Here is a 72,089-nt window from a genome sequence, read left to right on the forward strand (position 1 = left end):
GCGTCGTCTTGTTGCGCTGATGTGAGTGGGGCGAAGTGATGTCAGCCGAGTTGTGGGAACTGCCGATTGTGGCGACACGCGGTGACACGCGGCGACACGCGGCGACACGGGGTGAAAATTTGGTTGAGTTCGACCGGATGGCGAAGGTCAGATGTTTGTGGTCCGTCTGGATATGGAACTCTCCACCCTCCAAGAAGTGCCTGAAGTGACGTACAGCCATGTACATTGCAAGGAGTTCTCTTCCGAAAGTGCTGTAGCGTGCCTCCGCGGTTGACAACTTGCGGGAAAATAAAGAAAGGGGTTGCCAGGCATTGTCCACAAACAGTTGCAGGACAGCTCCGACTGCTACATCAGATGCGCATATCTGTCAGTGGGCGGAGAAGACCGGCGCAGTTCGGGATTAAACGGCGGTAAAAATTTAGGAGGCCAAGGAACTCGCGGAGTTTGCCTATGGAAGATGGCTGCGGAAAGTCTTCGATGGCCTGTACTTTTGAAGGCAAGGGGCGAATGCCATTCTTGTCTACACGGAGGCCGATGAAGTCCAGCTCGTGAGCACCGAACTCGCACTTGGCTCTATTAAGGATAAGGCCATATTCGTCAAGGCGACTGAAGAGTTGGCGAAGGTGCTGGATGTGTTGTTCTGCATCGCTACTGAACACAAGCAACTCACCGATGTAAGCGAAGCAGAAAGGTAATCCTCCGGTCACGGCGTCAATGAACCATTGGAAAGTTTGTGCAGCTTTGCGAAGGCCGAAAGGTATGCGCACGTACTCCAAAAGTCCCGACGGCATGATGATTGCCGTCTTCGTGATATCTGCCGGATCCACAGGAATCTGATGGTAGGCCTTAACAATGTCGATATTACAGAAAATCGTCGCCCATGCAGTGGTGCTGAGAAGTGTGCAATATGCGGAAGGGGGGAACGATCAGGAACACTGGCGTTGTTGAGCAGCCGTTAGTCTCCGCAGGGACGCCCGCCTCCAGGTGACGGCTTTGGAACCATGTGCAGCGGGGATGCGCAAGGGCTCGACAACGGTAGAACTATTCCGAGCTCAAGCATGTGTTCAAACTCGTCACGTGCGATCTTGTAGCGATTAGGCGGTAAGCGTCGAGCTCGAGCGTGAATGGGTGGGCCCGTAGTGACAATGTGATGAGTTACGTCATGTCGGGCGGGAAGGAGGAAGTTGGCAGGTCGCAGACGAGACGCGAATTCCTCAAGAAGCTTGTCATAGACAGACTTGGACGAGGTGCTTGCGACCGCCAAGAGCGGTTCCTTCGATGCCATACCAAGCACAGAGAGGTGCGTTGTAGCATGAATGAGGCGCTTGCGGTGCATGTCAACTAATAAGTTGTAGTGACGCAAGAAGTCTGCGCCAAGATTGGGGTAGGCCACATCAGCGATAAGAAAAATTGATTGCAATGTTCTCCGGTGGCCAATGTTGAGTGACGATTGTTCTCCGTAGGTTGCAATGGGAGTCTTGTTGGCGGCTTGTAAGCTGCTTGTGGGTTGCCTGCGCTTGCGAAACACGGCTGAGGATGGTATTACGCTGACCTCCGCGCCTGTGTCAACAAGGAAACCCAGTCCGGTGGTTTTGTCCGTCACAAAAAACAAGCGACTTACTTTGCAACCGACACCACTCACCGCCTCTGGTGGTGCGCCGGGGAGTTTCCCTGAAAAGGGGGGGAGGCTGTGCACTTCCGCGCTGCTTGTCCAAAGTTGCGATGATACCGGCATACGCCTTGCTTGAAGGCGACGGCAAACGGCAGCCGGAGAAAGAGCGGCCGCGCGGGAGAGTGTTGGCGCTGGGCTGAGAGAGCGGCGATCTGATCTGATGATACCTTGGTGATCTCCCCACGGAATTCCTCAGGCAGGCTCTGCAGCGCAGGTGAAGACGGCATTGTGGGTGCTACTTGAGTGGGCCCGGAACGTTCCGGGTGTGAGAAGTTGAGCACGAGGCGTTCGACACGAGTGGAAACGTCCATGATGGAGTCGACAAGTTGGGCCAGCTGAAAAATGGTTAAACCTCTCGCGGTGGCCAGCACCATGCGGACGGAATTGGGCAGGCGTTGAAGAAAAAGCTCTCGAAGGAGAGCTTGATCGAACGTGACTTCCTTTTCTCCAAGGAGCTGTTGAATCCGACGCAGTAGCTGTGAGGGTTTTCGAACACCGAGTTCTTCAGATTGTAGAACCTGCAACCGTCGCTGTTCCGACATTGTCGTCCGCTGGATGAGCTCCCTCGTCAGGGTTTCAAACGGGGTGGTCGGCGGCGGTAAAACAATCAGGTTGCGAAGCTTGGTTGCGATCTCAGGAGGCAGCGCAGACACTGGGTGATTGAATTTCTGGCTCTGCGACGTGGTGCGAGCAACGGCGAACCGGCTGTTTACCTGGGCGAGCCAGACCTGTGGGTCCTGAGGCCAGTACTGGGGAAGCTTCAGCGAAAGTGCAGCCACGTCCCCCTGAGCGGCGGAGGATGTTCGATGGCTGTCATCTGCAGCAGTGGCTCCAAGCTGGGCATCCAAAGCAGTTTGATTGTCGGCTGCCATGTCCGATGTCCGTGGTCACCAATTGTGGGAACACGAGGAAATAAAAACGCCGAGCCACAGAACACATATATTAGGAATACGTCAGCAGCTGACGGGCCAGCGGCAGCTATGCCTGGCCGAACGCCCAGCGTTCCCGGGAGCACTGACTGCTCGCGCCACGAGGATCGTGCAGTGAGCCCCAGAGTGGTACTTGGTCGTCTTCGCTGCGTTGATGCTTTTACAACGTCATTCCAACAATCACAAACTGCCTTCAGGAATCCTCCCAATCAGCGATCTCAACGTAAATACCGACCAACACAACCAAATATTACGAGCCTTTCCCGAATTAAAGAATATGGAATGAAAGGCGTGACTCAATAAGAAATCAGACGTGCGATAGGCTCGCAGAACACAGAGGCAGGTGAGGCGCCACTTTGAAAAGTTAAGCAGGAGTGATGGCGGGGCTTCTTCTCAAAATGGACATTTGCAGGACTCTGCCGCCAATTTGACACGTTTTTTTGCGAATGCACAGCAATATTTACCAACTATACTCACTCCGAGTGCTGCGTTTTACAATGTTCGGTCGAAAGAACAGACTCGGAAAGTGCAGGACAAGAGTGACTGAAGATCAGCTTGAGAGTCTTCACCCTGCAGTCCTCCTAAATAGGTTGGTGGTCATACTGACGATGAATATGTCTTCAATTTGTGTCTGCCTAACGCATTTCAAGAAAGAGAAAAAACACTCTCCTAGCACCAATTAAGCGGATTGAAAAACAAAATTTGGAGGATTAATCGTGCCGTCTATCAGCCCCCCCCCCTTCTTTTAAAGAAACTACTTCACGGAAATATACACATGGCACCGATCAAGCGAACCAGCGTAAAAGCTCTCCTCTACAAATAGCAAGGCTCCAACCCTCACATGACGAGGTCATAAGCAGGATAAAGTTGACCCGGGGAAAGTTTAATTATTAGGAGAACACAGTAAACGCCGACTTTAGGATGTAAAAAAGTACAAGGCCCCAGTTGCGGTAGTTAACTACTCTGGCAATCTGTGTGATGCATGGCCCTCCAACATATAATGACAAGCAAGTGGAAGATAGGGTCCTTCTCTGGGAAATCCAAATAGCGGGAGTAGCGAACAGAAGCGTACATAATTACAGACTCTAAAGGGACATTATATTATTTTCGGCAGGAAGAATGCCTAAGCGCTTCGGTAACACATTCCCTCCACAACAAAAAAAAAAGTTAACAACGTCACCCGGACACCCGGACCAAATGATTGGGAAGAGAACGACGAACTATGCAAGAGGCACACGAGCTCGCCCACCATGCTCCTTGCGATAACAACTACCACACTTCCCTCTTCAAAAAACGCTAAGAAGAAATCCTCATGCTATGCCTCGTAACACGATCTTTCCCCTTGCTACAACGAGGTCTTAATAACGAAGAATCGCGAACTCTGTGACCAAAAAACTAATACAAGTATATAAAATCTTTGACCGTTAAGAGGTTCTGTGGGAACATCCCACATTAACTTAGGGCTGCTAAAATAGAGGAAACATGCACCCTCTAGCACGCAACCTAGCCAGTTCCAAGGGTAGGGTTAGGGGAGAACAACTGGGAGGCACAACACGGGAGACAGCTTTGACCAGCTCGCTACCTCAAGATCAGTGCGAGCTAATTGAGAGAGCAAGGAAAGAAGCTGCGGCACGTGGTGCCGTATTCTCAGGTTCAAGAAACGTTTGAGCTCCCTGCCACCCCTTTACGCCATTTACCTACCACAACTGTTTATTCCCCAACAACGATCTTCTCTCTCTCTCTCTCTCTCTCTCTCGTCGAAAAAAAGCGAAATTCTTCAGCCTGGCCTAGATATCTCAAAATAAACATTTTGTTACACTGACACTGGCGCTTCCTCACTAGAGCTTACCAACTCGCATCGACAACCTTTAAAAACCGTTGGTGCTAGTCTTTGTCTTTTCGATGACCTTTTGGGCTGGTGAAGTATAGATCCGAAATACAGCAACTGTGCACGAAAACCCTCCGTGGGAGTAAATGTATCGAAATCACGTCTGACGTCTTAAGATCCAAACGTGAAGCGTTTTTATTTTCCTTTTGTATTGCCAGACAGTTTTAGAGTTATGGGCTTCAAAAATTTCAAAAAGATGATTGTACAGAGACCTGTTTCTGTTAACCTAGTATTTCTGCACATTGAGATTTTCAATGTACAATTCGTTGCTTGCCTGTTTGCTTGATTTCGGTTTTCTTGCTTTTTTTAAGGGTGCTAGGGCATCTGTTTCGCCTGTGTCCAGGGCTGAGGCTGCCCAGCAACGCACAAAAGCCTGTGGGCTTATGCGAGCTGGATATGTTGCTGTATTTGTACCTAGCCAATAAAAATAGTATTATTATAATTTATTTTATTATTATTAATGTATTAATAATATTATTATATATTTGTTTGTGTATATTTTGGCTACCATAGTTTTCCCGAGGTCTACGTAAACCTAGGTAGCTCGTCGGTAAATTAGATACTACCTCTGATTATAAATATTTGTCAAAGAAGTGTGCAAAGTTATTGTTAATTTGGTTATGATGCGACATTGCCAAGAAGAAACTACAAAGTTCAACGCAAGGGTTAAATTTTGAGAATCTGTATAATAGAGCTTTATGATTAAAATATAGGGCATACGAATCGTAGACATTTCTTTTGAAGCTACTGAAGCAGATTGGATTGATATTTATTACCCTATGGCCATACTAAATCGCAGTACACAAGGTACAAATGAATATCATTAAAACACCTTTGTTTCGTTGACCGCATTGGTAAGATCTGTCTCAGTCGGAACATCAAACCTGTCGACCTAGGTATCCTCAAGCACATATGATTGACACGGTCCGACCAGTTGCAGTCATATTTGAAACAAACCTGTAGAAAGAGACAAGTACTTGTGCACATAAGTTGGGAATGGTATATGTGAAGTTTGACACTATGAGTGGTCGGTTTATTCTTGGGAGCGAAAATTCTAAATTTCGTTTTGTTCGCATTGAGCGCAATGTTATCAATATTCAGCCATATATTTATTTCATTGGGCCATGCAATACCTTCCCATTATAGCTGAGCAAGGACTGGTCCTGAGAATAAAAAATTTGTGTCTTTTGCATAAACAACAACATCCAGGGCCATTGGAATATTGACGATATCATTAATGTAGGCGGCGAAGAGCAATGCACCAAGGTACCTTCCCTGGGGAACTTTGTATTATATTTTTCCTGACTCTAACCGACTTTTATGTATCTGTGTAGATTGTTTTCGTGTACTCAGATAAGTTCTTTGAGTTTACCAGACAATCTAAGAATTCCATATATTTCTAGATTGTTTAATTAGGATGCCATATTTGGTAGAGAATACAGCTCTAACCGTATATAGCTCCTGTTGAAAGTATGGCGATTTTTTCATTAATGTCTAGTAGAAATATTTTAGTAGACTTACCCGTTTCACATCTAAGCTGCTTTTACAAATCACGTTTTTCGCATAAAAAAGGTGCATATGTTTTTGTGAGGAATACGCTCAGCAATTTCGGAAAAAATGGTAATAAAGAAATCAGTCTGTTGTTATTGAAGTCACTCTTGTTGCCTTGCCTAAATAAATTGTAACATGACAATAGAGACATTTTGCCCAGAAATATACCAGTAAAGAGCATTCTGTAAGTGTAGCGGTAATGAACCCACCAGCGGCTTTTACCGCCACAGGTCTAATATCGTCGTTCTCTGGGAAACAAGTGTTTCTCAGTGCATTTTTACACTGCGATTTCTTCTGCTGATTGAGGCGTTAAAAATAAGGAATCACAAGGAATCACCACAACTGATGACCTTACTTCGCCTGCTTTTATAATGTAGCCTCTGAAGCGATATAGTGGTCCTACATAAGTTTAAAAATACCGTTATATTTTGGAATATCCAAGACAAGGCTGTCCTTCTGCGAGTAGCCTAAAAGCAGGCTCGCACTTAGGTCGACCGTTTTCGTTTCCGTTCTTAAACTCGCAGATGCGTGTATGACATCTTTGCCTATAAATAAGGGCTTTCGTGGTTTCGTCGTTCAAGTTTCAAGTAAGATAACGGATTTCGTAGTAGCGCGCTCGACTAAGCTGGAACAGCCATCTTAGAATTCCGCGTGGTATCGTAAGCTGCCGCGACGGTCCGCTCAACGGGACCAGTGAGCGAAGCGGGGCCCTGCTCCAGTAGCGCAACTTGCGCCAGAGCCCGCCAAGCGGGCGCGACGGCGCTCTTGCTTGCCATCGGAGCGTGGCGGACTATGAAAAACGGCCAGCTAAAACGTTTCTAGCGTGAGCTACACTAGCCGAGGTTGAGCAGTTTTGCATGCCTCCTGAAGAGCCGCGACGCGGATTCGCGAGGAGGAGTGAGATCACACGGCGCACAGAACGTTGCTCGCTGCCCGGATCCTCTCACACACCCCACGCGCCCAGCGTCTTCGCCAACCTCCGTTCCGCTCGTGGCGGCCCAGTCCACTTGAATATTATGCTAGGGGTGGTTGGGTGTGTTACCGATTCGTTGTATTTTATGTTCTTTTACCCCATTTCGCTTCCTTGAAATCCGTTTCATTATGCGCGTGTTCGGATTGATCTGAGTCGTGATTTTTTTCACCGAGGTGTCCGCTTTGCCTTCTCAAAGAAAATTTGACATCCAGTAAATGCAGCCATACGGCTACAAAGAAAAGCTATAAAGCTTGCTCTATAACTTCGCAGTTGAAGAAAACTTCGGGTCAGGATGAATTTTTCTTCAACTGCGAACTTTCCGAGAAAGCTGTATAGCTTTCTTTTGTAGCCGTATAGCTGCATTTAGGTGGTTAAAGAAACTTACTCCACCTTGGGGATTTCCTCTAACTAAACCTGGTCGATTAACACCTGTCCTTCACTTCGAGTTGTTGATCAATTCGCTTTCACGCTACTAACGACTAGCGTCCTGGTTATCTCAGTTGGTAGAGCGACTGTTCCGGCTAAGCAGTGGTCACGGGTTGGAATCCTCGACCAGGACGAATTTCTCTTCAACTGCGAAGTTTCCGAGAAAGCTGTATAGCTTTCCTTTGTAGCCGTATGGGTGCATTTAGGTGGATGTCGAGCTTTCCTTTACAGAAACGTACTCCACCTTGGGGATTTCCCCTAAATCTGGTCGATTAACACCCGTCCTTCACTTCGAGTGGTTGATCAATTCGCTTTCGCGCTACTAACGACTAGCCTCCTGGTTAGCTCAGTTGGTAGAGCGACTGCTCCGGTTAAGCAGTGGTCCCGGGTTCGAATCCTGAACCAGGACAAATTTTTGTTCAACTGCGAAGTTTCCGAGAAAGCTGTATAGCTTTCCTTTGTAGCCGTATGGCTGCATTTAAGTGGATGTCAAACTTTCCTTTACAGAAACTTACTCCACCTTCGTGATTTCCCCTAAATCTGGTCGATTAACACCGCTTTGCCTTGTTGGTGAAGCCAAAATCCGAACACTCGAAATTCTTATTTCTTTGCTATGGTGGTGCCGTCTATGTTAATTTGATCAAATTGCGGCTATGGTCAGAGCGGTCAGCTGGAATATCCTCCACGACGATGTATTCTGTCTAGAGGGGGAGCAGCTGAGACCAACGTCTTTCATGTATGTGGTGACGACCTAAAATTCTTCCTGTGTTTGGTGCTCCTGGTGCCCGGGGGATCCCTGACCAAACCACAAAGTCAGATCATCCGCATATATGTTGAAGTGAACGTTGATGATGGGGTCTAGTTTGGCGGGCAGGTCTTTGCGGACTCTGTTAAAAAGAGTTGGGGAAAGAATAGAGCCTTGCGGTACCGCTCTACTTGGTTTGAAAGGGCATAACAAGCGGCCGTCTAGAAGGACTTCTGTGGTTAGGTTGCTTAAAAAGTCCCGTACGTAATTATATTATCGCTCACCGCATTGGATACTTTGGAACCTTTCTAAGATAGCTTTATGGCTTGCATTGTCGAATGCCTTGTAGATATCAAGCCATACAGTTGTCCTTAGTTGTGCGCTGCTGGGGGAGTCGTAAATATCGTGCTTGAGGCGGAGCAGGCAGCCTTGAGTCCACACGTGCCGCCTAAATCCTGTCATGTCTTGGTGCAGCACTGCCTTGATGTTTATCACCCACGTAATGCGCTCTAGAATCATCATCTCCGCGAGTTTGCCTCAGCATGACGTTAGTGATATTGGGCGGAGATGCTAAAGGCGATTGGGTAGTTTCCCTAGTTTTGGTATGAGTGTAATATTGGCTCTTTCCATTTTTGGGGAAGAACGCCGGATATCCACGCGTCGTTTATGCACCAAAGTAGTTCATTTATAGCATTATTTTCTGGGAAATTTGTGATTAGTTTGTATGTGATTTTATCCTTTCCCGGGGCCGTGTTTTCGGAGTATCTTACTTGGGCCGTTGTCCAATTTTTGCCTGGAGAACGGTGCGTTGATACCTTCATCCAATGATTCCCCAGGACCAGAAATGTATTAGCCTAGAGAGTCTGGCTTGTAGCTGCCAGGGTGTATTGTTCGGTGAAACTCCTTTGCGAAGTTTTTGTCTGACAGCCCCATGGCCATATAGATCACCTTGGTTGTCGTTCTGGGGGGTAGGGCCCCACACACCCTCACAACACTGGGGGAGACACAGTTTGTAGCGTAATGCATGATCGCCGTCTTCGAGTCACTAAACACAGTGGTGCATCTTGGATTGGTGATTGCAAGTGCAATGGCCATTTCTTCGGCGTGGTGTGCGCTTCTGGCTTTGATGCTGCTCGCAGTGTATACGTCACCAGAGATGGCGGCTATTACAACTGCGACGTACGCGTTTGGTCGGTCCGGGTATTGGGCTACATCAACGTAGAAAGCGCCCTTATCCGTGGCGTGCGTTGCTGTGAGTGTCTTTGCTCTTGCGAGTCTCCTTTCCTGGTGGTCTTCTGGGTTCATGTGCCGGGGAACTGGAGGCACGTGGAGGCTGTGCAGCAGATCTTGTGGGAGCGATGTTATGATCTTGTTGTCCTGCATCTCCTGTCTTTGGAGGCCGAGTCGTCGTAGGATGTAGCATCCCGTTCTTGTTTGTGACAATCTTTCAAGCTGCGCCCCACGTTGGGCCTCAGCTATTTTGTCCAGCGCGTTGTGGACGCCAAGTTCGAAAAGCCTGTCTGTATTGGTGTGCACGTATAGTCCAAGTGCTGCCTTGTATGTCCTGCGGATGATGGCATCAATCTTCTGTCGTTCGGCTGCTTTCCAATTATGGAATGCCGCGACGTAGGCAATGTGGCTTATCGCGAAAGATTGTACAAGTCGGAGGAGGCTCGTCTCTTTCATGCCCGTGTGGCGGTTGGAAACTCTTCGGATGAGTCGGGTAGCTGCAGACACCTTAGAGTCCAGCTTGCTGATGGTGAGACCATTTTGCCTGAGCGCGCCTAGGTGGAGGCCAAGGACACGCAGAGTTTTGACGTGCGGGATTGTAGTTCCGTCCTTCGTCCGAAGTGTGATGCTTGGGGTGGTAGAAGTACTTGTGCGTCTTCCACGAGGTGGTAGGATGAGCAGCTCCGAATTTGTAGGAGAGCAGATTAGTCCTGTTCCCTGTAGTTGGTCCTCTATTAACTCGATCGCTTGCTCTAACGTGGTCTCAATGTCGCCGTCGCTGCCTCCAGTTGCTTTAAGATGGTTTCCGGCACACGTGGGTCCACTGGACTCACGCGATGGACACGGCCACCGCAGTGAGGAGGCGGACCGGGCAGCGCACGCGCTCACCAGCCGCGGCGCTCCTGAGAGTCCAAGCCCCCGATTTGCGACGCAAGTGCCCGAAGAAACGGAGCCACTCACTGCATATAGAGACATTCTCGAGTGGTACCGCATCAATCGCCGAACTTTCCCACCACCACACCCTAACCTAACAAGACAAGAAGCAGTGATTTATAGACAATTACAGACTTGTTCATTAATGACTCGAGTGGTAGCCAAACACATCTGCCCAGAGGTGTATGTTAGTGATATGTGTACACTATGCAACAGAGAGAGAGCCACCATGGCCCATATTCTATGGGATTGTGAAAATCACCCGCAAGAAGCCAGAAACACTACAATTACGCCAAGATTTATGGACGCCATGAAGAATGGAAACTACGAAGACCAAGTCCATGCTGTCCAGCTGGCAATGGCTGGCCTCGAACGCCAACGGCCTGCAAGCGCCGCCTCCACGGGTTGTGGGAGCAAGCCTGGCAGGGGCTCAGCTATTGTGACGTACTAGCCGCGTCTTCTGAGCAGGCTCTAATAAAGGTTGTTTCTCTCTCTCTCACCTTGGTTGTGTGCATAGGACTGGCCTGTCGCAGCAAACTACGCAGGATTGGCCACGCTTGCTTCGTGTCCAGTGATCTGTTGATTTTATTGTGGCAGAAATCCATCGACTGTTTCGAGGCCACTTCATTTCCGTAGCAAACAATATTGTCACGAAGGCAAGGACGATGCAGTTGTCTTGAATGAGAAACACGTTTATTGGAGCGAACTTGTGCTCCCCTAACAACTCAAAAGAATACAGAGGCGGCAGAGCAGCGATCAACAAAGTGACGTGCGTCGGCGAACGTCGCAGAATCGAATGGCCCGGCGTCTGCTCTGCAGGCTTTTAATCTTTCGGAGCGCGTGGTTCTCGAACCGTCGATTCGCATCGAGAACATTGTAGATCCAGGAAGATTATTCCGGGCTGTTCACGTTAAATCGGAATGCTCTCCTTATCAGAACAGATAACACATGCGGCACGGAAAGAAAGAATGGAACACGCGCTTCCCTTGGCACAGAGAAAACACAGACCGGCGCAGCCGGGTGGTAAAAGCTAAACACAAATAAACACACCCAATGCGTGGTTTGCGGCATTACCCCCCTCAAAGAGTGCATCGACCCGATGCTAACATAAGCGACAGTCCAAACAAATAATAATAAAAGTTCGTCATCGTCCGCAGAAAGGTTTTAAGCGAACCACGTGGACGACTTTGGACCGCGTGTGTCGTCGTGATGTGCCGGAGTCATCATCGGGGATCACTTCGTAGCTAATTTGGCCAACACGTCGTAGAATCTTTTAGGGTCCGAAATACCGTCGCAGAAGTTTCTCACTCAGTCCGCGTCGTCGGATGGGAGTCCAAACCCACACACGATCCCCTGGGTGGTACTCGGCGGCTCGGCGTCGGAGGTAGTAGCGGCCGGCATCCACCAGTTGCTGGTCCGTTATAAGAACTCGAGCGAGCTGGCGGGCCTCCTCCGCACGCTGAAGGCATCCATGGACGTCGGCGTTCAGGTCGTCGTCTTCTACGTGCGGCAGCATGGCGTCAAGCATTGTAGTCGACCGTCTTCCGTAGACGAGCTCGAACGGTGTCATCTGCGTGGTTTCTTGGATAGCCGTGTTGTACGCAAACGTCACATACGGGAGCACTTCGTCCCAAGTCTTATGTTCAATGTCAACTTACATGAACAGCATATCTGCAATCGTCTTGTTCAAACGTTCCGTCATTCCGTTCGTTTGCGGGTGGTACGCCGTCGTTCTTCGGTGATCCGTGTTGCTGTAGCGTAAGATTCCTTGCATGAGCTCCGCAGTAAAGGCCGTTCCACGGTCCGTGATGAGGACTTCAGGGGCTCCATGTCGCAGCACAACTTGTCTTATGAAAAACTTGGGGACTTCTTGTGCAGTCCCCCTCGGAAGAGCGGCAGTCTCCGCGTAGCGCGTCATGAAGTCTGTTGCTACGACAATCCACTTGTTCTCGGATCGTGACGTAGGGAACGGGCCCAGAAAGTCCATTCCAATCTGTTGGAAGGGCCTTGATGGGACGGCGATCGGCTGTAGAAGTCCGGCAGGTCTCGTCGGTGGCGGTTTTCGTCGCTGACAGTCACTGCAGCTCCGGACGTAGTGGCTGACGTCGGACGTAAGGCGGGGCCAGTAGTACTTCGCCTTGATTTTTCCAACTGTACGGGCTGTGCCGAGGTGTCCGGAAGACGGGTTATCGTGGCACGCTTAAAATATTTCGTCACGAAGATCTGCCGGGATCACAAGAAGGTAATTCGTTCTTGTTCCGGGGCTGAAATTCTTTACGAGGACGGAGTTTCTCAGGCTGAATGCTGGTAAGCTGCGTTTGAAGGTCCTAGGTACGGCGACGTTGCATCCCTCGAGGTAGTCGATTATGACGCGTAAGTCAGGGTCGGCACGCTGCTGGGCGTCTAGGTCGCTCGATTCCGGAAAACGCGCTGTCTTCATCGGAGTCTTGTGCTGGTGGATCGACGGGGGCACGAGACAGGCAGTCGGCGTCGGAGTGCTTCCTGCCGGATTTATAAACGACTGTAACGTCGAACTCCTGCAGACGCAAGCTCCACCGCTCAAGACGGCCAGAGGGGTCCTTCAAATCGGCGTGCCAACACAGCGCGTGGTGGTCTGTCACAACCTTGAATGGTCTTCCATACACATATGGGCGAAATTTTGAAATCGCCCATATAATTGCCAGGCACTCTTTCTCAGAGGCAGAGTAGTTTTTCTCCTGCTTCGACAGACCACGGCTGGCATAGGCGATTAACTTTTCGCACCCGCTCGGTTTTGGGACGAGGACGGCCCCCAACCCTATATCACTGGCGTCCGTGTGTATTTCCGTTTCGGCGTTTTCGTCGAAATAAGCGAGCACAGGCGGGCTTTGCAGGCGTTTTAGCGGCTCGCAGAATGCTTTTTCTTGGTCGTTGGCCTAGCTGAAAGGGGTGCTATCTTTCATCAAGCGCGTGAGCGGCTCTGCAATGCGTGCGAAGTTTTCGACGAAGCGCCGGTAGTATGCGCACAGTCCGAGAAATCTTCGCACGCCCTTCTTGTCTTTCGGCCTTGGGAAGTTCGCAACGGCTGAAGTTTTTGCTGGGTCAGGTAGGACTTCCGCGGCGTTGACGACGTGGCCCAAGAACATGGGTTCCTCGTACGCGAAACGGAACTTTTCAGGCTTCAGCGTTAACCCCGACATACGAATGGCCTCGAGTACAGACTCCAACCTTGCGAGGTGTTCGTCGAAAGTCCGGGCGAATACGACAACGTCGTCGAGGTATACGAGGTAGGTGTGCACTTCAGGCCAGCTAGCACCGTGTCCATGACTCGTTGAAACGTTGATGGCGCCGTGCACAGCACGAAAGGCATCACCTTGAACTCATTTAGTGCATCCGGGGTTATAAATGCAGTCTTCTCTCGGTCTCTCTCGTCCACTTCAATTTGCCAGTAGCCGGTCTTCAGATCCATCGATGAGAAGTACTTCGCATGGCAGAGGTGGTCGAGGGCGTCGTCGATTCGTGGCAAGGGGTACACGTCCTTTTTGGTAATTTTGTTCAGTCGCCGGTAGTCAACGCAGAACCTTAATGTGCCGTCTTTTTTCTTCACGAGTACGACCGGCGCAGCCCACGGACTTTTCGATGGCTCTATTACATCGTCGCTGAGCATGTCGTCGATTTGAGTCCGGATGGCTTCCCGCTCGTGTGAAGAGACGCGGTGCGGTGACTGTCGGGTAGCTCGGGCTCCATCTTCGGTTATAATTAGTGCTTCGCTAGGGGTGTCTGACGTAAGTTTGAGTTTGCCAAAAAACACTCGCTGTAGCGACGGAGCAAATCCAGTAATCTGTCGCGATTTTCTTGCGGCAGCGCCGGGTTCACGTCGAAATGTTGTTGCGGCTTGGAAGCATCTGCGCGTGCGCATTCAAAGTTAGCGAGCGCGATCAATTGACTTGCTTCTTGCGTTTCTTCGGGGAACGCAATTGCAGCACCGTTGTTTAGATGCTGGTACTCCTCGGTGAAATTGGTGACCAAAACATGGGATTTGCATTGCTTAAAGCGTGCAATGCCTCTGGCGACGGAGACACCACGGTTGAGAAGAAACCTTGGGTCACCCTCTACGATAGCGTCGATGTCAGGAGCAGCATCCTCACAGTAGACGGCGATCATGAAGCTTGCGCGGGGTGGCAGGGTGACGTGATCGTCGGCGATCCTTACAGCAGCACGGTGATCGGGGTTCAGTGGCGGTGTCGTGGAGTGATCAGAGGAAAAAGTTATCGACTTGGTCTGGAGATCAATTATTGCGCCGTTGCCCGTCAAAAAGTTCATTCCGAGTATTACGTCGTGGGAGCAGTTAGGTAAATTTACGAACGCAGCAGGGTACGTGATGCCGTCTATGGTGACGCGGGATGTGCACGTTCCACTTGGCGTTACGAGATGGCCTCCTGCTGTGCGTATATGCGGACCGTTCCATCTTGTCGTAACTTTCTTCAGCTTAGACGCGAATCACCCGCTCATCACCGAGTAGTCGGCTCCCGTGTCGATGAGGGCGACTACGTCAAAGCCGTCGATGGACAACTGGACGTCGGACGCTGCCTTCCTCGAGTTCCGGGTGCGTCGGCGCGTCGCATCTTGGCTTGTGCGTGTTGACGGTCGGGTACTCTGGGTCGTCGTTGTCGTCGTCTCAGCGGAAGGTTCGGTCATGTCAAGTACGCGTAGCGCCGTGTGGTTGTCGTCGCGTTCAGGAGTCACGTCAGGGTACGGTCGGGTCGTCGGGATGAGGGCATGTCGTAAGTCACAGTCTTCGGCGAATCGTTGCGTCGTTGGAGGGTTTTCGCTTTTCCGCCGTTGTGCAACTTCACCTCCAGAAGTTGCCGCCTTTAGTTCCCCCGCGTGGGCTGGGGGACCTTCTACGTGCGAAGTCAGCACTGCTACGGCGGTCCGGCGACTGGTACGGGTAGGGCGACGGCGAACGGTTGAAACGGGCTGGTCCACGGCTGGTGTTGCACAGGTATTCTTCAATATCAGATGGGCGCTGGCCGGGTTGGGTGCGTGGTGCGTCGACGGAGAATCCACGAAGTCCGAGTCTCTTGTATGGGCAGCGACGGTAGATGTGGTCGGCCTCTCCGCAGTGGTAGCACACAGGACGATTATCCGGTGTTCGGCATACGTCAGTCTGTCTCGGCGTCTGGTTTTGTACTACAGGGGGTCGGGCGGGCGTCAGTGGGCGGTGGTAGGGCGGGGCCTGTTGACGACGTGTTGGAGCAGGGCGGAGTCGACGAACAGCCGCGGAGTAGGTCATAGCCTCTGGCTCGCGGGGTGCTTCGGACGGCATAGAAGTTCCCAAAGCCTGCTGTACTTCTTCCCGGATCACGTCAGTCAGGGAAGCAACTTGAGGGTGTGGCGTTGTCGTCGGGAAAAGTTTCCTTAGTTCCTCCCTCACCACTGCACGGATGGTGTCGCGTAGTGAGTCGGAGTTAATAGCGCCGGCACCAATCGTCTCCGGAACCAGCGCATTGATAGGGTGGTCGTACTGCCTCGTTCGGATTTCGAGCGTCTTCACCAACGCGGCGGCCTCAGACGCGAATTCGGACACGGTCTTGGGGGGGTTGCGAACAAGGCACAAGAAGACCTCTTGCTTCACACCTCGCATCAGAAACCGTAGTTTCTTTTCTTCCGTCATTTCAGGGTCCGCACGGTGAAAAAGTCGCTTCATCTCCTCGACGAAGATCATGACCCCTTCGTTGGGGTGCTGCGTTCGCGTTTCCAGCAAAAGCGCAGCTTGCTCTTTTCTCACAACGGTAGTGAGGGTCTTAAGGAACTCCCTTTTGAATTGAGTCCAGTTGGTCAAAGAACTCTCATGGTTCTCGAACCAAGTTCGAGCAGCATCTTCTCAGTAAAAGAAGACATGCCGGAAAGTTTCTTCGTCGTCCCACCTGTTGAAGATGTGAACGCGCTCCAGCTTCTCCAACCATTCTTCAGGGTCTTCAGCGGGGGCTTCCCGGAACGATGGCGGTTCCCGGGGCTGCTGCAGGACGATTGGCGACGTTGTTTCTTGCACCATGGTGTTGGTTGCAGCATTCCTTCTCTTGGGCCCTTCTGGCATGAGACCGAACTCGGGTAGCAATCCTTGCAGTCGGCGGCTTTCTCTGGTTGGGCTGGCTTGGCGGCTTCCAGATGTCGTAGAGAGCAAAAAGGGTGAGTTCCCAGCACCTCACCAGATGTCACGAAGCCAGGGACGGCACAGTTGTTTTGGAAAAGAAACAAGTTTTTTTGGAGCGAACTAGTGCTCCCCTAACAACTCAAAAGAATACAGAGGCGGCGAAGCAGCGGTCAACAAAGTGACGTGCGTCGGCGAACGTCGCAGAATCGAATGCCCCGGCGTCTACCCTGCAGGCTTTTTATCTTTCGGTGCGCGTGGTTCTCGAACCGTCGATTCGCATCAAGAACATTGTAGATCCAAGAAGATTATTCCGGGCTGTTCACGTTAGATCAGAATGCTCTCCCTATCAGAACAGATAACAGATGCGGCCCAGAAAGAAAGAATGGAACACGCGCTTCCCTTGGCACAGAGATAACACAGACCGGCGCAGCCGGGTGGTAAAAGCAAAACACAAATAAACAAACCCAATGCATGGTTCCCAGGAATATCCTCTGTAATGTTTTGCTGAATCTTTTTGAGTTGTTTGCCTCTTTTATTCCTGCTCCACTTCTCTAGTTTCCTCTGCTTCGCTAGAAGGTTTAACAAGTGCCGGTCTGGAACGGCCTCCTCAAATTCAGCAGGACACGTAGTAGTGTGCTTTTCTTAGCCTTTAGGACCAGTTGGGTCCAGTCGCAAAAGGGAATGTTCACTCTCTGTGGGTTTCCTATAGCGTCTCTGAATTTATCCCAGTCAGTGTCTTCTATGTTGGCCGTATTCCTTTTTGCTGTCGTTCCCAGGCCTAAATTCGCAAGAAGTACGCATTGATTGCTGCCTAAAGTTTCTAAAGTGTTGCTCCATGAGATTTCTATTTGTCCCTTGTGCCAGGTAAGATCGGGATTAGAGTCTCACTGTACACTGTTCCCGTATCTGGTGCGCAGCATTAGGTCATTCGCAAAAGTCATTTGGTGCTGTTCCAGTGCATGTTATAAGAGTCGACAGAATTTTGATGTTGAGGAGTAGCCCCATGCTACGTGCGGGCTGTTAAAATCTCCTGCAATGACTACTATTTTTTTTCTATGCTTGCGTAGAAACCCAGGAAGCTAATTCTTGCGGCTGTGTTGCGATCCTCCTGGGAGCTAATAGGCGTTAACTAGGATTACATGGTGATCTGAAAATCCTGGGTGTATTTCTACGGTGGCACGTTCTTGTCTGTCGTTGTTGCAGTGCGTTGAATCATGCTGAACTGCTGGCAGTGATTTGTGGACCAACGTGACACACATTGAGGGTGCGCTTTTTTCTTCCCGATTTCCTTTCCTCGTCTTCTGTACGATGCTCTTCCGGAAGAAGGTTTCGTAAACTGAAAGTCCGTATTCTTCCCCTGTTTCTTGTAGGAGTGTAATCGGTGGTTTTTTTTAACGTATCCAAACAGTTTGTCAGCAGATTCTTTTTATGCTTGAGGCCGCGGCATTTCCATTACAGTTTGGTCAGGGTTGGTGTAGGGAGGGGCTGTCGTGGTACTACGACATCATTCGGGCGAGAACCTCTGATTATGACCGGACGTGCTGTTGTCGTGGGCGTAGTTCCTTGCGCGTTGCTGTATATTCGTGACACAGTCCTGGTAACTCCACATGGGGTGAGTTACTGGCTTCTGGCGCAGACAATTCAGTGGCTCGTCTTTTATGCATGATACCTATACGGGCCTTAATAACACTTATGCGTCCTTCGAAGCATTCGGAGAGCCTGGCGAACAGTATCTATTACGAGCAGTGCAATGGTATCTTGTGAAGTCTCGATTAGGCGATGATGGGTTGCCTCTATAATTGCCTCAATTGCGCGTAACTGCTCCTGTTTTACAGCGTTCATTTCTGAGCGTAATTCTGGGAGCACGGTGAAAACATCGCTTATGGGGGGCGCGGGCAATCCGCTCGCAGCATCAGTTTTTTTTGTATAGGTGGCGGTACTCATTCGCTGGCTTTTTTACTGGCTCATTCGTCATTATAAGGTGCGAGTTTGTGTCTAGTCCTAATGCTTGCTTGTATATTTTGGTGGCTGTTATTGGGGTGATGTGCGTGTTCCGCTGGTTTTGGTTGTGGCCCTGTGGGAGAGGGGTGTAAGGACGGAGTGGCTCGCTAACCTCGAATCCGGCACCAGACTCTCGCAACCTCTGCGCCGCCGTTATCACAGTGGTGGTCTTGTGGGGGTACCGTATTTTCCTTGAATGCTCCACAAGTGCTCGTCTCTCGGCTTGTTTCAGATGAGACACTTAAGGGGGTTCTCACCGCTTTATCAACCGCAGTTCCTTGGAAGTTGTCGCTGACTGCACCTCCTGTGGCTTCTCCTGTTCGACACGTCGTGGCAAGCAAGGTGCTTGTGCGTCGGAATTTGAATTCCTGCGCGAAAGGCTAGGGCTTCTTTGCCGAGAGTCCGGGGGATGCTTGATCCATTTTTTCAACAATTCATGAGTCCGGAGTTGTTTACCTTCTATTTCGCGGGCATTATTAGGGGGGATAAGGCGCTTTCGACGTGTGTTTCCTAGTGTCCTTGCATTTGAGTCCGAGGCAGTTCTCGCTTTGAAGTCGGGGTCTGTAGCAGGATGTTCACCTTTGCAGTTGTAACAGCCCGTTTCCCAAGAGCGGGCCACCTCCAGCCCCCCGTTGGCTGCAAAGATGCCTCCGCAGTTGGGACAGGTGACAGTAGTGGTTTTGTTGGGGCATACTTCTGGTTTGTGTCCGATAACCATGCAATTCAGGCATAGTGTGCTTTTCGGCGATGAGGATAGCAGCGCATGGCGGTATGGTGAAATAGCACGTAGTTGGGCACCCTGAAGCCTTCAAATGTCACAAGGATGGTGTTGGACGGACCCATGGGACGGGCTAACAGAATGCGGGTTTGTTCTGATTCAAGGTTTTGCCGAAGCTCTTGTTCGGTTGTTTCGGGGCAGATTTTATGTACGACACCCTTGCAAGAGTTCTCAGATGTAGTAGCGTAAACCGAAAACAGATGTGGACCATCCTCTAGAGGCGCTTGCTTGATGGCTAAAATTTTATCTTTGGCGTACTTGGTTAAGTGTTGATCACCGTCAGGTTTTGTCTGGGGCGAGGTTTGAAGTAGGTGTTACGTCGTTTCGCCGAGTTCAGTCGCGCAGTATTCATGACGGTATTGGCCAGAAGTCCACGTGGGACAGATTCTCAAGTCGGTTCCGTCGATAAACTTTGCGATAATTGGAAATCTGGTGGCATCTTTCTCTCGTCTGTAGGAGACTATGACCCAATCGTCGCCCATCTTCGTGAGGAGAGAGCCGGGGCTAGGACAGGTGTTCGAAGAAGGTTGAAGGGCTAGCGCCCTGGCCGCCGTGACATAGGTGCCCCGTGGTCACGTTAGGCTTAGCGCACGTGCATGAGAAAATGGGCCAAAAGGCGTGAAAAGAGACTTGCCGTCGTCGAACGAATTTACGCTGCCCAGGGGTGCAGGAGGATAAAATCGATGTTTGAATCCAACACCTTACGTCAAGGTAAGAAAAAACAAGAAGAACAGGGCCCAGATTTTAAACACGTGCGGTAATGGTTCAAGAATTTTCCGATTCACAGTTAGTGAAAGACACAGTTTCACGGGAAAATTAAAGAGAATGTTCATTTATTACCCATAGTTATAAATACGATAAATAGGATCTCGAAGGCAAATTTTTCTGTAGGCAATCTCGCATTCCTTGCTGACTTTCCTTGGTCTTTCTAAAAATGCCTTTACTCTAAGTTCACAATACTCCCTTTCGAGATCTGCAAAAATAACGTAATACAAAACTATCACAATCAAGATCTATAAAAATGGGCAAGCTTACGCCGTATATACAAGGTAAATATAAGTGGTAGCGAAGCTTCCATTGAAGACCATACGTTGAGAAAATGGCGGCTCTTAAGCTGCTCATGAGGCTTAGCGCCATCTGTGTGAGCAGGGAACACTTCAGGCGGAACAAAAAATAAACAGGATGTGACGCAACATGCGGTCAGAAAGGTACGTCACTTTAGTGGCATTGGCGGGAAAATTTGACATCAAAATAGCCTTAGCAGGCCTCTAATCGCTGAGGGCTCAAGTCATCGCCATCTGACGCAAGGTGGTGAGCCCTTGGCGTGTGTGCTTCCAGTCACTAGTACTAGTGACTGGTAGTACAGACATTTCTAGTACAGACTCGTGACTAGAGAAACGTACTTAAGCATACTGTCGTATGATTCGCCTCGGTGTTTATAAAAACATCTTGTATTTTCTCTGAACCTTTATCCTGTATTCATGCCTTCCACTGCCGTATAAAAGCAATCAGTTGCTTGTTTTGATTGCAGTGAATGGCGAACCAGGAACCGGGCATGTAGCCCTCTCCGCCGCCTTCCCCCCTGACCGGAATTGTTTTCTTCCATGGGATAAAGAGCACAAAATGACACTTAACCAATCTCCCCGGCCCCTCCTTTCATACCAAAAACGTGCCCACTCCTCACCCCGATACAAATTTCTACCAACGACACTGGTGGGTTTAATTGCATCCCACATACGCAGGAGGAGGCTAGAGGCTTCAATTTCGCCAGTGCTTACGATCCGTCAATTGTACTAGACAGCAACGCGATTAGGAAGCGCGAATCGCGCCATGATGTCCCCAACAAGGCCGCTGGAGCTGATCCCTGTAACCTCGGCGTCTTGAATCGACATTGAGCGACCTGAATGAGAACTGCAATATTGAATTCGTAGTGCTAACACGGCTAACCACAAACGAGAGAAGGCTTACGAGGCCTACGAGCATAAAAAACATGACGGAAGAAAACAGAAAACGAAAATGAAACAGCCGGAATCGTAAAAAGCTGATTCTGATGCAAATGGGGTTCAAAAGAAGTTCAATTTCTGGTTCTGATTAAACGGTGAAGTGGGAATTTTAGTTCCGATTACCGAGAGTTTTTTTACGTTATCTGAATGAAATGCCAACCAATTTAAATGCTACAGTTTCGTTTGAGCGGCAAGTGCGTTTAAGGGATATCCGTTTATCGAGATTTTCCTCTATAGCGGAATGTAAAACAAATGTGATATCAAAATATTCCCTATTATATGAAAAAACATTATAACATCACACAAAACCTCACTTTGTATATACCGCCAGACGACATATATATATATATATATATATTTTAATATATATATATATATATATATATATAGTATAAGTAAAGAGTCGGATACACAGCAAGAACAATAACAAACAAGGTTTACTTACGTAGCGGCAACAGGACTTGCCTTCATCAGAGTAAAGTTACATGATTTTGCTGTCGCAAACATTTCGACCACATTTCTTATATAGGTTTGCAGAAAACTGTGAGAAGGAGCGGAAAATGTTTCGGAAATGGAGAGTGTGCATACAGTCGGGCTACGCCTATGTTACAACAACAACAAAAAAAAACAAAAAAAAAGGGGGGGGGGGCGAGAGAGAGAAAAATGGGTCGTGTTAGCAATGCAGCGTTCAAGGTTGCACCATGACGGGTCAACGTATGCCGCGTGGACTGCAAGTTCAGACAATGCGAGACACTGGACAACCGCGGTTTGAAAAGAAAGGGAAGAGTATACAGTAAGGTATTCAGTGGCTGGGGAGACTGGTTGGGGCAGAAGCGAAGATGGGTGTGCCCCCCGCGGATGAAGAGAATAGATATGGGGCACAAAAGATCATTTCACAGAAGCTAGCAACCGAACAGGAAATAGGTAGGGTCACAAAAGTCAGCGTGCAAGTAAGCGGAACGTCAATGGGAACTCGAATCGGACCTAACTACGCTAATATCTTTATGGCTCACCTCGAATCAAACTTTCTTGACACCCAAAATTTAAAGCCATTGTACTATAAAAGGTGTATTGACGACATATTCATGATCTGGCAACACGGTGAGGCGGAGCTCCTCACCTTCATTGAGGCGTTTAACCTAGCCAATCCTAGTATTTCCCTTGCTCATTCCTATTCAGAACACAGTGTAAACTTTCTGGACGTCATCGTTACTACCTTCCAAGGTCGGCTTCAAACTAAACTGTATAGAAATCCGACAGACCCGCGGCAGTATTTGCACTTCCGAAGTAGCCATGTCAGACACTGCAAGACAGCAATACCTTACAGCCAAGCCCACCGATTTAGGAGAATTTCCTCAAAGCAAGCCGACTTTGACTCAAACTGTCGAGAACTCAAGACCGCCCTCCTGAATAAAAAATACCCGGAAAAAGTTATCGACGACGCTATTGTGCGAGCCAACCAATTAGACCGTAACGAAATCTGTAAGAAAAAAGCCCCGAACGGGAACCCGCAAACTAACTTAGTTTTAACCCACTCATCCTCCGCTCCAAGAGTGTCAACCGTGCTAAAAAACATCACAATATCCTAATGCAAAGGGACCGCTTAAAAAGCATATTCCCCGAACCACCACGCGTTGTCTACCGGCGTAATAAGAATTTAGGTGACTTTCTTACTAACTCTCGTATCAACCGACCGGCAACTACTGGCTGCATGCCCTGCAATAAACCCCGATGTAAAGTATGCCCACACATGACCACTACACAGCGCGCCACCAGCACGGCTTCAGACTACTACGTAAATATAAAAGGTAACTTTAACTGTGACTCCGCTAATGTCGTATATCTTCTAGAGTGCACTGTTTGTAGTCAACAATATATCGGCCAAACTGAAACGCCCTTCCGAATACGGTTCAATAATCACCGCTCTCATGCAAAAAGCTGCCCTTATTTGCCCCTGTCAAGACATGTGAACAGTCCCGGGCATGCATTTGAACATCTCAAAGCAACGATTTTAGAATCCGCCTTCAAAACGCACCACGACCGCGAGGTTCGGGAATCTTATCTCATTTATAAGTTTGGGTCAGCCACACTTGGAAATAATGAAAGTTACGGAAAAGTAACGTGCTTATCCCTCGATTAAAACTAGCGGCTTCATAATTTTATAACGATGTTCATTATTCCTACCCTCGAGTTTCCCATCAGAATTCGCAGAAACTCTCCTAATACAGCAGCTTTATTAGCCCAATGCGGCTCAACAATGCCATTTGTCCTGGGGAAGGAGGCCTCGTTCCCACCACCACTTAAGAATGTTTAACTTTTTGTGATCTATTCATGTTTAACCTTTTGTGACCCTACCTATTTCCTGTTCAGTTGCCAGCTTCTGTGAAATGCTCTTTTGTGCCCCCTATCTATTCTCTTCATCCGCGGGGGGCACACCCATCTTCGCTTCTGCCCCAACCAGTCTCCCCAGCCACTGAATACCTTACTGTATACTCTTCCCTTTCTTTTGAAACCACGGTTATCCAGTTTCTCGCATTGTCTGAACTTGCAGCCCGCGCGGCATACGTTGACCCGTCATGGTGCAACCTTGAACGCAGCATTGCTAACACGACCCCTTTTTCTCTGTCTCGCTCCCCCCAACCCCCCCTTTTTTTTTGTTTGTTGTTGTTCTAACATAGGCGTAGCCCGACTGTATGCACACTCTCCATTTCCGAAACATTTTCCGCTCCTTCTCACAGTTTTCGGCAAACCTATATAAGAAATGTGTTCGAAATGTTTGCCACAGCAAAGTCATGTAACTTTACTCTGATGAAGGCAAGTCCCGTTGCCGCTACGTAAGTAAACCTTGTTTGTTATTGTTCTTGCTGTGTATCCGACTCTTTACTTATACTGTTTCTGCGCGCTTTGTGGGTTTATCTTTCTCTACATTTATATATATATTGCTTCCTCCGGGAAGAAGTCGGCGCGCTCTTCGCTCCTACAAATATTGTCGAAGACAGCAAGACATCTCCCTCCAAAGCCGACGACAGCACTTCGCAACTACTGCTAAGCATGCAAGGCAACAAGTGAGTGCGATTTCCCCTTCTGCCATCGCTGCTTGTATTCCTTTTCGCCACTTGTGGAATCGTGCACTGCCGACGGCCGCTGCATCAAAGCCGCCAAGCTGGCGGGTCGAGCCAACTGTGTCGCCTGCTCGCAACGTGTCACAGCCAAGCAGCACTCTTTTCGCTGTGCTTCGTGTGGCAAGTGCGCGCACACAAAGTGCATTGCCTGGCCCGACGAGGATCTCCAACTTCTTCGCGCTGGCGATCTTCCTTTCCATTGCAACGCTTGTCGAAAAGCGGCACCACCCGTCAAGCCCGACGGGAACACCGGACCGGCGGCAGAAAACGTTGCTCTCGACCACAACGCATTCTTTCCCTACCCCGGCGAAGTTACGCCGTGGAACGCATCTCATTTTTAACGGACGAGCTCAGCCAGCTACGGGAGGAGCACGCCCGCCTTCGAAGCGAAACCACGAAGGCATCGGAAATACAGGCGGCCGCAATTGCGTGTCTTCAGAGTGAGGTGCGTGTCTTGCGCGAGGAGCTCCGCCACCGCGGGTCACCGCGAAAGCCCTCCGCAGTGCTTGACGCTCTTGCCACACAAAACCCCCTCAGCAGCTCTGTCCCGGCCTCCTCACCCACCAGCCAGTCGCCCATATCGAGTTGCTTGAACGGCCCCCCTCGCGCGTGGAGCCCTCTTCGCCCCGGCGGCCTCAACAAAAGGCAACCCCGCAACCGCTTCCCAGGGGCTTCCGTTGCGGCAAACGAAAACAGCGACCTTCAGACCATGCCCCTCCAGCCCCTCAAGAAAGCCTTGTTTGTTTCCCGTCTACACCCCGACACCTCAGTTCCAACCGTGCTGAAACTCGTCACGGATGTTTGTAGAGATGGCAGCGTCGTTTGCACGCGTCTAAAAACCAAGCACCCGAGCTACGCCTCCTTTCATGTTGCGGTAAGCGATGCGTGTTTTGATCTTGTGAATACGTCGTCAGTGTGGCCGAGCGGGTGCTTATCCCGACAATTTGACGGCACCCTGAGGGAAGACCGTGCGCTGAAGCCCTCCGAAGTAAACGTCCCATGAGTATTTCTTTTTACTACCAAAACACACGAGGCCTACGGACAAAAGCGCAACAGTTCTTTGATAATGTGGTTCTTTTCGATCATGACGTATACTGCATTACTGAGACGTGGCTCTCAGACCAAATTGCTTCTACAGATTACTTCCCGGACGAGTACGCTGTCTTTCGCCATGACAGAGACTACGAACGCACCGGTAAAATGTACGGTGGAGGAGCTTTAATCGCCCTGCGAAAGTCCATGGTTGCGTTTCGCCGAGCTGATCTCGAATTGGGAAATGAATGCGTTTGGGTCGAAACAAAGACAAACCGCGGAAAAAACCTGCTCATTGGCGTGTATTATATGCATCCAACTCTAGACTTCCTCGCATTCGCGTCCGTTTTTCAGCACCTCTCAGAAAGTATAGACCCTAGAAAGTACAACATTCTTTTATTCGGTGATTTCAACGTGCAGGCCGGTGGTGGAATCCCGGGGAAAATGTTGGCAATTCTACCAAAGCCGCTCACTTGTTTAACTTTTTCTCATTCGCTGGATTGGCATATGCTGCACTTCCTCCTAACCCCGCAGGAAATGTCCTTGACATCGTCTTCTCCAACTTGACCTCCTTAGACCTTAAACACGCCCGAGAAGCCCTTGTTACGGTCGACCCGTGGCATGAACCATTCACTGTAACGGCTTTACTACCGGTTGCCTATGAGCGGCGCATGGAGACCCCATTCTTTGATTTTCCCCGTGGCGATTATAATGCCCTCTACATAACGCTCCAGGAGACGAATTGGGAGCCAGTCTACACATCGCGTAATGCAGACGCAGCGGTGCAGCTGCTCACAAAAATTGTCCAAAAAGCAATGGACGAGCACATACCAAAAAAGTCTAAGCGCCCTCATCAATTCCCTTTCTGGTTCAGCAAAGAACTCCGCAGCGCGCTGCGCAGTAAGCGTCGATTCCACAAACTAAGGAAAGCTAAAAACGACACGTCCGCCGACACTAACTTCAAAGAACAGCGCTCACTTGTGAAAGTGCTGCTCGCTCGCGACAAAAAACATTTTTCGGACTTCACAGAATCTTCGCTTACCCGATCCCCGAGCGACTTCTGGTGGATCTTTAGCACGCGCACAAGAAAGGCCCCTGAGCGGATTACTCTGCAGGATGGCGAAACCATAGTTTCCGACCCAGCCAGTATTGTTGAAATATTCACAAAACACTTCTTGTCCGCGTACTCCTCGTCACGCGACAGCGGCTTCCCGCTTCGGCTCGCGCAGATAGGTGATGTCATACACACGCCCAACATAACCGTTGAGGATGTCACGGCTGCTATCCGCAGCCTACCTTCGAAGAAATCCTCAGGCCACGATAACATCCCGTGCTTCATTGTAAAAGGCTGCTCTGCCATTTTCGCGCCGTTGCTCTGCCACATTTTTTGTCTCTCGCTTGAAGAGCGGCACTTTCCGACAAATTGAAAACCCGGCGTTGTTTTTCCTCTCCATAAGTCCGGAAATGCGTCGGTGCCTGGGAACTATCGACCAATATCTCTCCTTTGTTCTTTCTCAAAAGTTTTCGAAAAAGTAGTACACCGTTATCTCTTGTCCAAAATCCGGCCCCTGATTCATAGTAATCAGCACGGTTTTATACCTGCCCGGTCCGTCGAATCAAACCTTGCCTGCTTTCTGAGTGACGCCAGCAAGTACATACTTTCACGTCAACAAGGATGCCATTTACTTCGACTGCAGCAAGGCTTTCGACCGCGTAAACCATGATTTGCTCCTTCGCAAACTGTCTGCTTATGGCTTGGCTCCTGCTTTCTGCGAGTGGTTTGCAACCTACCTCAAACAGAGAACAAACTTTGTTCAGTACGCTGGTGCTAAGTCTCGCAGCTTCACTGTACCATCCGGGGTTCCCCAGGGCTCTATTCTCGGTCCTTTATTGTTTAACTTATTTGTGAATGATGTGCATTTAATTATAAAGCATTCATCTATATTGCAGTTTGCAGACGACATGAAACTCTATCGCGCAGTGGGATCACAGGCGGACTGCGCCCAGCTTCAACGCGACGTACAAGCAATCTCCCTCTGGTGCAAAACTAACTACTTAGATTTGAATCCATTGAAGACCGTTACAATTACATACACTCGAAAAACCTCTCCTTTAACCTTGCCATACCACCTCGACTCTCTGACGACAAGAAGAGTAAGCGAAACACGTGATTTGGGCGTTCTGATGTATTCGAAACTACGATTCACACCGCATGTTAACTACCTCGCACGCTCATCTCTTGGGACTTTGGGCGCTATCTCTCGTGCAACAAGGGACTTCTCAGGAGGTTCGTGTTTCCTTGCTCTGTACAAAGCCCTTGTACTCCCAAAGCTGGAGTTTGCATCGGCAGTCTGGAACTGCATGAGTGCGTCGTCGTCTTTGCGCTTGGAAATGGTTCAGAAAAGGTTCACACGCATCTTCTCTCGCCGCTACACCCTAAACGAGAAATACTCTTACAAGGATGTCATCAAGCGGCTGAAGCTGGAAGAACTGCAATCTAGACGCACAAACCGCGATTTAGTGTTTTTGTTCAAGTGTATATTTACTCCAGATTCGACAGCCCGAAATTACTGAGCTCTGTTTGGCTAAGGGCACCAATTCGAGCTCACCGCCCCCACCTTTGCTTTGATGTGACCACCTCAGAGATGCTGCCTCCACTGTGCCGTGGGCAACGTGTGTATAATGATGACTTCCTGCATCTTTGGACGTCTTTTCCGGCAATGTTAACTCTTTTAAACGCGCCCTGAAAAATGCATGCATTTGAAGCCGCTGTTGCCCATTCAGTATGGTATAGAAGTTATCTCGTGTTCGTGTTTTCCGTTCCCTTCGCATTTTCTACACTTGCACCGTTTGCCGTACACATACTCCCATGTACCTATGTATGTGTGTCCGCACGTGTGTGTGCATACATGCACGTGCGCATTTGCCTGCACTTGTTCACCTTCACATGCACCCGCGTGGGCATGCGTGTATGTATGTTTTGTTTGCACTCACGAGCGTATGTGCCGTGCATACATAGAAATTTTGCTTTATATGTACTTATTTCCAGTATCCATGTTCCCCAGTAAGTTACGACGGTGGATTGTACTGAACTTGCGTGTATGCCAATGTACCTTGTAGCATACCTTGTCACAAGCCCTGTCTCAGCGCGTGCTATTGTACCTGACTGTAATCTTAATTCCTTAAATGTATAAATTGAGTGTGTTTGTGTGTGTGTGTGCGTGTGTGTGTGTGTGTGGGTGTGTGTGTGTGTGGGCGTGCGCGCATGCGTGCGTGCTTACGTGTGTGTGTGCGTGTGCTGTGCCTGCGAGCACGCGCGTGTGCGGTGGTACTATGTACTTTGTGACCCCTGCACTTCATAACCAGTCTCCATGTTTTACCGTTTGTTTATCTGTGTGTCGCCCAGTCCTTTTTGTGTGCACCACCCAATAAACAATAAACAATAAACAATTTATATATATATATATATATATATATATATATATATATATATATATGTGTGTGTGTGTGTGTGTGTCTGTGTGTGTGTGTGTATCAATATAAATCAGAAATTGGACATGAGGAGCTCGGTGAATTAGGACTGAATAAGGGTTGGTAGTCAAGAAAACCTCGGAAAGCAAAGGGGGCAATGCGGTAGGTTATAGAAACAGATGAATTTTTTGAGTCAGACAGAAAGTGGTGAAAAAATGCCCGCCGGGGGGGCTATTAAACGTACCGTAGTGGAGAGTGTTGTGAAACGCAAGAAACCATGACAACAGTGTAGGGCAGAACTGGTTTCTTGCGGTTCACAACAACTCTGGTGCCGAAATCACCCGTCTTCAACCACCCGGCTTCGTCCGGATGAGCCATCGGGCCTGAAACACGACGATGGACCGTTTGAAGCCCAAGCGAACGGTACGGAGGGCCCTTTTGACGAAACTGGTGAACGAAGCCAAGGCTGCGCTCCAAACTACACCTCCAGAATTGCTGGTCTTGCGTCTGTGCTCCAGCGCTGGACGACTTGCGAGGCGGAACTCCGCGCGATGAATACCTAGGTAGAATGTTTGATACCTGTCGAATTACATGAAGCTGACCTAGAGGCTGTGTACAGTACGAAAATGAGACGCTTAATGCAATATCAAGCCTCAACACAGTCATAGAATCTTTAAAGAGCCCGCCTGCGTCAGCTGCAGCATCTGCGACTTTGTTTTACGGCTCGTCACGGGAAACGCTTCAGTCATTTAGCCGTTCAACAGGACCCAGACTTCCGCAATCGGAAATAACGCCATTGCGCGGAGACATGAGCAAGTGGCTGCCGTTTTAGGACAGTTTCAGGCAACTATTGACAATAACCCGACTTTGAGCGTAACGGAGAAAATTCACTACCTCAGGAATTACCTTTCTCGGAGAGGCTGCATCAGCAATTGCCAATTTAGAGTCTATTGAAGCATGTACTATAAGGATGCCATCGAGATGCTTCGCTCTAGGTTTGGAGATCCGTTCAGAATCGAACAGGAACATCTCCATCGTCTACGATCCCTAACTGCTGTTTGGTCTTCCTCCGACGTGACTGCGTTACGCCGCCTCTACGATACACTCCAGCGCCACGTTCGAGGGTTTGACCGCATTGAAAGTGCCCACTTCATCATACGCCTTCGCTGCTTATGGACATACTGCTTCGGTGCGTTCCTCCCGACATTGTTGTTCAGTACCATCGACGTTGTGCTGACACTTTTACGTTGACGTCTGGGAGCGTGCTCAAACAGCTGATATGAGACTGCAAGATCTCATGGAATTCATTCGTATCGAGCTTGAAAGCCATGAGAAATCACAACCAGTGCTTTACAAAGCGTCAAGAAACTTCGACAAGACGTATGGATGGCGCAACCAGGTAACTCACAAGCCACATCCTCCGACAGTTGCTCTGTTTCACAACGCAGGAAAACCACCACTGAAAGAAAGAAAGTCGTTGCCTTTTCGGCAAGAACAGACAACACGTGACCGAGGAATGTACGGCTAAGCTGACGAGCACTGATAAAAAGGAGCTTCTTCGCATGGACGCCCGCTGTATTCGCTGCACAGCCAAAGGGTACCGCTCAACCGAATGCCGGAGCCATATCTAGTGCTCACACTACAAACGAAGACCCGCAACGTCTCTCTGCATGAAGCAAGATAATAACTCTGGACAGACGAAGACAAACACAAAAAATGCGTATTAAACATCTGCGCAGACAAGCCAAAAAATGCTTTTCAGACCATACGTGTATGGGCTGTTTCCGACCAAAGCAGTCTTTTTGCGTGCTGTCGTTGATGGGGGCAGTCAGAGGAGCTTTCTTCGTGAATATATATCCAAGAAGCTGAAACGTCCGGTTGTCAGTGAGTTAAACTTGGCGAGCAATGCGTTCGGCAACACTCGCAGAACGAAAAGCCGAAAATATTGTATCGTTCGACTCAAGCTACAAAGCCAATTCGACAGCGGTGAATATGTCTTGGACGTCGTAGAAATTCTAGAAATAACCCAAGATATGTACTCCCATGTAGCTGATATCCCATTAGTCAAGAAAGTTGAAAAAAAAAACAGGCAAAAACATTGCGGACAGTGAGAGTGTTGGGTGGAGTGTTGGAGACAACTCTATCAGACTGCTTATTGGCGCTGATCGGATGTGCCTAATAATGACTCTAGAGGCTACCAGAGATGCCAACTCAATCATTGTTGGCATCAACACAAAGTTTAGATGGACATTTCAAGGTCCGAAGCAACACCATCGGCCTTACACGCCCACATGATTGGTTAGCGTTTTCCACAGCTATGCGACAACGGCAGACCGTGAAGTCGCTGAAGAAAAGCTCGGACGTAAGTTCTGGGAACTCGAACCCATGAGAATACTGGGAGACGATCAAGAACGCGACACAAGCACAGTATTCGAGGATTTTCAGCTTACCATTTCCAAAGTCCAAAGGTGATATGAAGTGGCCTTACCCTGGAAGGTTGATCTGAAGGAATCCCTTGAAGACAACCCATCCGAATACCTGCGACGCCTACATTTTCTAGTCAGATGAATCTTGAAGAAAACCGATTTGCTAGTAAGATATGAGAAGGCTATACGGCAGTATCTGGTCGACGGACATGCTGAAGTACTGCCAAAGCGCGAAATGTGTGAAGACAGGCCGCTATACTACATGCCCCATAGGGAGGCTCGCAAAGAAGACCGCGTCCCCACAGAACTTCGAGTGGTCTGTGATGCGTCTTTGTCCCGACCACCGAGACTTTCCCTGAATGACTGCTTGGACAAGGGCGTGAATTTGAATCCAGACATCCAGGAACTTCTACTGTGGTTCAGACGACACATATTCGGACTAAGCGCCGATGTTCAGAAAGCTTTTCTGCAAATCGGAATACAAGAAATGACCGGGACGCTTTTCGGTTCTTTTAGTATTTGAGCGTAGCGACCTGAACTCTTTTAGATCGCCTAGAAGAGTGGCGCATGACCCGTGTTCCGATTGGAGCAACATTGAACCCTTTTATGCTCTCCGCAACGATTCGACACCACCTCAGGCAAGTATGAGAAGACAACAAAGAAACAGCAGAACTCCTAAAATCATCGTTCTATGTTGATGATTTGTTGACCGGAGCCGAAAGTGAAGAGGAGGCTATACGCATCTATAACAGAGTAACGAGATCATGGCAGATGGAGGGATGCTACGTAAGAAGTGGTCAACTAGTTCCAGTCAACTACAAAAATTATTTGACAGCAAAAAAAACAAATTGCGGCACTGAGCAAACAGGAACTAGACCTACCATCGAAAAATCGAAAAGTTTTCGGCATTGCCTGAGATTACGACGATGCACTTCATGTCAATATGAAGTCAACAATACCTTTGTTGAATAAAACACCACTAATAAAGCGCATTCTGCTAGAAACAATCGCAGGAATTTTTGATCCGCTCGGAGTGATATGCCCAATAGTCGTCAATGTTAAAATGCTTTTCAATGACTCTAGACAGAAAAGATCAGTGGCGACTTGCGTCTTCCTCCGCACATGCAGAAAGAATAGTAGAATTGGTCGAACAATGTCTACAAGCCAGAAGACATCACAATTCCTGGCTACCTGTTCTAGGGGCATGACAAACCACCTGAAAACTTGGAGCTACACGTTTTTTCTTAAGCCATCCCTGAAGCATACGGCAGCGTGGCGTACCTTCGTTTTTTGAGCAGCACCAAATTAGCAGAGACTACGTTCTTGCTTTCGAAGTTGAGAGTAGCACCAATCCGAAAGTTGACAATGCCCAAACTCGAATTTAAGGGAACTCTCGTACCCGCAACAATTGATGAATACCTGAACAGGAAGGTATTCTATGGCACCACAACCATTTGGTACTGGGCGGATTCGTCAATCTCGTTGAATGGATAACGGGTAACAAAAAGTTGGAACCATGTGTCGCTAACCGAATTTCCGAAATTCGTCGGACGACTGATCCCCCACAATGGAGACACAGTCTTGTATCAAATAACTCCGCCGATCTAATAACGGGAGGTTGTTCGGCTGAAGAACCACTCGGAAACCAACTGTGGTAGAAAAGACCTTACTGGCTGAGACTGACTCCGAATTCATGGCCTGAAAATATTCTCAGCGTTCACCCCGAATATTATATGCCAAACCCTGGGCACGGCGTACTCAAAGGTTGCACACGAAGCATCGAAGCCGACTTCGTAGACGTTCACAAATTCATCGACTTGCATAAGCTGATCAGAGTAATCGCATCGGTATTACGGTTCTGTTTTAAGAGAGATGAGTGTCCCAAGGGTCCCCTCACTACACGAGAACTCCAGTCAGCGGAGTGGTTTTCGATAAAACGAGAGCAACCGAAACACTACAAGCAAGAACTCGCCAATTTAAAAACATCGAGGATTTGCAAAACTTCGGCTATCATGACGCTTCAACGATTAATTGACAACTACGGCCTGTTCCGCGCGCGAAGCCGCCTTTCTAACTTTCAAGTCACCGAAGAAACTAAAAACCCTGTGATATCACCTACCAAGAGCCATTTTACGGACCTAATAATGAACGCTACTCACCGTAGACTTCTGCACAGCGGGGTCAGAGATCTCCTGGTAGACCTTCGCGAAGTATGTTGGGTGCCAAAGGGCCGTCAGCACATAAAATACGTCATTTATAGATGCCCAACGCGTCAAAAATACAAGGTGAACCCAGGTTGTGCATCTACACCACCGGTTCCAGCTGACAGATTTCGGGAGTCTGTTTGACGTCGTCGGCATTGACTTCGCTCGACCACTGCTGGTTAAAGACGGAGAGAGAAAGATGTATGTCCTTTTGGTAACTTGTGTCCTGACGAGAGCCATGCACTTGGAGTAAGTATCCAGTCTGAACACAGACTCATTCATCTTGGCATTCAAGCTATATATAGCGCGAACAGGAGTGCCGAGTACCATCTATTCCGATAATGGCAATACTTTCAGACGCGCCAACCGAGACCTTCGATCACTCTTCCCAGTTTGCGCTTTGCCTGAAATTTAAGACTTCTGCACTAAACAGGCGATAACTTGTAAGTTCAACGCAGAAGCTGCACCCAGGTGGGGAGGTTGTTGGGAGAGGCTTGTTGAAAGCGTGAAGCGAGCACTGCGAACAGTTCTCGGCAGAGCTTCAGTGAATTCACATTAATTGAACACCATCATGGGCGAACTAGAAGCGGTAGTTAACTCCCGCCCGCTTACTATTGTGAGCAATTCCATCGGTGAGCCTGAAGTTTTGACCCCAGCTCACCTTCTCATCGGTAAACAACACACTGCTATACCCACCGTTTAACTCGACCTCCTGGAGCCATATGCTGCCGACATAACCAAAAAATGGTTTTATGGACCGGCTCTGATAAACGCAAAGTTGGCTGAGATGGGAGGAGTACGTGCTTGAGCTTTCATCATTTCATCATGACCGTAGAAAAAATTCGGCACCTCTCAAGATTGTAGACGATGTCCTTATAGAAGGAAGAGGCCCAAGAGGGTTGTGGAAAACGGGAATCATAGAACCGACATTTCTTGGGCGTGACAACGCAGGTCATGCATGCAAAGTTCGTCTTTCGGTGGGACAGTTCGTGACGCGTCCCGTACAAAAGTTTTATTGCCTGGAAATCGTCAAGAGCCCGGGGGAGGATGTCGTGGAAGTACAGAAGGCAGAAGGGGGCGTGCACACTATCTCAATTAGAAAATAAAAGAGGTGAAGTGCGTTTGCAGTCCTACCCTACCCTGGCATCCTGCTTTCTTGCTGTTCACAACAACCTTGCAGGCTTCAAGTTTGTGTACAAAAAGTTATCAAAACGAAGTGCGCAAATTCCAGATTGATTTCAACTACCTAGCGTACTTTTCGAGAGCTGTATCAACCAACGTTGTAGGCCCCGCTGTCATCAACAAGTAATTATAATCTTGCTACAGGACCAAGTACTGCCGACAAAAGATTCTACACAAAACCCGCCTAAACAAAAAAACAATATTTTTTGGGCATCAAACTGAGAGAATAGAAATGATAAGTCTCATTCCAACAAAAAACGTTATGTTCTGGTGGTATCAGAATTAAATTTTAAATGGTGTATTTTCTATCATTCTCAAAAACCTATTACGAACTGCTCACTAGTAGAAAGTAGTTTTTGCGTTTGGCACGCATGGTTGGAATGCGATACGCAGTTTTTGTACATAGTACTCACAAAAAAAAGTTTGTAACTGCAAATTCTTTCAGAGTAATTAAAAGATTTGACATCAATATGAAGTTTCTAAAGTTTTCAAACTTTACGTGATTACTTGACATATGTTAGGCAACGAATGAATTTTTCATATTGATAAGGTTTTAGGAATATTGGAATATTTCTTCGAAATTCACTGCAGTGATTGTTGCCAATCGTGAAAGACGTATTCTACACTCGAGAGAAAAATATCATTTTCAAATTGAAATTGTTCTCCATCGCTCCCCCAAAAGAAGTGAAGAATCTGATAGGCACGCCATAATTTGCCCCTTGATGACGTTAGTGCTGTGGCCCACCGGAGACAAGAAAAAGCTTGGGCCATGAGGTCGATTCTAGAACCGCGGTTAAATCCCGGAAGTGGGCTTACGTAAATCTGGTATTTACTCTGTTTCGTTCGCACGTTGATATTGTCAGGACGCCAAAGACGACGCAGTTGTCTTGAAGGAAAAATTACGCCCGCCTCCCCTCGCGGCAACCCTGGTGTGATGCTACGCCGAAGGGGGTTCTATTGTGCGTTTCCGTTGGGTCGATTACTCGAATTGCGTGAGCAATCTTCGGTTAATGCGAGAGAGAGAAAGAGAGATAGAGACAGAGAGAGAGAGAGAGAGAGAGAGAGAGAGAGAGAGAGAGAGAGAGAGAGAGAGAGAGAGAGAGAGAGAGAGAGCAAGCCTAGCGCGGACGACCGTCGACTAAGAGACCGACCGGAGCGCAGCACTCCGCTTATTGCGCAGCGCGCCCGAAGAAGAGGAGACCGCGGAGAGAGAAAGCGCTGCACTTCAACACAGCGCGCTTGCGCTGCGCGTAGAGCCGCCCACCACCGGAGTGAGAGAGCGCGCCGCACTGCACGCGCCATAGATGTTGGGGGAGAGGGCGCGCTATCACGGCGAGAGGAGAGGGGGTGAGAGAAGGAGAGATGCAGCTGTGCGGACGCGGACAACAACGACGCAGGAAGGACAGGGCCGCCAGCAAGAGATGCTCTTCTCAGCGTCACATCTGAAACACGTTTATTGGAGCGAACTTGTGCTCCCCTAACCACTCAAAGAAAAATTCCCCGCATTTTCCCGAGGGAAGAATGTGAAAGTGCGAATTCACGAGTTGAATTTGCGCGGTTCGGTAATGTTCGCGAAAGAGAGATCACACACACACACACAACTACAAAGAAAGAAAGATGCATTTATTCACAGACACCTATTTGTGTTGTCGTTGTACTTGATTGCTAGAGCGGATCTCAGCTTTGAAATTTCGTGTCCGTACTCCTTTAATCGGGTGCATTAGTCCTTCTCACGCCCGATTCCTGGCCAATCCCCCACGTGGGTATGTGCCATGTCCGCGGCCAGGCAGCGCGCGCCCATCTCCCCCCGTTGCCAAGGAAGACGAGGATATTCCTTGCCAATCCCCCACGTGGGTATGCTATGCGGACATCGCCGGTGGACGCAGGTTCAGCGTCGCTTAAGAAGTGCATCGCACTTAAAAACACAGGCGGCGAAGCAGCTGTCAACTAAGTTACGTGTGCGGGCTTGCGTCTGCAATTCGGATACCGCGGCATCTGCTCTGCAGGCTTTTATCTTTCGGCGCGAGTGTTTGCGAACCGGCGATCTACATCTAAACATTGTAGATCAAAGAAGATTTGGAGGCAAGTGACGTTAGCGCGAAACGCTCTCCGTATAAGAATGAGATAACCCGTGCGGCATAAAAACAAAGAATGGAACACGCGCTTCGCTTGGAACGAAGATAACAAAGCCGGGTGCGGCTGAGCAGTAAAAACAAAACATAAACAAACAAACCTAATGCCTAGTTCGTTGTATTACGCCCCTCTAAGAGTGCATCCACCCGATGCTAAAATAAAATGGCAGTTCAAACAAACAAGAACAAAGAAGTCCGTCATCTTTCTCAGTAAGGTTTAGGGCGAACCACGTGGACGACTTCGGGCTGCGTGAGCCGTCGTGATGTGCCGGAATCACCATCGGGGATAACTTCGTAAGTAAATTGGCCAACTCGTCGTCGAATCCGGTAGGGCCCGAATTACTGTCACAGAAGCTTCTCACTGAGTCCGCATCCGCAGATGAGAGTGCCAACCCACACACCATCCCCAGGGTGGTACTCGGCGTTTCGGCGTAGGAGGTTGTAGCGGCCGGCATCCACCAGGTGCTCGTCCGTTGTACGAGCTTGAGCGCGCTGGCGGGCCTCCTCCGTATGCTAAAGGTAACCTTTGACGGCGGCGTTGAGGTCGTCGTCTTTTACGTGCGGAAGCAAGGCGTCTAGCATCGTGGTCGGCCATCTTCTGTACACAAGCTCGAACGGTGTCATCTGCGTAGTTTCTGCGATAGCCGTGTTGTACGCAAACGTGACCTATGGGAGCACTTCGTCCCAGTTCTTATGTTCAACGTCGACGTACATAAACAGCATATCCGGAATCGTCTTGTTCAAACGTTCCGTTGGTCCGTTCGTTGGGGGGTGGTACGCCGTAATTCTTCGGTGATCCGTGTTGCTGTAGCGTAAGATTGCTTGCATAAGCTCCGCAGTGAAGGCCTTTCCGCGGTCCACGATTAGAACTTCAGGGGCTCCATGTCGCAGCACCATTTGGTTTATGAAGAACTTGGCGACTTTTTATGCAGTCCCCTCAGACGAGCGGCGGTGTCTGCGTAGCGGGTCATGTAGTGTGTCGCTACGACAATCCACTTGTTGTGTGATCGTGACGTAGGGAACGGGTCTAGAAGGTCCATTCCGATTTGTTGAAATGGCCTCGATGGGATGGCGATCGGTTGCAGTGTCCCGGCGGGTCTTGACAGCGGCGTTTTTTGTCGCTGGCAGTCACGGCAACTCCGAACGTAGTGGGTGACTTCGGATGTGTGTGGGGGCCACAAGTACTTCGCCTTGATTTTTGCAATAGTGCGAGCTGTTCCGAGATGTATGGAAGACGGGTCGCCGTGGCACGCTTCCAAAATTTTGTCACGAAGATCTGCCGGGATGACAAGAATATAATTCGTTCTCAATCCGGGGCTGAAATTCTTCACGAGGACGGAGTTTTTTAGGCTGAATGCAGGTAAATTGCGTTTGAAGGCCCTGGGCACGGCTACATTGCATCCTTGAAGTTAGTCGATCATGACGCGTAGATCGGGGTCGGAAAGCCGCTGGGCGGCGAGTTCGCTCGCAGTCACGACACCGAAGAACCCCCTGTCTTCATCGGAGTCTTGTGGTAGTGGGTCGACGGGGGCGCAGGACAGGCAGTCGTCGTCAAAGTGTTTTCTGCCGTATATAAAGACGATTAAAACGTCAAACTCTTGCAGGTGCAAGCTCCACCGCCCAAGACGCCCAGAGGAATGCTTCAAGTTTGCCAGCCAACACAGCGCATGGTGGTCTGTCACAACCTTGAATGGTCTACCATAACGTATGGGCGAAAGTTTGAAATGACCCAATTAATAGCGAGGCACTCTTTCTCAAAGGCTGAGAAGTTTCGCTCCTCCTTTGACAGACCAAGGCTTGCATAGGCGATTACTTTCTCGCAGACGCTTTGGTTAAGGGCGTGGATGGCACCCAAGACTACATCACTGGCGTCCGTGTGCATTTACGTTTCGGGTTTCTCGTCGAAATGAGCGAGCACAGGCGGGTTTCGCCGCCGTTCTTGCAGCACTGTGAATGCTTTTCTTGGGCGGTTTCAATGCTGAAAGGGGTGCTATCCTTCGTCAAACGCGTGAGTGGCTCCGCAATGCATGCAAAGTTTGCGACGAAGTGCCGATAGTATGCGCACAGCCTGAGAAATTTTTGCACACTCTTTCATGTTTTGATCTTGGGAAGTTGGCTATTGCTGAAGTTCTTGCCGGGTCAGGAAGGACTCCTGCGGCGTTGACGATGTGTCCCAAAAACTTGAGTTCTCCGCACAAAAAACCGCACTTTTCAGGCTTCCGCCATAACCCCGACGCACGAATGGTCTCGAGTACAGACTTCAACCTTACGACACAGTACGTGTTTAATACCAATAACGTGGTAATAATTACATACGTCTGAAGTAGATGGGTTTCGAAGGTTCAACGGCAGTGAAGGTTGAAACGTTCCAGCAGATTGGTCTTGCGCGATAGCATGATCACCCTCAGTTAACAAACAGGGCCCGCAAGACGCCAGCGAGCGTTATCGCCTCTCGCTGGGTGTATATTGCGTACATTTCAACTTGTATGTATTTTCTTGGAAGCCGGGATGTACTTACCCGAGAGTATGCTTTGTGGTGTGTTACGCGCTCTTTTTTTTTGCTTGTTGTTCCTGCTTCGTAAACTTTGTGATGAATGTACCTTACCAAGAGTGCTTTTTGTCGGCTATGTTACTCGCTATTTTTTTATTGTTGGTTTGTACCCACGAAACTTTGTGCTCCCACTTGCTTCGCTGTACCACGCGAGTTCTCTGCTGCACCACAGAGCTGAAAGCATAAATGTAACCACTCCTGCCTTGGCTACCAACAGGTGGCTGGCAGTGTATTACAAATAAATGAATAAATAAATAAATAAATAAATAAATAAATAAATAAATAAATAAATAAATAAATAAATAAATAAATAAATAAAAATACATAATACATGAATAAATAAAATAAATAAATAAATATAAAAATAAATAAATAAAATAAATTTTCCCCCTTCCCCGTGGATGCTAGACGTATGATATTAGCTGTGCTCATTAAGCGTACGCGGAAGGAAGTCATCGCTGCGCAACTCAAACTACGTTTGAGGCAGTTGGGTGCGAGGGATCACCTGATTTTGAAATACAAAAACAGCGGTAGCTGGTGTGTCGAAAGAAGGGCAAATAAATGACAACGGGGATGTAAGGAAGGATACGTGATTTTAGCAAGCGTTGATCCTGCTCGGAAAGTTTGTTCTGTACTCAATTGGTTCTCGCACGTGCTTCATACACGGCTGCGAGGCGTGCATGGAGGTTACGTCTCCACTAAAGCAGATGACCCAACCGAACTTTTGCCGGCGCTGACATTGTGTCACCTAGTTAAAGGGGGCAAAATTAAACACCCCATTTTTCAAACCGGATAAAGGTCTCGAATATGGTAACAAACAAACTAATGTGTGCCGTATTAAGAAATAAAACCAACCTGGTATGTGGCGCCTTACACACATTTTGAAATTATTTCGCAGAAGATTTGCTGCCGTGCTAGTGCCGTCAGCTGTTTTCTGTAAACGTTAAATAACGCCACCGGGTGAAGTTAAAAAACAAAGTTCTGATGGTTGCTCAGGATATCATCTCAGAGAACAGTGACGTGGGAATCCTCGGCATAGTCTTACAGAGGTAGGGAAGATGAAGAGCGGACCTCCCAAATGCCAGAATACAGAGAACATCTAGTCTAGTGTCCACATTCTAAAACGCTTTAGCAGGGGAAGAGCAACAATGGGATACGAAGAAACGACAATGCATCTATAGGCAGTACTTGTAAACCATATATACTACGTGAGGCCGTAGCAGAAACCTAATTGTCCTCCCCCCGAAAGAACAAAAAAACGACATCTATAGGACAGCTTACAGTGTAGCCCTCAATGCCGTAATTTTCTTGACCACCGGAGAGGTTCTTAAACTAGGTCTTCATAAAGCCTTTGAAGGCTTTATCCTAGGCGCCACTCTCCTAGCACAAAAGGAGCGACCAATAAATACACTGGGACCGACCATCCTATATTTTATTGGCAAATTCTCGGTTGCCTGCGGGCAGTATAGGCAATGTTTCAAGCGCTAAATAAAGTGACCCCTGTAGCCGTTTTTCTGCAGATATGGCATGACTACTGCTTCTATTTCGTTTGTCTTCTGTGCAACAACCAGTTCATACTCAAAGTAGATGGCCCTCAACTGCAGCTTGTCTGCGTTAATTTTGGTGGACACAACCAAGTTGTAGGTACTGCACGATTTGTATACCTTTTGTTTAGTCTCTCAAGCTTAAATGACTTGGCTGAATTTTAACAGCACGTCGAGGAATGTAAAATATGATTTCTCTCTGTATCCCTAGAGAAGTGAATTGCCGGCTCGATCACCTTGTAAACCTCACAGTTTTTTTCCTGTCTTTACCATTAACGATAGAGAAAACAAATTTCCCCGTAGTGGAGAAACACCTTGGTTCCTTAGGGGGAGTTTCTTGACACAGATATCTCAATCTCCTTCATTACCAGGTTTATAGTAGTTACAAAACTCCAATCCACCATTGTAGCGCCCTAGCATGAATAAAAACGTTCGTCAGATCCCAGTCACAGGTGGGAACCGATGTAACCTATTGCTTTCTTCGTAGCTTACCTGGGTTGAAAGTAATGGGTGGCGGCAATCTTTTATTGCAGTTTATGAATTTGATGATTTAGGAGAGCGGTGTCCCCAGGAGTTTGCGAAAGTAAATACCAGATGCACAAAAAACGTTCAACCATTCTATATTTCTTGGTAATAGGCCACCAGGTTTACGGGCTGAGAACGGTATAAACGCTAGAACCGCGACTTTCAAATGCGCCGCCTGCCTCCACAAGTCGCTCCTGGGGCGGTATTCCCGAGTTTTGTCCCTTTTGCGTCCCTTTCAAAAGTGTCCCTTTTGGCAAGCCCTGATTGGCTAAAAGCAAACAACCGGAAGTGACGTAGCGCAAGCGCGGCAAACCTACTGCCAACTCTTATTGCTTAACCGGAAGTACGTCACGATGAAAGGGACGCAAAAGGGACGTTTTCAAAAGGGACTGTTACGAGAATACCGCCCCTGGTCTGACCCTCGTGTGGCCGGCGTAAGTCAGTCTTATCTCGCCTAGCTTATCGATGCACCCCCGAAATCTTTCTTAAGGTCACGGCGGGCGCAATAACCGAAGTGCAGCTTCGTTATCGGGTGTACGTAAGATAGAAACCTGTGGCAAATCAGGCCTGAAAGCATCAATGACTGCAGCAATAACAGCAACAGCAGCAGGAGCCTTTACACTTATATAAGGAGCAAACAAAGCTTGGCTCTAGAATTCTTTCCTTGTAGCATAAGTAAGTGCTATGGAGGTAGAAAAGTAAACGTAGTGCTGTGTTACCAATGGTGAAGCAGGCTATCAAACTTAGGCGGTTGTCGTTCTCGAAGGAAGCTGTGGCAGTTTTCAGTTTTAACGACAGGGAATTCGAAGAAAGGCTGGTAAAGACCTACATGATGTCAAAAGAAACGACTCTGTCGTCTAGAGTGAAACGTTCTGATATGACAGTGTTTGGAACTCAAATGCGGCCAAGCCCTCATGAAGGAACCAACTAGTCTTTGAAACGTTGGGAAAAGTATATGTAAACCTCTTGGTTGGAATATTTTGTTTTCCGTACGGCGTAACTTGACATACTAAAGTGCATTAATCATGCACTGCAGTATGCAACTGTGACCGCTGGCATTCGATAGAAGCGACCTGTTTTGCCGGACAGATTTTGTCACCGTTATCGTGATTTCCTGACTGAGCAAGTCTAGAAATTGAAAAATTCAAGATGAGAAACACTGTCTGTGAAGCAAAATGGCCTTGTTAATCACTAAATTCAGTTCAAATAAACGTTGCCAGATTAAATCACAGTTATTTACACGCGGCAGTTTTCCTCAGATTAAAAAGAAGCGGGGCTAGTTCTCAGGCTTAGGCAATGCGAGTGTGCGAAGCGGGAGAAGTAAAACTTACAAGTTGCGCCTTTTCAGGGAGAAATCACGTTTTTTTTGGAGGGGGTGGTAATTTCACCTCTTAGCGCGTTTTAAGCCTGTGTATATGAAGGCGACTGAGGTAAGCATGTCGCTCCACTAATTTCCCTAGGTTGGTGCCTCGTAGGTAGAGCGGTCAGCAGCCTTCTGCTGATGAAAGTGTCTCTCTGGCACCATAAAGGTGTCCCGTTTATTCTAAATCAATTCGCCCTTGCACACCCCGCAATATGTATAGGTGCTCTTGTCGCGTGGGGTCGTCAGTCACATCAACCAAAATTGCTTAAGAAGCCCTGTGCGAGGAATTCGCCGTACATAAATCACGAACTACGCTACTGCTACTGCAAGAAAAATCGCCAAAGTTTTTCAGCTCGAAAAAATTTCCAATTCTAAATCAATTCGCCCTTGCACACCCCGCAATATGTATAGGTGCTCTTGTCGCGTGGGGTCGTCATTCACATCAACCAAAATTGCTTAAGAAGCCCTGTGCGAGGAATTCGCCGTACATAAATCACGAACTACGCTACTGCTACTGCAAGAAAAATCGCCAAAGTTTTTCAGCTCGAAAAAATTTCCCTACTTGGCCGTGATCGTCGTACTCGGAAGCAGTACCCCGCCTTTTGGTCTTTCGGTGCGTTTTTATAAGTTTTTTCGCCGGAGAAGACTAGTGTGACACAGCGATTGAAATCAGCTGAGTGGTTACTTGATCTTTTGAAAGCATTTATTCCCAAGTCTGATCTGCTAGAGATAGGTACGTGTGCGGCGGTGGCGTAAATTTGACATTGGGGATTTATTATACTGAGGATAAAAAGTGGCATTCCATCCTCTTCTGGTTTGGTTACATCTTTAATTTCTGGTATTTTATTGAGCATTCGTACGTTTGCTTATTTCTTAGTTTTACATGGTATTAAACAAAGACGTTGCCTACTACGTTACGTGAGGCTACCGAAAGCGAAGTGGTACAAGGCTGGCCATTCGGCCAGAAAGGGCCTAATGGCTCGTTATTGGTGTGCATCTGATGGAAGTAGAGGGAAATCATTGTTTGTTAACAAACCACGGCAAACATTAAGTATTGTAACAACACCCGTATACCGCTTTGAACTCGCCGCATTGGCTGGACGCTTTTACGCCACGTATCGGCAGAAAACTGGTATGCAAGGAACCAAGAGCGGCATATGCGCTATCAGTGAAGACTAAGAGGACGACGGTCGAACACTTTGATCGCAAGCACTTCGCAAGTAGCACACTGGGGAACAATTTGGCCTTGCAAATAAACCACGATCCGTCCTCAGCCTTAACCGTTGTTCAAGAAGTGGTGAGGGTGGCTCGAATCATCATATCTGGTCTTAGAAAACCATCCAGCCAAGGCGGCAGATTGAAAGAGTGAAGGAAGGCTTGGTGCATTATATGCCCTATTCTCTCCACTTGCACAGCACCGACGAACATTGTTTTTGGGAAATACGTATGCGGTCATCCTGTAAATATTTTACCCCATGGGAACCTCGTATTACAGATACACTCGGCACGCATATATTGCGATACCTTCCGTCAAAATAGGTTTGCTAAATCAAGGCTTTCGAACAACTGGCACTGTTGCAATTACGCAGCCTCCCGTCCTTTGCATAATATATTTTTAAAACCATTCGTACCACTTCGCAACACAACCAGCTATTATACCATTATACATAATATGCTTCTCTGATGTGGTGAAAATATTATTATAGATTAAAAATTACTTCGGTGGATTACAATTGTGCAGCCAAAAACATCAAAACGCTCACCTGGAAACCTTTGGGGGGCTTTAAGGCGGGTCCAAAAAACACCGCAGGTGTTGTTAGCATCAGGTTGCCTGAGAGTTTCATAGCTGGTGACATTTGCTAAAGAAAGATCCAAAATTCGTAATTAAATAGTAGCAGAAAAATCCAAGTGCCATTTTTAGGTGCGTTGGCTTGTCTCTGAAAGAGACAAATTGACCAACACTCCTACATACTATATTACAAAAGAGGTAATTACCTCCAGTAACTTCCATACAATCAGAGCACCCTTCCAGAAATTTGCCTTGGAGTGGTAGGGAAACGCTGGAAAAATTGTAAGCAGGTGTTATTCGAGGAGCATAAAAAAAGTTGATGTCAATGAAACACTCACTTTTTTCCCTTTATGGTTTCGTTTCTTCGAAAGATAACCATCGTTTCATTTAAACATATTATTTCGTCAACTTTTTTCGAAGTTCGATTTTCGTAGAGCTCGTCATACACCCAAACGGTCCACAGAAAATTTGCGTCTTGCAGAAACTACAAAAAACAAAGCGAAACACACAACGCTCGAGAATTGAGCTAAATTGGCAGCAGCTGACATGCTTGCAAGAATTTATTGAGAGCATGCCTACATAATGCAAATAATACTGCCGTCTGAAAAAGTTTTGCCAATTTATGGGCACTAAGAGACTGGGAATAAAGAATGAGGCCTTACTTTACCTGGAATTACATTTCCACCCCTGTTCAAGGTGACGTCGGCTAAATAAAAGCGCCCGCAATTCGAATATCTGCAAGTAAATCCTGCAAATCTGTATTATAAGAGCGCTATCAATCCCTTAGGGAACCTGTACGCTCCTTTGAAGGAGTGTGCAAAATTTGTTATGGATCATAACATAACCATACAAAAAGCAAAGCTATTTCTTCTGCAGACGCATGTTAATTCACCTACATACTTGCAGAAATTATTGGCAGCGTTCAAATAAATCACGTTATGGTGTAGCTCAGTCTTTAGAAGAAATAAGAAATGGTATTCTTCGGGGTAGAAACTTACGGTTGTTAAGTTGTAGCCTTGAATAGTACTGTTGATCTCCCATTTCGGTCTTTGCGTACCCTTTGATGCACTGTTGCTCTGGTTCCATAACATCATAAAAAGTATAGCGAATTTTGCGAAGATATGAAACCACACCATTTTTAAGGACAAGTGCCTGGCATGTTGTGGGAAAACTGTTTACCCTAGAATGCATTTTATTGCAGTGAATTCATACGTCATTGAATGATGGTTGCTCATGTCACATCCACAGATGACGTGTTGCGCCAGCAACTAACAGAATAATTTTTAGCCTTTTTTATGTCTTCCGTAAAGATCAGAGTCCCTTTTCTTTCAACAAACATCCCTTTGAGCGTTTTTCTCAGAAAATGCACACAGACTGCAGTCGATTTCGCGAAAGTGACCTTTTGCAGATGAAACTCAAGCAGAGAAAACAGCTCAACATGTAAACATGTGTCAATCCAGATCGGTTTGACCGCACGCCTAAATAAAAATAGGGGCCGGAATGCCTACAGTTCTGGAGCGCAATGCATAGTGGATCATTTCGCTAACGTGTGCATGTGGCTGCCTGTTCTTGCTAATAGCATAAAATGTAAACATGCATTGATTGATTGTAAAGTTTAACTCGCCGACGCAATGCATGCACGCCTCCATTGCGTCGGTGGCATCAGAAAACACTGTCTTAAATTTTTAGCTATTGTTGATGGAAGCTGCCCTAGTATTGACACACTCGTGTTAACAGAAATCACCATACATGAAAGCTTCGTGCCTTTAATCGAGATACGCAAGTACTAGCCCTTCTCTCTTACACGCCGTGCTGCGAAGGGCGGAGAAAATATGGTTTATGCCCGCGATAAAATGATTGTTTCCACCATAAGCGTCACGTTTCCAGAACCGGAATGCGTAGAGTTTCAGTTACGTTTTTAGGCGCAGAAATAACATGGCTTGCGATTTATAGACCCCCTCAGAAAATACAAACGTGTTCGTAAGTAAGCGAGAAAACATCCTCGGCAGTTTTTGTTCAACGGGCTTTCTTGTCTAGTCGGTAATTTAAATCTCCGTATTAAATTGCCATCCGCCCAATCGCAAACAAATACCTTAAAATTCCTCCAAAGTAAAGATTTCTCCCCAGTATTACATCAAGTACAAGAGTCGAACATCTTGGACGCAAGCTGTTCGCTTGTTGTTTGCACCATATCAATATTAGAGCTCCAAGTGTTCGTCATATATTTAGGGCCCTAGATTTCAGGTTCCACTCGTCAGCTCCCTACCATTGTTTAGCCCCTTCTTCTAAACCCCGAAACACACACACACTCTTTCTCTCTCTCTCTCTCTCCCTTAGAAAAAGGCAAAAACAGTCAGTCCGGCAGAGACCTTAGAGACTAAACACTTCGAAAGACGTAAAAAGTAACCTTTTCCCTCAAGCTGTCCAACACCCCGCAGCCACATCTTTTCACGCTCACATCTTAAACTATGTAAGCACAAAGGGCCTCCGTCTTTCCTGGGCAACGGCTATTAAGCACTTTTGCTGCTAACCTTTCTCTCTTCAGATATCTTCAGTGCTCGTGAAACATAGATAAGAAATGCAGCAATTCTGTTCGGCAACGCCCCTTGACAGTCGATGTGACGCTATACCTATCGCGTCGTTCACCTTGTACCCCAAACGTAGATATCACCCGCAACTGCCAATGCGTAAATATCTGTTGCAAAAAACCACAGCCGTAACCCCTGCAACACGTCTTGTATCTGCCAAATAACGAATAATTGGTGATGCTAAGACTGTATTCGTTGATGTCGTGCAAATTAATAATAGGCGTTGAAAATGAAAACAAACATACAAAGATTAAGAATGGGCTGATGAAATCGCAGACGTCTATGCAAGCTACCGTTTTCACGCAATTAAAACAAAAATTACAAAGCAACCACACAAACAAAAAATGCCGAACACCAACCATGATCCCTTGTACTAGTACAAAAATCGACAATGTCTGCGGACATTTCATCAGTATTGTGACGTAGCGTGAACAATGGCATACACACAGCCTCATTTCTAGGGAATAGGGAAAGGGCAGGGGTTGGAACTCCTCCAAAATAAAATAGAGAGAACTTGGAAAGAAAAAAAAGGTAAAAAGCACCAATCGAGTAATCAATTCAAAAGTGAGCGTAAGGAATTCTTGGCTGCATTCAGCGCACTCGAGAGGGCATTCCAATTGTTTTCTTCCTTTTTCCCTAACGTAAAAAACTGGCTAGTGCTTCAACAAGACATCGAAGCTGCGCATGGTTGGTCTGTAGATAGTAACACCATAATAATTATAACCCTTCAGTAGCTTAGTTATCACCCCCCCGCCCCCCCAGGCCTCCTAATATCTTAGAGGCCGCTACTACTTCACAGAGGTTCGCTAGTAAACGTAACTGCAGTTCAGTGGTGAGCATGGACAAAGAAAAGATAACCAAACGAAAATAGAAGTCGCCGGTTATAGCCCTGGGCAAACTAAGGACCAGACGAAGGCGCAAAATTTTGCTATTAGAAACAAAACTCTGGCAAATAAAATATCAAAATCATGTGAGAAAATATCAAAGAAAGTGTCGAGTTTGCTTGGTACGGTGGCTGTGCGGTGGGTACATTTTGAGAAGGTTATAACACGCAGTGCCCGTTCCCTTCATCTTCTTCTCCTTTATAACATGACCGAAAGGCAGAGGTTAACGCCATATATGAGCGCCGGCTACCACTTCCCACGTAACATGAATGCTTCTTATGGAGCTATTTCAACGCGCCCGTAGACATTGCATGGTTTTGTATAGGTGAATTTTTATTATAAAGTCATTTCACAGTTCACAAAGTTAGAAACAGTCTTATCAAAGACAACAAGGTACAGGAAACGCATCAGTTTGTTTCTTGAAGCAAGTGAGTTGGTATAAGAGGGAACGGTAGATGGAAGAAACGGGTTAGAGCGAGTCCGTATGGAAAAAGCAACAGAGTCCGAAAGACGCAAAGCGCAAAGTACACATAAGGTAAGACACAACATGCAATACAGGTTGACGATAAAGGGACTGCACAGTGTCAAACACAATAAGGAGTAATGATAACTAATAGTGTTCCTAGACTCTAACGTCTAAATAAAAGCAACAGCGAGCTCCATTTCAAAAGTAATAAGATCCTACAATGTGACTAGACTCTAGGAAAAAGTTTAATAGCAAGAAGCGAACGCCGTTGCTGACTCGGTGTTAAGCCATGGTCCAAGGACTTCGGAAAGGTTAAATGGGCCGCTGTATGAAGACCTGATGACACTTTTGAAACCCCGCCGCGTAGCATCATGACGGGGACATTAAACAATGACGTGAGCGCTAGTTTTATCAGGATGACCATATAAATAGCATGCACTTTGAACTTTGGCAATTTTGTGCGCAAAATATTTTGTGTAAGTATTACCAATAAGCATGCGGTGTATACACGGCCCTTATTTTCTGGAAGTAGGTATTGGAATTTTAAAACCGCAATAAATAATGAACTTGAAATCGCAGGCTGGTTTTTGCTCGTCCAGCAAACCACGTATTTTGCCAAAGGCCATCTGAATCATTCATTAGAAGGTGTCGGAATTGCAGAATGCACATAAATTTGCCATCTGTGTTTGCAAACTGACGTGCTTCGCTAGCTGCCACATCAGCTTCTGTGTTACACGGAATATAACAGTGGCAAGGTATCCATTGAAAAAGAATATGGTGCTCCTGAGAGGCTGTCCGAAAAACTTTTAAAGTTTTATATATTAATGAATCATTGGAATGACTGCTAGTCTGTTTTTAACGTGCAACGATTGCTTGGGAGTACATGGGAACCAACCAGGTATGATGAACTGCCACGCTGCAGATGGAATGCAGAGCCAACAAAGCAGCGTAAAGTTCCAACCTTGTTTTCGACGTGGAATGAGACCGCCAAGTTTTGTGTACGTAAGGCACTTTCGTAATTGTGCTCGTTTTTGTAATTTTATACCTGGGCCCGGTACGTAAAAAATGTGGTGCCCCAAGTTTCAACGCAGCATAATAAGTGGCAGTAAAAGATGTGAAATAGATTGTTTTGGTGTTGGAAAAGGAAAATGATGGCGCGCATAGTAAGACGTGAAACAAGCAAAATGATTATTTATAATCGATGGTGATAATCTGACTATTTAAGCTATCTATAAGCTGACTCCCCAACAAGAAGTTCTGCCTATAAGTCAAGTTCAAGTCAAAGACTACGCCAAGATGTTTATGTAATTCTACTTTTCGAATATCATCAGTTCCTAGTGTAAGGGTTATTGAATAATGCTCTTAGCACAAAACGATGAGGATAGATTTTTTTTGCGTTGCTGACAATCCGAGTCAAACCCCTTCCTCAAACAACTTCGTGATATTCATTTGGTCACTATTTGCATCTATTCCTAGCTGCTTTAAGGTATTTCTCAAGAACAAACTCACCATGTCATCAGCGTACGTTATGGCTTCTCCTTTTACTTAGAAATTTTCGAAATTGTTAACATCAAGAGAAATTAGAATAGGTTCCCAAACCGAGCCCCGTAGTACTGAAGCTGCTATTTTATTTATTTATTTATTTATTTATTTATTTATTTATTTATTTATTTATTTATTTATTTATTTATTTATTTATTTATTTATTTATTTATTTATTTATTTATTTATTTATTTATTTATTTATTTATTTATTTATTTATTTATTTATTTATTTATTTATTTATTTATTTATTTATTTATTTATTTATTTATTTATTTATTTATTTATTTATTTATTTATTTATTTATTTATTTATTTATTTATTTATTTATTTATTTATTTATTTATTTAATGATACTGTTAGCCCAAGTGGGGCCGTTACAGGGTGGTAGACAACAAAAGAAATAACACTAACAACGCTTATCAGCCCGATACAAAGACGCAGTTTCATACACAAAACCAAGACCAAACTTCAGCACAGATACCATTTGCACGCAGTGGCAAGCTATAGCGACAATGGAAACAAGCAACACGTGTTCAACAACGGGGTCTCATCGGCCAAGCAACATCCCCGCATACAAGCGGCGCAGCAAGTGTTCTGCAATGGAATGCGCAGGAACTACACAAAGAAACATGTGTACAGCTCGTGCGCAAAACAGAAGCACACTTGAAATGCAAGAACAGACGAAGAAAACGTTACAGCAGCTATCAATCACTTATAAGTGAGTAATGACGAAGCAGGGACGGCTCAAACTGATTAACCGTGACTGCGGAAATTGCAACCTGTGGAAGTGCATTCCAGTCTTCTATTGTTCTCGGTAGGAACGAATATTTAAAACTGTCTACCCTGGAAATAATTGCGAGAAGCTGGCCCGCATGGCTACCCCTGACGGTGCGAGTGTTCCTAAGTTTTAAAAACCGACTAGTGTCTATGTTTAGGGAATTGTTTTTTAGCATAAAAAGAAACTTCAACCTAGCTATACTCCGTCGGTCTGAAAGGCGAGGTAGGTTAACATGGCTTAGCATGTCACTAACCGAATCAGTGCTTCTAAATCTCGAGAAAATAAACCTAGCTGCTCGCCTTTGTATTTTTTCTATCTTGTCAATCTGGTATTTCCAATACGGATCCCATACAATTCTCGCCTATTCTAGCGTAGGCCGCACAGGCGTCAAATATGCCTTAAGCTTTGCTTTGGTTGATGCCAGTATTATTTTCTTCTTAAAAACCACAGCTTCTTTTCTGCAACGCTGCACAAGTGATCAATGTGAGTTTTCCAACTAAAGTTTTCAGATGGGGTTACACCCAAGTATTTAAAATGTGTTACTCGCTCTAACTCATGCCCATCTAATTGGTAGGAAAACGACAACACATTTTTTACGTTTTTTGTGACCGTCATGTACGAGGTTTTCAAATAGTTAACTTTCATTTTCCATTTATTGCACCAGTCGCCCAGATTATTTAGTGCAGCGTTTAAAGCGAGCTGATCTTTATGATGAGTTATTCTTGAATATATAAGGCAATCGTCTGCGAACAGGCGAAGCTTAATATTAGGGGAAACTGTTTCTGCAATGTCGTTGATGTAGCACAAGAAGAGCGCCGGGCCGAGCACGGAGCCCTGGGGCACACCAGAAGTTACACTTAGAGTGCCGGATTTCGCACCATTAATTAGAACGCATTGTGTCCTGTCAGAAAGGTACGATTTAAACCACTCTATCAACTTCTTATTTACGCCGAGGCGTACCAGTTTCTCAATTAGCTGCGCGTGGGGAACCCCATCAAAAGCCTTTGACATATCAAGGCAAACTGCATCAATTTGACTATTTTCATTTAGAGGTTGTGCAAAATCGTGGGTGGTTTCTACTAGCTGAGTAATAGTTGATAAAATCCGCCGAAAACCATGTTGGCAAGGGATCAGAATATTCTAATCCTCAACGTACTTGTACAGGCATTTTGACACGACATGTTCCAGTATTTTACAGCATATTCACGTAATTGAGATTGCTCTGTAATTGTCGACGCTGCATTTTGCTCCAGACTTATGAACAGGAACTACCTTGGCAGTTAACCAGTCACTGGGTGATGCATTTTGGTCTAGGGATGCTTTGAAAATACCCGATAGGTACTTCGCAACCCACTCTGCGTAACGCCTCAAGAATTCAGTCTGTATACAATCGGCGCCAATAGATTTATTTGTATCCATCTCGAGAAGAACCGAGAAAATGCCTTCCTCTGAACTAACAACGCCCGGCATGGTGCATAACGCGGACAAGATACAAGTATCGAGATTCGTTCTTGGAATTTCTGGGGCCGAGAACACAGAATGAATGCAGTCGTTGTACATATTAGCACTCTGCTCACTGTCAGGAACAATGTTTCCATCAGCATCAAGATACTGCACATTCTCTTTAGGCTCGGAAAGGTGACGCCAAAACCGTAGGGGTGAAACAATTCATAAATTTGGAAAGCCTGTTTGAATAATAGTTTTCCTTCGCAGCTGAGAGCGTGAGATTTAATGTTGACGAAAGAGACGAAATCCCTCTTTGATTTTTATCTGCATACCGCCTCTTGCGGCTAATTTTGCGTTTGATCTGAATAATTTCCCGAGTCATTCTAGGATTGTGTTTCCTCACAGTTTTCTGTCTTTGCGGTACAAACGTATCCAAGCAGCAATGAACTATACTTTTAAATGTACACCACAATTGATTGATGTCCATTTCCACGTGAAACGAAGTCAGAGATATTTCTAGATGGTCCAAAATGCTAACATTATCAGCTTGGCTAAAATCTTTTACCGTGATTACCTTTCTTTTAACATGGCTGGGTAAAATGAACTTCTTAGTACAAAGCAATACCATTTTATGATCAGAGAGGCCTCCGTGAACCGTTGCGGCGTATTCCTCTATTTTCATATTCACAAATACCAAATCTAAGATTGCGTTTGTTGTTGGACCAATCCAGGTTGTTTCATTTACAACTTGAGTGAAGTCATTAATAAAGGCAATATCCAACCATATCTCGCTGTGCTTAGCATCTACAAACCTGTTTTGAGAGTACCCCAACATATCCCGGGCAAGTTAAAATCTCCTCCCAGGATTACGTGTGCGTTTGAGGGGACGTTGGTAAAAATCTATTCTTGTATGGCTTCCAAAAAGGCAACAGGAGCATTTGTGGGTCTTTAGACAGCACCAATAACGTAAGTTATTCCAGCCGACATCATTTTACACCAAACACTTTCTGTGCCTTGACAATATTTCATGTGTACGGGTTGCATTCCCTGTTTATAGATAATTGCCACCCCGCAACCGCGAGCATCGCGGTCCTTGCGGATCATTTTGTAAGCGGGCGGAATTATTTCGGTATCTTTTATATCGGGGTGCAGCCAAGTTTCACTCACTATGGCAATATTGGGGTTGTGCACAATAAGCAAATGCTCAAGTTCTTGGGCTTTGTTCACTAGGCTTCTCTCGTTCATGTTTATCAACGTGAAATCCTCAGGTTTGGGTGCACATTGTCACAGGTTTCCCTCAGCGCTCACCCTCCTCTTATCAATTTTAGTTCTGCAGAAATGTTCAACAATGGCTCGAAATGTTGTACAAGTAACGCTTAGACAAATGCTTTGTTTGCGTTGAGACAAAACTCTTTGAATGAAATCTAGTGACGGATGCCGGAGACCATAACAACGTATCTTCTTAAGAAGGACATCGTAATCAACAGTGTCAAAAGCTTCTTGAAGATTTAGGCATAAAACGACGGCCATTTTTTCTTTATCGAAGGAGGTGTTTGCAATATCCGCAGCGTTAACAACGGCTGTAGATGTTGATTTGTTCGAACACAGTGAATGCTAGTTGTGGGTAAAATGTTAAATCTAACAAAACATTTAAAGGGGCCATGCAGACAAAATCCAACTTTATTTATTCGAAATATTTCGTGTTTTATAGTGCCTCCAACACTTTTCCGGAGCCCAGCTAAGCCGTATTCACTAAGCAGTTAATATATTTAGGCTAAAATTTTATTTCGCCCGCCAAATCATGTGTTTTCGTGACCTCTGCCATGGATTCTAGAGGGCGGATATTCAAACGAACTTCCAGTGCGTCATTGGGTCTACAGCCTTGATTACGTTAGTCCTCCAATATGGCGCTACCATAGTCAGCCATATGAACGCTGACTGCCGTTGCTTTGGTTTAGACCGTATTCGCCCTGGCTTGTTTAAGTTATGCTAGAAAGTAGTCGTTTAGTGAAACCTGGGGTATCCTCGACAGACACGGTCACGTAAGACAACGTCGCTTACGCCAATCGGCCAGTGTGTCGTGTAAGACAATTCCAAAGCGGATGAGTACTGTGCAGCTAAAACAAGCACACTGCGCCCAGTCAAACAGCAATGCGCATCGGTACTTCTATGTTTATATGTATTTTCGGAACTTTTGTTGTTCACCGCACTCGTCTAACTGCTGTAAAATGCGCAGGCATTACATTTAGGCACGAATAGCTGGTTCGGCAAACTTATTAGCCCTGCGTAATGTACGTTTGCTTTTGCCGGCCATAGCCAATCGCAGAGCAACACATATGACATCATACGTTCTTTTTCGGGTAATGAGCTTGCGGGTCGCATGGCGATTCCCCTTTTTCCTAATTATATAACCAACTTGAGTGAATTTTGCGTTAAAATTGGTGTCATTGGGATTCTAATGAGGCAATCTTTCGAATGAACCAAACTTGTGTTTTGTCTGCATGAACACTGGGTGCGCGTTGCAATCAGCTTCTCGAATAATGTATTTATTGCGGAAAGTACGGAAGTAGGTCTATAGTTTCCCATGATGTTCCGATCATTCTTTTTATATATAGGTGTTATTTTTGCAGTCTTAAATACGTAGGAATATACAACGTTAGAACGTGCCTTAATAAATATTTTTTCAATGAATGAGCTAATAATGCCTGCATTACGTTTCAAAATTTGCGTGGCTGTGCCATCGTAGGGACGCGTCGATGGGTAGAGTCGCGCCTAAAGCGCTTTGTACCTCATGTGCGGCCAATAACGACACGCACGAGAACCACATGAGGTGGCACTATAGAAAACAAGGGGTGGCAGATTACAAATGGAGAGCAGCAATTGGCATACTTCTATAAAATTATCCCTTAGAACCTTCTGAACATACACCGTAACAGAAACAAATACTTAATCTGTGGTACACAGGATGAGTGCTGTCCTGTGTACCTCAGCTTGAGTCTGTTTCTATTGCGCTGTATTGTTAAAATGAATCACCACCTCCCCAAATGCTACACTCTGCTGATCTCTGAGAAATTCCGTGTGGTAGATAGAACGGCCCGGCATGCCACAGTGATGTCATGAGGGGAGGGCCAGATGGTTGGAATATAGCAGACAAGCTCAGGTGAAAAAAAACAGAGAAAAAGGTCTCCATAAATACGCTTGTAGCATAGGTGGTGTACCGATGGAGTTGACTTGATCAACCAATTAGGGTCAAATAGCAACGGGTACCTACTACGAGGCATAGAAACAGGAATTGAAACGAACACAATACCAAGCCCGCGGGATACGAGCAGTGTGAGTCTAATCTAAACGGCAAAGGAGACAAATGTAAACAAAACTTGTATAGGCGTATATCGCGGAAGTGCGGTACATGTTTGAAATGCAGGCAGCAAATTTGAACCAGAGCACTGGGCACAAGAGAAAAGGATAATAAGGAAATTCCATAATGGGTGTTAAAAAGGCAGAAGATTTGATGATAACCCAACTGTATTGAGCCAATGCGTTGATGATGCGTACGTGGCATTCATTGTTAGGAGCGGATCATGGGAAAGCAAAACGAAGAGGCACACACTGATACAGTGACATAGTTGGCATCTACGGTTTTCTTCAAATGGCTTACAGGGGTGGTACTCAAAACAAATAAATGAATTGCCTATGGTGATAACACATGTTGGTAACATTGTGCAAAGAATATTTGTTCCAGCCAATAACTGCCCTGGAAAAATGGAAGAAAAACGTCTCGGAAAAACGTTTCACATCACACCTATGTTCAGGCGTTAAGATGTATAGTGCGCTGGCGTTACTCTGGTGTCAAGAAAACGTTGTGGAACAAAGTTGCTGCACTTACCATTCACGCTTTCCAGGTACTCAAGTTTAGGGATGAGAGCCAGGGCAGCCGCAATAGTTTTTTCACCGCAGCGCAGGCAACTCCGAGGCAATATGGGCTTGCATGGCTTAAGATATGGGCTTGAATAGTTGCGGCAGTGGCGTGTTGGTTAGTTCGAGTGAGAAAGCAACTGCGGGAAAAGTGTTTATTTGGCCGGCCTGAGTAAAGGTTGGGTATTTGATAAGGCAAACAGAGAGAGAGAGAGAGAGAGAGAGAGAGAGAGAGAGAGAGAGAGAAGAAGAACTGGCTGTTGAGTTAAATTTATTGGCTATTCGGGAGATGGGGATATACGGATGTTAGACCCTATGGGGTGACACATAAATCCCGGTCCCCAGAATCAGCTCAAGCTGGCTGCGGCTGAGGTCACAAGCTGGTGAGGGCAGCCTGTCGTGGGTCAATATCAGTTCAATATGTAATGTTTGAATTGTGCACCCCTTAGCAGATCCTTTGATAATACGAGGCTTTGCATAAGAAAGTGGATGTTTGTCCGTATTAGATGCGACTGCATCTCATTCACTCGACTTGTCCCTGCATCTGACCTCGGCGTTGTTGTCAGGGTCTGCCCCTCCCCCACTCTCCTTGCCGCGTGAGCTGCGCTCTCCGCCGCTCACCCTCTCTCTTCTCCGATAGCGAACACTCTCTCGCGAGGAGCATTAGATTGGATTCTAATAGATTGTCTTGGCTTGGATTAGATTGAATTGGATTTGATTGGATTAGGATTGTATTGGATTGAATTTGGATTGGATTTGATTAAAGTGGATTGTGTTGGATTGTGTTGCGTCATAGCCGCGGCAGGCGCACTGGCGCCGGCACGTCCCCTCACCGTTATGCGCGCTATAAAACGCGGTGCCCGCGTCGCTCCGCTCCATCGTTCCAGCACCGTTCCTCCGCTGTCCAACGCTGCAACGTGAACCCCCTATGCGTCGCATCTACACAGGGGTTCCGGCGAGGGGAGGTGGGAGCTTTTTAGCCCAGTTTAGGTCCATGCCTGACATTTCCTACTAAACAACATCGCAAATCGTGATTTGTATATATATTGGTTGTTTGTATCTTGACCACGGTTTGTGAATCTTGAGCGGTGAGATCTCCGTCTGGCAAGGGTAAGGACTGTGGTCCTAGGCGTACAATGAGAAGATGTTTTCTGTAGTTTTTGGAGGGGTGAGTATGATAGTCGTGATCACCAGTGGGGCACGGAAAAAGAGTTGGAGTGGATCTTTATCGGCTTCGTCGCTCCCGTCTAGACCCTAGCGGTTGTGTGGTAATGAATTGTGAACTTTTATTATTGTGCATTGGAAAATCTTTATCAATTGTTTCGGTACCCAGCTTAAAGCCAGATTCTATTGCCTTATTCAGCGTATGTAATGCTGTTTAACCATCTATTCGATTGTTCCGCTAGGGGAATCGAAAGAAAATTCAATTCCCATGTGCATGAAGGTTATGAGACTACAGCGATTACAAAACGTTTTTCCAGTACGACCATTGTTGCCTCGTCTTTTTCAAATTGCCGGCGTTACCCTAAACTGTTGTTTTCATGGTTTTGGAACTTTCCTCAAAGGAATTTGTTACTGGATTGTCACCAGTCATCGCGCAGGTTTGTATCAATATTTTCAGTAGAAGAAGGCTCTTATAGAAAGTGGCTGGATCAGTCTCATAGTTATTCGTGCGTCCACCCTTTTTTTCAGGAGATGTGCGCGTATTTTATTGAATCCCCGCTCCCCATCTTGTTTTTCCGAGACACTTCTTTTTTGCTCTGAGAGTGACCTCTCTGATTTCCGCACAGATAATAAAAGGCGGGATTTAAAGGCTCTCGCCGGTGATTGTGAAAATCGGGAGGTTATTGGCTGCCTTGTATGCTGCCCTAATGATGGTGTTTATTTGGTCTTCAGCGCAGGAAAGCAGTTTCTGATACTGGATGCTGTACGTTTCCCGGATCATGGTCAGTGCCTGCACAATCCTTAATTGTTTTTGTTATTCCTACACTTCTCCTGTGCAGGCGTTTTACTTCCTGGGCAAAATGCATGCAGGTTTTCTTTCCTTTTGTCGATGATGAAATCGGCTACATCGCTCCTCTGTAGGGCGACCACAGGGAAACTTGGATGAATTCTTTAGGGCATCACATGCTAGCCGACTTCTACGTTTTTTCCCCACATGGCGCCATTCATCGCTAGTCGGAGAGATCGGCCGGTTTGTGCGGAAAATATTTTAATTTCGCAATAATTTGACCCTGTATATACTACGTTTTGTTTAGTATTGGGACTCATTTATTTTGTTCTTGGTTACAATGTCGGCTATATTTATTTTTTGAGAGCCTGGCATTAACCTTCTCCCGCCTCTTTAGGATAGGCGACACAATGTTCGCGCCGGGATTATTGTGCCTCGATGCACACCCGTCTCCGTATGTACGGTGGCGCTCGCATCGCGGCACTCTAGCTGGCTTCATTTTAGGTCGTCGCAGAGGCATTTTGGTGGTGGCGTTAGTTGGCGGCACTTGTGGCCGCCGTGTCTGATCAGCAACTAACTGCAGTGGGCATGTGCGGTGCCTGCTCAGATCGCGTTTCTTCTCTTTTGCCTCTGCCGTACCATCATTGTCCTACTTCCAACAATCTAATTTTCGCTGCTCGGCATTCCCTATTGCGGCGAGCCTTCGTGTCTGACTGCCTGTGTTGTAGTTTTCCTGATAGCACCGGTGACGTAGTTCCGTGCAGGCTTGATTAACACGGCTGATAGTGGATTGCTAGCAACCACGGGGAAATGAAAAAATGAGCCCAATGAGCCCAATAGTCCAGTTTTACCAATATTTGTACGTCACATTCTTAAACAACAAAACATGCTGCTTGCTTTCCAGGAAATGCTAATTTGAGCCTCGATACTGGAAGGTTAAGTGTGTGGGCCACCTCAGTCTAGGGTATGGTACGCATGCGCACATGACGACCGCAGGGCACAGCGAGCATCACACACGACGAAGCCCTGATAGTCCACAGTCGGCAGGAGATACCAATCTTCTACGCAGAATGCGTGCGCAGCATAGACAGGCAGTGGCGCCTATAAGAGTGGGCTAGAGAAGCCGAGGGGGCGGTCGGTCACGCGTAGACGGGGCGGTGGCGAGTTAACCCATGGAAGAGCGGGAGAGCACGTAGCACGTAGTAAGTAGCCCCTTTGCTTGACCACGACTGGCTTAATTCTCGTAGCTCCCCGACAAGCGGGTTAAGCAGAGCGCCTGCACAACTTGTGATCACTGTTCCACTGCTCCGCCCGGCCAACTTTGCACAAGATCTTGTTGGTCGTTGTGTTCTCCTTGGGTTGCGTTCCAATATTTTCGCCGGGCTTGGGGAGGGCCGGCTACTTTTGTTTTAGGGCCGAATTCCCCTAAGGCCGAGGCTTGTCCTGCATTCGTGCTCACGGCACAGCGCCTTGTAAATGAAAGCATCTGTAAACAAAAGGTTCACAAAAGGTTATAACAAACAAAAAAAAAGGTTCACAAAAGGTTAGAGAGAGACAGAGAGAGATAGAGACAGAGATAGAGAGAGAGAGAGAGAGAGAGAGAGAGAGAGAGAGAGAGAGAGAGAGAGAGAGAGAGAGAGAAAGATAGAGAGATACACTACACCATGTAAATCGAAACATTTGTGAGCAAAAGGCTAACAAGAACAAAATAAAAGGTTCACAAAAGCTTAGAGAGAGAGAGAGAGTGCTCCTGGAGAGCCATGCTGCGCATGCGCTAGGAGCATTGGATTAGATTGGATAGAAAGGAATTGGATAAAACGTAATTGTATTGGATCCCATTGGTGATTTCCAGCATTGGTTTGGATTGCTAATTGGTTTAGGAGCAGTAAGCACTCTCACGGGCTACTTACGGCAAGAACGATCCCCAGTGCTTCCCCCACTCGTCCCCATTAACTTCGTGGAGATGCGTACATTTTTTTGCGGTCCGGTCATAAAATAAACTTGTTCGTTTATTACAGCGATGTCTTTGTGTTTCCTCACCACGTCAAACGAGGCTTGCGTACCAACTTTACACGAAGGCTAGTTCCTTCAAGAGTTCTGTAGGCGTTATTGTGCTGCCCCATTATGCATGCACTGGGCACTGCACCAGTCATGCGGCATCGCCAAAATGTAAGCAAAAAACTTAACGGGAAGTTTGCAGGAAGCTGAGCACGAAGAACAACCATGAGTTTGGACTTCTTTGATACTTCATTTTAGGGTATAGTAGTCTGCGGACTTTCTAACAAAATGCGTAAAAAGACGGATGGTTAGAATTGTGGTTGTTACGTTTAGCTTGACGTATTGATCAGTCTGGTCTTATCGCTCGACCTGGTTTTGCGTCATAACAAGCCTACCAGAACTCTCTATGTAACCACCGGCGTAACTACGCTTAGTTCGACCCAAGTTGATTGGTACTCATGTGGTTTGTGAAACGTCCAGTTCGGCTCTCTACAATATCTCTAAGAAAGCCGTTTCTCGCTCCACAGGAGCTCACCGTTTGTTATGCCTGGTCACTGACGGGATTTTGTCACTCCCACCCCTTCTATCCTCCTTGACCCAGCTCACACGTGCATTTTTTACGCTGCCTGGCCTAAACCATAAACCATAGACCTCTTAGCAATGTGAGGAGCGAAGCCCTGACAGCGTCTTATCGCCGGTGTGGATGGTGTCACGGGGGTGCTCGAAACGTTAAGATGGTGATGGGTCGGCTAAGTCTGAATTGGACAGATTTTTAAAGAGCACGAGGAAGTTTTTCGCGTGACGGCCTCTGTGTTCTCCCATTGGTGATTTCCAGCATTGTAAATAGCCTATTCAAATCTGGTTTAGTTTCATCTTTTTACCCAGCTACAATACTATGAATGAGACCCTATTATGGCACGTTTCCATTTTAGTGTCATCCCAACTCTACATCATCTTGACCAACATACCTTACAAAACAAAAAATAAATTTCCCATCATTGTAAACATCTGAAACAGAATCGATGGAACTCACGCATATCAGCATTAGTAAAAGTATTATTAAAAATGACAAACATTTTTATTGGATGGTATTTAGCTAACAAAAGACAGCAAATCTTAAATCTTTCCTTCAGCTTGCCCAAAAATGGTAATGAAATCGTTACCAACTTTTTAAAAACAATCTCGCACCCGACAGCGAAAAATACGCGCATAAATTACTTTGGAATCGTATGCTGCAGATAACGTAATAGAGATATTTGTGGCTACCTCAAGCAGTGGCACCGTGCCGAGCTATTGACTGCAGCTGGTGTACTTTCTCATTTGTACTTTACTTCACCCCGGCCTTTCTCACTACTGCGCCGTTCTGCCGCATTCCATTTTAGTGCTTCCAAACAAGTGCGACAGGCCAGTGCTGCCTAATTCTACGACCAGGTGGGATGTATGCTTGTTTGTCATCTGTCCTCCGAACAAAGACCATAACCCAGCTGCTCACTCCTGACAGATAAGCAAGAGCAAGACCGCATATACTAGCATATAAAGACCTTTGGCCCTTTTAAATGCAGAGCATTTCAGTAACTCACGATGTCACCCGCGTTGACGTCCGTAGTCCGCACCCCTCCCCCTACACTATATAAAAAAAGAAAAATACTATCCGGCACCTGGTTTCGATCCCTCGACCCTGCGGGCGGAACGCAATGTACATGGTGCTCTACCCACTGCGCCACAAAGCCGACACAGAATCGGAGGCTACGAACGCACCTTATATCCTTCACTCATTTAAACTACGTCAAGAAGCTGCTGATACAACGCATTCACTACCACCAATCTCCAAAAAAAGTGGCAGTGCAACGCCAGCATGCGCGGGAGGGAAAACAAGCACAAAAAGAACAGAACTGTTCTTTGTTTTTGCGCCAGCAGAACTGTGTCCTGCTGGCGCAGTTTCAGGCAGGGGGCGCGCCAGCACTGCGAAGGCGGGAAATTTGAAATGCGTCGGGTGGTAGCAGTGAGCGGATAACGGTGCTACAGCCAATTATGGCGAATCAGTGCCCTGCATTTCCGACAGTTTTCACGTAGAGTGGAACGGCTGTAACTTTTTCTGTAAGAGGTTGTAGCATTTCCTAGGAAACATTGATATTCTGAGGAAACGTTTTTATGTAGATTGCCACAGTTTTTGTGGCCTTTCGGAGGACTTCAAAGTATTGAAGCAAACGGTTTGACATGCTCACAACATTCGCCTATGCCAGCTGGCTTTTGTGAAAACAAGTTGTTGACAGAGCTAATACCCGCATAAGCGAAACCCAAGCCTGTTAGTAACGTAAGGAACAGGGTGGGTCTAGAAAACGATATTCTATAACAGATCACGCTAATGTCATCAATCAAGAAATCGAAATATCCGTCGATTTATTGTAGCAGTTTAAAGGTAATAAGGTATATTTTAGTTTTGGATGAATAAAACGTCTTTACAATTAGTAGAAAACCAGTTGATTTAGTATACGCCTTGCGCTATAAACCAATGCATTCCACTACGTACGATTCAGTAGACACCGCAGCAGTGCTGGAAGCATCCAAAGATGAGGCCATAAAGAAGACACGCGTAAGGCTGCTAGACAAAAATATAAGGTGTGTGCGGGCAGAATGATTTTTGCAAGTAGAGCGGAAAGTTCTCGTTCTGAAAATGAATACGAAACGGAGGCACCATCCCGCCAAAATTGCTCTCAGCAGTTCTGCAGGGAGTATTCAAGAAACCCTTCTGAGAAAAGTGACTGCGGCTAAGTGGCGAATGTCATAGGCATTGATGGAATTGAGGTGACGTAGTACTTCTGAGTGACTGCTTAACACCCGTAAGAATGCTTCAGGAACTACACTCACCCTTCTTTTCCGTGGAGCTAAAAATAAGTTTGAATGAATATAATGTAAAACTAAATATAATGTTGAGAGTGGTGCTCCGCGAACGCCGCCGTATATTGCCATTTATTAATTAATAGATATTCTGGATAGCATTGCTGCTGAAGCAGGTAAGGTTACAAAATAGATAACAAGCAGTCAAACAAATTTACATCACAGTACGGCACAAAATCACACGGAGAATAAGTATACTGTTTAATTGTACAAGGGAGGAAGTGCTTTTCAAACAGTTCAGTATACGTGAAACATCGTCGATTTGGGTGGTCAAGTTCAAGTCAGGCTAAAAAGTAAGGGGCAGTGTGTGGATAGGTATCCCTGTTCTTATAAAAAAGGAGATACCGACAAATTAAGCCTAGCATTACGCGGACGCTTCTGTGGTGATTCTAACTGTAGCTGCTTTACACGTTTGTAACACATGATCGGACTCCACAATCACAAAGAATAAACCATGCAGCGAGCCGTCTAATCTGCTCAATTTTTTTTCAGTGTGTTGTGTGTGCTGCAGACTCCACACAACTGATCCGTGCTGGAGGAATGGTCGGAATGTGGTACGATATGACTCAAGTTTAACTTTTTCGCGTGACCGCCTCGGCCTTCTCCGCAAAAAGCGTGCTTCCTGCATACTCTCGCAAACGTGATCATTGTGGCTGTTGTGTCCCAGTTAAGGTTATTTTTATTTGCTAGGCTTAAATAATTAACGGAGAATCTAGTTTTGATATAATGCGATCCGATTTCATAGCAATGAGTCAACATATTTTCATGGTTTTTATTCTAGAAAAACCCGTTTTGGAGAAGTTCATTAACGTTACATTATGTCCACACCAGTTCGCGAATTTATAGAATTTGATTTTAAAATAAGTATGAACCGCAGTTATCAATAACAGGATAAAAGACGCAATTGTCTGCAAACAACTTAACATGTACACTTTCATAAATGTGCTTCTCAGTGTCAGCATGACTATCACAAAAATATTGGGCTTAGTGGGATCCTTGTGGGACTCGTGATATAACAGGTAATACATTGACCTAGAAGAAATATATTAGACAAACCGCTTTCCTTTAGACCACTATACTTCAATCCATCGCACCGGCTTGGGTGGGATGTTCCTTTTTGTTCGTTCAGCCAAAAATTAAACATTCTTCACAATTCCTTGGTACAGACCGAAGACCTTGACAGTTTAAATCACTGTTCACCGTGGCCGGAATGTTAAGTGTCCTGATGCGTTCTTCCTTTTCTTCTTCTTTCTTTCGTTGTTTCGCTTTCTATTTTGGCGTATCTTTTATAGTTTCCGTTCTCGTTGTCTTCATTGTTTTCAGCGCAAGCGAAGTACTTGAGTTTCGCATTTTCACATTATATTGTCTCTTTTCTTTTCTTTTTATGCCATATTTATAGCTACAAGGCTCTTAACCGTTGTTTGCATGTGACGTATGTATATTTGCACCATTGTACTTCTGTGATGCACGGTTCATCAAGTAGTTTAAACACAGATTAGGTCCCAATTTAAAGCATGTAGCATGTCCCACTATGTATTGTTGTTTTTATGCTTTTTCACTGATTTATTGATGTATCGGTCTTGCATATAGTTATGTGGCTAGAACACCTCTCTCGCCCCTACCCTTGTTTTGGTACTAGTCTGCCAACTGTACCACCCCTCATGCAATGCCCCTTCTTTGGAGGCCCTTGAGGTACGAAGATAAATAAATAAATAAATAAAAGTTGACGGTCACACAAAAAACGCATACAGTCGATCAAGCTAGTGCGGATTTGTGCAAAAACAGTCTAACAGTTGCATCACAAACCGCAGTTTACAAACACAAAGAAGGTGCCCGTGTTGTCCGGAAAAGTTTGTTAGATAAGCCGCGTTCTACGTATCAGCCATTGCGCGAGTTCGCTCGAATTTTTGGGCCAGTAAACGTCAGTGTCCTTATGGTACTGAACAGGGGCACCGACGTACATTACTGAGCTTGTTACCCATCTTACGTTGCCTACAGTGGCTTGGGCTGATCTTCATTAACTATTGCAGCACCCCAGCCACTTTGGGTTCACTGAGCTCCGAGTGGCTGCACTAAGCCGTTTTGTGAACTGGTTTACCCCAAGAATATTGTTCTGGTTCTCGCAACACACCACAACGTAGGTTTGTCAGGTCTTCAGTTCCTTCGTCTATTTTTTAAGGCTGTATTTCGCAACATAAAAACAGATATGTCATGCTCACCTACAAGCATCTTCATGAATTGTGATGTTTTTTTGTCTGTAAGAATGCTAAGACAATAAAATTGTGGTTGCTGTTTGAGCGCACAGTTACTTTAGACATATTTATGATATTCGTGAAAGGTAATCAGATTGTCTTATTGCTGCAATTTTGACCATAGAATTGAAGAACGTGAACTCAAACCAGACGTAAAGAATTTCCTGATCGCCAGGGTATAATTTGCTATGAAAATAACTTCTCTTCTGCCTTCAAGAAAAAAAGGACCTGCTGCAAACGAATTGGCAAGTTGAACACGCCGCTTTGCAAGTTGAATATGCAATGACTTGAACATGCAAGTTCAAGTCACCGCCTTCGGCATCTGCATGACTATAGAAATTACGGGATTTGCCTTTCTTCGGTTTTTGAATGGGATAGTTTAACCATTGAAGTACACATCATTTTGCTTAAAATGTGCTTATTTCCTAGATTTTACTCCTTCTAGACTGCTGTAGCACAGCACATCCCCAAGGCAACACCGTTTATTTCAAATCTGATCTGATTGTGCGGTTTAACGCGCCGACGCAACACAGGCGATGAGGCTCGCCGTAGTGGAGGGCTCCGGATTAATTTTGACCACCTGGGGATCTTTAACGTGCGCCGAAATCTCGTACACACGGGCATTTTTGCTTTTCGCCTCCATCAGAAAAGCGGCCGCCGTGGCCGGGAATCGAACCCGCGGCCTCGTGCTCAGCAGCGCAACGCCTTAGCCACTGAGCCACCGCGGCGGGTCGTTTATTTCAAATCAAGCTTGCTACACTGGTTGTGAGAATCACTCTCGAATGAAATCACCGGCCCATCATTTATATTTTTATTTAGAGCATACTGCAGGCACATTAAAGGGCCGCAGCAGGAGGGGAATAATCACGAACAGCGTGATTGAAACAAGAAAGTTCTATAATACCAAAATCATAGTAAAAAATGCCGTAATATTATCGAAAGAACCAACCGTAGAAAAATTACAAACCATTCACACTACTGGTCCTAATAAAATATGGTGAATTGAGTCGATGCCACAGAATAATGATGCCGGTACTTGGTTATATTCGGTGACAGTCTGCGGTAAAAGAGGCAATTTCAAAATGTTTCTCCATGAATTGAAAGGCGTCCATGATTCGGTGCGCCGGTGCCGTGTTTCTGCGAGCTGTGAGTGGTTGCATGTATTGTTCCGGAATCAGTGACGATTTATTCTTCAGGTAAGGAAATATTTTTGTGTGAATATTTCCTCTAAATATAAAGCTTGTGGTGGTATATTCTTTTCTGAGTTGTGTTGGCAAATCGCTAAAACAGCAAACGGCATTTCAACAGAACGAACCGTAAAGATTTCCGCTTCATCGTCTCAAGTGCCTCAACGTTAAGTATTGTGTAAGTAACCCGGGTTAAGCATGCATACATCAATTTACGTTTTACAATATATGTACAGGCTAGCATTTCTAGGCTCGTACGAGCGTTTTAGCACGTGCTTTAATAGACCGAGTATACAAAAAGGTGGCGAAAATATTTTAATTTGTCTTTGTTCCAACTTTAATTATTGGTTATTGTAGCACCTAGGTGCTTCTATTCAGTAACTCTCTTCAGAGGCACTCCTGGAAGGTTCAAACAGGAAGACAGATGTTTTCTTGTTGGTTGTTATTATAAAAACACGTTGCCCACCATTTAGCTTCATATTACACTTAGTGCATTAGTGGTATGTTACTAAAATTCGAACTCAATGGTGAGAGGTGTGTGCGGGTTGTTATTTTAGTTAAGAAGTCCCAATCGTCCCCAGTCTAATAATTCGAATTGGTCCAGTAATTACGACATACATAATGTCACTAGTGCGTCTGCTATAAGGCGGAGCCACGATGACGTCGACGACGACGAAAGGTTCCTCCGCGTGTCGCGTGTGGGAGAGTTCGTGTAACGGGTCGTTCTTCAGAATGCTAAATTTGGCTGATCGGCGCTTCGCATGAAACCGCGTCTTTTTTTAGTGGGGGAGACACCACAATAGTGTACCAATGAAACTGCAGAGGAATTCGCAGCAAAGACGGAAAACTATTACTACACATTGAAAGCCGACACCAAAAACCAGACGTAATTGCGTTGCAATAAACGCACGCCAAACCACGCCTCCCGGGCTGTGTGACCTACAATGACCCGACGGAGCGTGCATGGTGGTTCTTGTAGGTAACAACGTGGCAGCAACGCAGCATATAACGGCCCAGAGCGGCGGCGAGCACCCGCTGGTAGAGGTACATTCGAGAACAATCGGCAATGCCGGAAACATGTTTATTATTCGCACGTACTGCAGCTGGCGAAAAGAGTACGATTTCGACAAGATGATGCGGGAACAGATTGCCGGGAACAGGGCGTTCCTTATAATCGTCGACTTTAACGCTCCTCACCCGAAATGGGACTACAAGTATCAAACCAAGACAGGGACAAAATTAGCCCAAGTAATGCAAAACCAAGACATCGTACTCCTGAACGAGCCGGGGACGGTCACCCGGCAAGGCAGCAGCGACTGCCGGGACACTACGCCGGACCTACCGTGGCTCTGGGGAATGGCACCGGTGTCCTGGCAGTGCGATGACCAAGTCTTCGGGTCTGATAACTACCTCATCGACAATAAAATTCAAAGACCTAGTTACTGGGCAGTGCTGGAAAGGCCATGTTAGCGAACTTGGACCGGATGCGAAAGCACACTGAAGAGACCGCAAACGAAGAGGAAACCCTAGACAACGAAGATAAGGGGACGAAACAAACCACAGAACGTACGCCGAGTGGGCCCGCGAGGAAAGATAATGCTCGACAGTTTCACTGAGAAAATTGTGACGACTGCGCAAACACCCTTCATGGATGCCCGCCTCGCGCACATGTGGGCGGCACGCCACTTGCTCACGCGAGGTGGAAACGGCAGCGTCACAATTAGAAGTTTGTCCAAGGAATAGCGAATTTGAATAAGAAAATAGCCGAGTACACAACGAAGCTATGCCGCGAAAACTGGCTCAGCGTGTGTGACGGCCTCCACTCCAAGGCAAGCTGTCGGCACGAAAGACGTGGGGTCTCCTGACACATCTCATCGACGCGCTGAGCAGCAAGACGGCCGGCAATCGCAATTTCATCAAGTCATTGAACGCCTACAACGGGAACGGACAGCGCCTGCTGAACTACCTAGAATGGGCGCACTTAAAATTAGAGAAGGGCCAGTAACCGATCCCGGACGAGTATGCGGGGCCGGAGAACCGGACTTCGACGAACCTTTCACCACCGCAGAGCTTTGTTCCGCAATAGACGAGAGTATTAAGAGAAGTGCTCGCGGTACGGACACGATTACCTACAAACTGCTCGGTAACATGACAAATGCGGCGGCAAGAAAACTGCTGGGTTTTCCATTCGGCTACCACCCGAATGGAATACGGGCGAGGTCAGGTTAATACCGTAGCCTCGCAAACCGCTCAAGATTGAAAACACCCGCCCGATATCGCTGACCACCTACGTGGGGAAGGTGGTCGAGCCGACGGTGCAACAGAGGCTGCAAGCTCATCTAGACATGACGGGACGGATGTCGGCCACTATTTACGGCTTCAAACAACACCTAAGCACGCAAGACGTGATAATCCAGCTCGGCGAACTCATTGTGAAGCAAGAAACCAATACAGCACCGTGAGCGATACTCACATTAGAGCTGAAAGGGTCATTCGATAACGTGTCGCACGCGAATGTGCTGCAAAATCTAGGAAGGACGGGGTGCGGCCGGCGTACGTCCGTCTACATCAGACTTCCTTACCAAAAAACCCAAACAATCAAGATTGGCGAGGAGAAGTCACAACCCTTGGAGCTCAGAGACAGGGGCACCCCTCAGTTGTCGGTCCTCTCCCCTCTGCCCTTCAACATAGCGTTCCTTTCCTACCCTCGTTACTCAAGCAAATAGACGGGGTAAGCCACGCATTCTACGCCGATGACATCACGGTGTCGACCAACTGCGCGGGCTGTGACGGCAGCATGGAAGGAGTATTGCAGAGAGCGGCGGAGACCGTCCATGGGTACGCCAAGTCCTGCGCCCTGAGCTGCGCCCCGCAGAAGTCGGAACTGCTCATCGTCAAACCGGGCAGGCCTAAGACGCAAGCACACCCGGCCGTAACCGTAACCATCAACGGCGCGCTAATCATACCAACAGAACAGATCCGGATCCTGGGACTATTACTCAGGGGAGACGGAAAGGCCTCGGCTGCCGTTACCAAGATCAAACAGTCGACGGAACAGATAGCAAGCATGATACGTAGAATTGCGAACCGCAACCACGGACTGAAAGAAGACGCCCTGCGGCTAGTGCAGGCGTTCGTCGTGTCCCGCGTAACGTACTCCACAACGCACATCCGGTTAACGAAGCCGGACAGGAAAGCGCTGGACACGGCGATGCGTAAGGCCACCAAGATAGCCATGGGTATACCAATGTACTCGTGAACGAAGAGGATTATGGACAAGGAAACCTTTAGCACCAGACTCGTGAACGAAGAGACTTATGGACATGGGCACCCTGAACACCACGGACGAAGTCATCGAAGCGCACTTGTCCAAACAGTGAGACCGCCTGAGCAGGACAGATAATGAAAGAGCCGCCCTACACAATATTAGATGGCAAGATTGGATGGCAGAGATGGCGTGACTCCATCACAAAAAACCGTTACTGGGCAACATGACAGCCGAACGGCACGAATGCAGACGCACGGAGCGGGCCAGAGCCCTGGCCCAGAAGATCGAGGGTCCCCGGGTCCGGTACGTGGACGCCGCGCTCCCAAAACACGGAAAAAAAGGCCATGGTGGCCGTAATGGACATCGACGAGCTGAAGATCTGCGCGTCGGGGAGGACTACGGACCCGAGCGTGGAAGAAAAGGTAGCCATAGCTCGGGCCCTAGCCATGCCGGAAGTCAGCACGGTGGTTGCCGACTCCAAGGAAGCGTACGCAAGCTATCGGAAGAGGATAGTCTCCTCCGGGGCAGCAACTATACTGAAGATACATCACCCAACACCGGGGCGAGTCACTGAGCTCGTGTGGGGCACGGCTCCTTCGCTCGTGCAAAGGCAACGTCACCGCCGACCACTGTGCCCGAGAAATAGCAATCCGGGCCGCGGAAGAGCAACCGCACGCCGTCACGAGTTATAAGGAGATCTTCCGCCTATAAAAAAAAGAACGAAGTTTCCGAAGCCGCACAAGCGGCTAAGCAGATGGCAGCAGATGATACTGCGCTGCTTACAAGCAGGGTCGCTCGCACAATCAGCGCTTCTGCACCGATTGTACCAGGGAGAACATGAGAGCACATGCCCGTTCTGCAAGGGAGATGGCACTCTCGCGGACATAATTGCGGAGTGCACAAATCTCAAAACACACCTCTACACCCTTACCCCCACCCCAACCCCAACGCGCTCGTGCGATGCGATACCTTACTGTCCAGCTCTGACCTCGCCATTCAGCAAGAGCTGGTGGCTAGGGTAGAATCACTGGACACATATGGGTCCCGCGAATAGGGAACCACCCCATCTGGTGCCTGCGCACACCACTCATTTATTCGAAGCTCAGTAAAAGTTGTTCAGTCTTTCAAAAACGTCTTTTTGGTGGCTTTCTTTTAAAGGCACGAGTTCGGCTAAATAAATCTCCGTTTGTATTTGCCCCCAACTTCGCCTGCTGCACTTCTTGCAACGAAACAATATTGTTAACATATATCAGAAATAACATGGGTACTAAGACACTGCCTTTCATAACGCCGGCTGACACAGAGTTATTGGAAGGTTTCATTTCTAGAAATCGGAATTTGAAACGCAACGCCTTCTTTTTCACTCCTTATCAAGCCTGTACAACATATAGGCATAAAGTAGGGTAGGAGAACATTTTAAGCAATAATTGAGTTTGGCGTGATGCTTACGCCTTGCTCGTGCTCCATACGTTCGCTACGCGACGTTTCTCGTAGGTCCCTCCTACAAGGAGCCGACCATGCAATTTGTTATAAAAGTCTCAGTGATCACTTTTTGTTCCATTAGCAGCCGCTTTAGCTGTCTGTCCTTGAATCTGTTGTTCGCCCGTATCTGCATTAGTCGGCGTCATTATCATTTCTTTCTCTTTTGCCGCCGTGAGCTGGCTCCGTGCTGGGTATTTTACACTGTGGACAAGCGCAGGGTAGAGTGAAAGAAAGCCGTCGAGCCCCTGCGGGACTGACAGAAGCGTCGGCAGAAGCAACTGGTGCGTTGTCGTGCTTCTTAGGAAATATTCTTGGCAGCGTCGTTTTTGCCAATCTCGAAGCCAGCTATCTCTAAGCGCTATCTCCACTTTATCATTCTTTGGATTCTGTCGCTGGCTGTTTAACAGAGTGACCCATGTCGAAGCGAAGATTTAGCCAAAAAGTCCCATATATTCTGCACCCTATGATTCCAGCCATCTGTTTAGCATATCTGTGGCAGTAGAATATGTTTTTTTTTGTTGTCACACGTAACAGAACACTTCTTTTGAGGAATGTTCTTGGCGAATTTAGACCGGTAGTCTTGTCAGTTAAGAATGAGAACTCAGCGTTGCTCCCCTGTAGGGATCGCACAAAGAGTATAGATAACTTTTTTGTGACTATGGAATTGTGTTTGAGGTAATCATAGAACGGTGAGCGCGCTGTCGTTGTAAACGAGTTTCCGCTGGCTTGTTGGAGAAGTTATCAAGTAAGCATTAATAAAGGTTCCTTCGATATCTTTATGAATTTATTTGAAAGCTAGTAGCATAACAGGAACACTGTGTGT

At 46.9% G+C, this 72,089-nt stretch overlaps 1 protein-coding gene and 1 long non-coding RNA gene across 2 annotated transcripts; both read right to left on the reverse strand.

Moving 5' to 3' along the window:
• Nucleotides 1-1,638: 1,638 nt before the first annotated feature.
• On the reverse strand, nt 1,639-2,544 carry LOC144172966 (uncharacterized). Its single transcript, XM_077701559.1, has one exon. It carries the CDS (start codon nt 2,542-2,544, stop codon nt 1,639-1,641), a length of 906 nt encoding a protein of 301 aa, XP_077557685.1.
• Nucleotides 2,545-20,078: 17,534 nt separating this feature from the next.
• LOC144172973 (uncharacterized) lies at nt 20,079-45,755 on the reverse strand. Its single transcript, XR_013323140.1, has 5 exons — nt 45,605-45,755; nt 44,945-45,090; nt 44,813-44,877; nt 44,581-44,676; nt 20,079-20,235 (listed from the first exon to the last, which is right to left on the reverse strand). It is a non-coding gene; the product is annotated as an uncharacterized LOC144172973 (long non-coding RNA).
• Between the last annotated feature and the right edge of the window lie 26,334 nt (nt 45,756-72,089).

Source organism: Haemaphysalis longicornis, unplaced genomic scaffold (assembly GCF_048455015.1).
Source record: "Haemaphysalis longicornis isolate Haplotype H1 unplaced genomic scaffold, Haemaphysalis longicornis Haplotype H1 scaffold_28, whole genome shotgun sequence".
NCBI lineage: Eukaryota > Metazoa > Arthropoda > Arachnida > Ixodida > Ixodidae > Haemaphysalis > Haemaphysalis longicornis.

Excerpts from the sequence above, each read along its gene's own strand:
- LOC144172966 (XM_077701559.1), bottom strand. The coding sequence starts at position 2,544 with ATGGCAGCCGACAATCAAACTGCTTTGGATGCCCAGCTTGGAGCCACT.